Source organism: Dreissena polymorpha, chromosome 2 (genome assembly GCF_020536995.1).
Source record: "Dreissena polymorpha isolate Duluth1 chromosome 2, UMN_Dpol_1.0, whole genome shotgun sequence".
NCBI classification, from domain to species: Eukaryota; Metazoa; Mollusca; class Bivalvia; order Myida; family Dreissenidae; genus Dreissena; species Dreissena polymorpha.
This window is the reverse complement of record NC_068356.1, coordinates 4,696,558-4,768,646: the sequence shown is the minus strand read 5'-3', so window position 1 is coordinate 4,768,646 and position 72,089 is coordinate 4,696,558. Positions and strand designations below refer to the sequence as shown.

At 33.9% G+C, this 72,089-nt stretch overlaps 1 protein-coding gene and 1 long non-coding RNA gene across 7 annotated transcripts; one reads left to right on the top strand and one right to left on the bottom strand.

Annotated features, from left to right (window-relative positions):
• The first annotated feature begins 17,340 nt into the window (after positions 1 to 17,340).
• LOC127865722 (uncharacterized) lies at positions 17,341 to 39,918 on the top strand. 3 transcript variants are annotated; one of them, XR_008042746.1, is made up of 7 exons: positions 17,341 to 17,485; positions 19,054 to 19,133; positions 24,979 to 25,320; positions 34,152 to 34,273; positions 35,892 to 35,943; positions 37,518 to 37,694; positions 39,641 to 39,918. It is a non-coding gene; the product is annotated as an uncharacterized LOC127865722 (long non-coding RNA). The 3 variants fall into 3 exon arrangements; XR_008042745.1 differs by having other exon boundaries at positions 37,518 to 37,698; XR_008042744.1 differs by lacking the exons at positions 34,152 to 34,273; positions 35,892 to 35,943; positions 37,518 to 37,694; positions 39,641 to 39,918 and adding an exon at positions 26,947 to 27,689.
• A 13,847-nt stretch (positions 39,919 to 53,765) lies between these two features.
• On the bottom strand, positions 53,766 to 60,718 carry LOC127865692 (uncharacterized). Of its 4 annotated transcripts, none has more exons than XM_052405634.1 (9): positions 60,490 to 60,690; positions 59,815 to 60,108; positions 58,201 to 58,449; positions 57,834 to 58,085; positions 57,383 to 57,664; positions 55,866 to 55,988; positions 55,053 to 55,208; positions 54,921 to 54,954; positions 53,766 to 54,462 (listed from the first exon to the last, which is right to left on the bottom strand). In XM_052405634.1, the coding sequence occupies exons 1-9, from the start codon at positions 60,536 to 60,538 to the stop codon at positions 54,381 to 54,383; spliced, it is 1,521 nt and encodes a 506-aa protein (XP_052261594.1). In that variant the 5' UTR covers positions 60,539 to 60,690; the 3' UTR covers positions 53,766 to 54,380. The 4 variants fall into 4 exon arrangements, with proteins under 4 accessions (XP_052261594.1, XP_052261596.1, XP_052261597.1 ...); XM_052405636.1 differs by lacking the exon at positions 60,490 to 60,690 and adding an exon at positions 60,284 to 60,420; XM_052405637.1 differs by lacking the exon at positions 59,815 to 60,108 and having other exon boundaries at positions 60,490 to 60,718.
• Between the last annotated feature and the right edge of the window lie 11,371 nt (positions 60,719 to 72,089).

Below are 72,089 nucleotides of genomic sequence, written 5' to 3'. Positions count from 1 at the left end.
AAACATACAGGGAAATAGCAATTTTTTTCTTATTAATACTACTAAAAACAATATAAACAATAAACAGTTTACGTGCCGTTTTTTAAGCGGATCGGTTCGCACACAATAAGACTCTACAACCATTGCGCACATCAATGTGAGCAATAAAAGTATCGTGTTCAAAATGCGGTATATACTTCTCACTTATCTCATTCGTTATGATTTACTACACAACGACTTGATTTCCTACGTCAGCCCAAGGTGTCATGGGAACAATTCGTTTACATTTATAACAAATTATATTTCTATAACCGTTAAAAATCAAACTATTTGGTTAGTTAGCTTCAATGAGTATTAACCGCAAAACGGGTTTATGGTTGAAAACGGTTATATGGTTGAAAACAAAAATACGGTACTAGTCATCAATATGTCGATATTTAAGCACCGGGTCGCAGAAAATAATCCATTTTGAAAAGTGAATCGGTTCAAATAAACTTTGATTCCATCTGTACCACCGATTGTTTGTTATGTGGATTGATGTTATGTTGTAATATGTATTGTAAAATCAATTACAAGTACATGTTGAGAAAACTAAATTTCATAATTCCGTATTATTACATAAATGTTACAATCTGAAATCTCCTGGGCAACGTCTTCGATAACTGCGCTGTTTTCATTGATTCAACGCACACACTCGTTCAAACCAGTCATGACACGAACACAAAGCTATAAGAATCAATAGACAGTGTCATTTACTCTCATTTCACGTTCTTCTTCAGATAAAACTTCGAGGATCGATGAATGTTTAACATCGCTTTCGTGTAACGTTTGTGGTGACGTACCAAGTTATTGTGTCTGCTTATTTCGTATCGCACCGATCGCACAAGTGAGTACATGTGACGTCAGGTAATGGAATAAGGAGTAAGCGGGATAATCAATTATTTATACATTCCGACAGGTAAGAATATCCTTAACAAATGAGGTGCAATAAGAATTTTAGTTCAGTTTTCAAACTAAATCCTCGTACACTAATTTCAACTAAACACGCTCCCAAACTCCTCCGTCACATTTTTCTCATTCCCCTTCCAAAACATGTTGAACATATGCTTGTTTAATTCTCCGCCATTTTGTGATATCACTGAGAACGAAGTAAACCTACCGACTAGCCTCATAATTGCTAGCAACCTCCTTGCAGATATTTGACTGGAATCAGCATAGCTGGATCAAATCCCTGCCGTCATAACCAACCACGTGATGATAGCCAAGCCACGTGGTACATGTTGCATGAGTCAACAATCATTTACAACTACACAACGTTTTAAGGCCTTTGTTGAAGTCTATATATGTGATAAACCCATTATCAGACCAATTTTTGATGCTCCTTTACGTTTAAAATAGCACTCACAATTAAAAATATATTTAAAAAGATGCCACTACCTACGATAATTAAAAAAGATTTTAACCATTTGAATAAAAATCTCCACAAAAGCTGAAGTATATGTTGTGTTCCAGACGATATATAAACAATAAACACATCATGTGTATAAATTGATAACAGCTGTTACTAATAAACATTAGTTCTTCAACATGTTTGTGTAACACATACATATTGAGAATTGTTATACACGAACACTTGTTGAACATTTATTCAGAGTTCGGTATGTTTTGCGAATATGCATATAAATACAAACCTGAATATGTAAGTATACATATGTGCACGCAACAGTTTTCCTGTACTGAACGCCAGCAGTAGACTGTATACTTTGCTTTGCTTTTGTGATAAACCCTCCTCGATGTTAAAGTCTAGATGCAATATCACGTTACATGTACAGTAACATGTTGCTGCAGGTAAGTTATTTAACAACAACAACATTAGCTAACATACGCATGTGGTGAATCAGAGTATTTGCGTTGCAATATAGACATATAGCGTGAATATTTATGTGTACAATAAGTTGCAAGTATGTGGACTTTGGTCAGTGAACCATTTGGAGTTAGTGTTTATAATACATAAATCAAGGAAGAAAAAATCTCATGATGTATATCTAATATGTATATATTGCAGCGAACTAGTTTATAATATATTATAATATAAGTGATTAGATGACATCTTTAGCGTGTGTGTGTGTTACAGTAAGCTATCGCATGATATTTTACAGTCAATTCATAAATTTCTAATACGTATACAAATCTGCTACTTGTTTGTAAATGTGCCACGGAATAAACATATGTATACAGTTTATAATTACGAAAGAGGCTGAGTACTATAGGTTAACGTGTAATCAGCTAACCCGACCAATCAAAGAATAACTACAAAAATAAAATATGCAGTATGTGGTTATTCATTCAACGTTTCCAAGGAGATGAAACAATAAACAACTTGCAGCATCATACTTGAAATTAAACGGCCACACAGGAAAATAAGTAACTTTAAGTTCGGTAATCATTTAAACTTGGTTATCATGAGAATATTTGTTTTAAACGCCCTGCCAATTTTTAAGCAGACAATGTTGGTGTTCTCATTAACATTATTTCAGGGTTTTACTGTAATTAGTGGTCTGATAGAATGTTACAGAAGCTGGATATTGAATTAAGTATTCAGTAATGCATGCCAATCTTTACTTAACATAATTTATCTCTTAACTGAATATAATACATGTTTGGAATGTTTCTAATATAAGCCAATTAAATGTTAAAGTAGACTATGTATAAAGAATATGACGTAGTTGTTGTTCTCTCTTAATATTTTGAAACCTTTATAGTGTAATTATGTTTTAGAGGATCTTTGTACACCTTTATGCCTAAATGTCTATTTCTTGCATAATTATCTGTATTTCATATCATAAATATATTGATTGTATCATGATAGATAATTCAATAGCGACTTGGTATAACCAGAAAACATAGTGATTAAAAGTGATCAAATCGCCTCTGCACAGACCTCAATTTTCTATTTTACATACCCATGCACGTATCAGTCCAATCAGTCAAAAATTAAAGCAAAATAACATGTTCTTTTTTCGATTAAATACAACAGTCCTTGTGTTATCACTTTGCCTAAGGCTACACTGTCTTCTACTGATCATATCCGGTGCCATCCACCCAAACCCCGGGCCATCAGCTAGTGTTCCCTCATCATCACTAGAATCCCATAGAGACTCATCACTAGAAATGTCCAATTTTCTCAATTCTTCTCAAATTTTTTCGATAGTACACTATAATGTGCAAAGTCTTCTTCATAAACTGGATGTGCTAGCTGCAGAATTAATACCATCTGATACCATCACTTTCTCAGAAACTTGGCTATCAGAATCCATTAATAATGACCAATTATTCATACCAGGTTTTAGCCTACCTGTCCGCCGTGATCGAACTCAAAATTCACACGGCGGATTTGCTGTATATGTCAAAGATGGTATTAAGTTTACTCGAAGACCAGATCTAGAGATAACTTATCTTGAAGCAATTTGGTTGAAGGTTCGCCCTCATTTTAATAAACGAATTTTAATCGGAACCTTTTACGGACCACCCAATTCAGATCACAATTATTTCAGTAAAATCGAAGACTCAATCGGGCTGGCATTAGATACCAGAATAAACGACATAATAGTGTTGGGCGACTTTAATTTAAACACCAAACTCGATCCAGCTAAACGTAAAATCGCCGACATTTCGCAGCAGTTTGCACTCGACCAATGTATACAGGATCCCACTCACTTTACTTAAACTTTGTCATCTATTATTGATCTCATATTTGTTTCAAACAAAGAGTCTGTCATTGTCTATGGTGTTGGTGAACCATTCCTTGATCAAACGATAAGATATCACTGTCCCGTATCCGTTGTTCTTAACTATAAAAGACCATCATCTCTATGTTATAAACATACAATTTGGAAGTACGACTCAAGGAATTCGTAGCATTCTATCAAATATTGAGTGGAATAAAGTATATAGTGACAATATCGATACATTAACTAAAAATCTTACTAACGTTTTACTTATTACTGCAGCTGATTGTATACCAAACAAAGACGTCACCGTCCGCGAGGCCGAGCCGCCATGGCTCTCATCGGAAATATAATTAAAAATACGAAATCGAAAACGAGCTTATAGGAAAGCTAAAACAACGAATTCCACATCTAATTGGACTAGGTTTTGTGTACTTCGTAATGATGTAGTCTCTCTTGTCCGCCTTGCCAAATCAAACTATTACGACTCTCTTGCATGCAAACTAAAATCCAACAATTACTCTTCGTGTGATTGTTGAAAAGTCCTAAAATCATTCTTAATAATCAACGTTAGTAAAACTTTACCCCCTCTTGTCAACTGCGCTGGCGAACTGGTTTTTGATGAACTTCAAAAAGTTGAAGAACTTAATGATTTCTTCGCTCAACAGACTTATATAGATGAGTTTGGTCACGTTATTTCTGACTTGGCAACCATAGTAAATCAGCAGTCAATTTCGTCTATAGTAATAATCGCTTGCGAAGTAAAGGACGTTCTTATGAATCTGTCTTTGGGTAAAGCATGTGGCCCTGACGGTATTAATACAATTTTACTTGTAGAGGCATCTAATGAATTAAGTAAACCACTTTGTGATCTCTTTAATATGTCTTTGTCGTCGTCAACAGTACCATATGGTTGGCAAATGTCAAACGTTTATGCAATATTCAAACAAGAGGCACCAAAGGGCCCTGGGTCGCTCACCTGAGATACTAAAATGGAAAGAAACAAAGATTAAAACTCTTCAGCAAATATTTCAAATTATTGGTATGAGAAGACTGACTTTAAAAATAAGGTGTTCCAAAGTATTCACAATAGGCCTATATAGAAAATAACCCTTCCCACCCTGGCGGCCAGGTTTTTAATACCCAGATTTTTTTTAATATAAATATAAGGAAAATGCTTCTAACATACATATAGAGAAAACTGCCCCTTCCCTGGCGGTCATGTTTTTTTCCGCTGATCACATCCATTTTCAAACAAATCCAACATATCAATAAAACCAATGTTTTTACCAAGTATCATGATGATTGGACAAAAAAATGTAACTTCTAGAGTGTTCACAAGGTTTCTCTAAAGCCATATAAAGAATACTGCCCCGCCCCCTGGCGACCATGTTTTTCAATGGACTGGAACCATTTTTGAACTCAACCAACATCATTAAGACAATCATTTTGACCAAGATAGATGAAGATTGGGCATCAAATGAGACTTGTACAGTGTTTACAAGGTTTTTCTTTTTTTTACCTAGTGATCTAGTTTTTGATCCAGCATGATCCAGTTTCGAACTTGGTCGAGGTATCATTGGGACAAATTTGCTTACCAAATTTCATGAAGATCGGACAATAAATGTGGCCTCTAGAGTGTTCACAAGGCAAAATGTTGACGACGGCCGCACGACGCACTAGGCACGACGGACGACGGACAAAAGGCGATCACAAAAGCTCAATATGAGCACGTTGTGCCCAGGTGAGCTAAAAAAGAGGAAATTTTCATTCCCTCGAATTATCGCCCAATTTCACTTCTGAATACCATGCAAAAAGAACTAGAACGGATTATCTTTAAACATGTATTTAACTTTTTTCCTGATACTAATTTTTTCACAAGATTTCAATCCGGATTTATGCTTGATGACTCGACTGTTTACCAGCTCACATACTTTTACAACACGTTTAGCAAAGCACTAGATGATGGACTGGAAGTACGGGTGGTGTTTTTCGATATAAGCAAAGCATTTAATTAAGTCTGGTATAATGGCCTTTTAATGAAACTGAATCGCGCCGGTATCAAAGACAAACTTGTGAACTGGTTTTCTAACTATCTGTATCAAAGGCATCACAGGGTAGTGGTTCCCGGGGCGTTATCTTCCTTAGCCAAAATCAAGGCTGGAGTTCAACAGGGCTCCATTCTTCGTCCCCTATTATTTCTTGTATACAATAATGACATTGTAAATGACATTCAATCTCATATAAACTTATTTGCAGACGACATCAGTTTATTCGTGGTTGTTGACAGTCCAAATTCTGCAGCCGCCGTTTTAGAACGCGATATAGACAAAATTGCCAAATGGGCCGATATTTGGTTGGTAGTATTCATTCCACTGAATTCGGAATCAATTGTTATATCGCGTAAGAGTGTCGAACCCTATCATAATCATATCCATATGTACGATACTCCGCAGTGAATAGTCACACACATTTAGGCGTTATTCTGTCAAATGATGGAAGTTGGCATCAACACATTTAGTGTATTAAATTATAAGCCTGGTCACGAGTCAACCTTTTAAAAAAGCTTCGTTTTCGCCTTGACCGAAGGTCACTTGAAATAACTTACTTCACGTTTATTCGACCTATTCAAGAATATGCAGATGTATGGGATAATTGTACTATGTATGAAAAAAATGAGTTAGATAAAATTCATACTGAAGCTGCCCGCATTTTTCCGGCTGTACACAACTTGAGTCCATAAGATTACTTTCTAACGAAATTGGCTGGGAAACTCTTGGCACAAGAAGGTCCCAACACAATCTCATTTTTTTTCTTTAAAATGGTACAAGGTCTTAGTCCAGAATATTTTTCCTCACTGTCCCCATAATCAGTTGGCGAGCAATCTGCAAGATCTTTACGTAATTCATTCCACTAAGATGGTGCTCGGACTAGGACTTCTCTGCTTGGAATTCACTACCAGACGAAGTAAAGCTTGTTGATAACATATCTGATTTTAAAAACGCCCTTGATCTTAACAAACCTCGTAGTAATCCATTGTTCTATTATGGTAAGCAAAGACAGCGGGTGCTGCATACACGTCTTTTCATTTCATCACCATGGGGGCAGCCATCTTTAAATTAATAAAATAGAAAGAAACATGCTAAAAACTCACTCATCGCCTAATTGACATTCCAAACGGTTGACGATGACAAATGCATTGGATTGTAATCTTTCCGTTGATGTTTGCAAACTGCACGATCAGACCTCATAAACACTCAAAAGAATAACTATGTAAGAAGCATTTCACCAATGTTTACAATTGTTGTCGAATCACATGTATTATATTATTGCGCATAAAATAGTACGCTTACAGACTGACAGAAAGATCGATACGTAACTCCGTTCAATTCATCACGGTATACTATTCTAGTGATAATATATAATAATACATCGCTTTAACAATCTAAAATTAGAAATAATTCATTAAACGGAGTTTTTAATAACGAAAGTGAAAACAACGGAAGTTGGGTGGATATTCTGTGAGATGCACTTCGGCTCCAGAAAAACAATACATATAAACTAAAAAAGACGTGTGGGGGACAATTTTCAGCTGGAAAATATTTAAAATAGGGTAATTGATGATATCTCTACGTGGTCATTTCTGTTATTTTGTGCGATCTCTTGCTGATTAATGTTAATAGTTGTTTTACTAGTTGCCACCCAACTGTCAAAATACGTATGTGTTTTCTCAGGTATGTGTATACACATACCCGGTTTTCTCACCACTGCACGTGGTTTCGACCGATTTGTTTTGCACGTTTTTCTACGGAGCACAGCGATGGCCACGCCTTCAAAATGGGTAGAAGGAATCGAAATATAAAATCAATTGGTTTGCCAATTTCTTTATATTCCTTTACAATTTTATATATCGTCTGCAATCTATTTCAATTTGAGATGGTTTAAAATTTGCAATTTGGTTGAGAGGTAAATAACAAAATTGTTAAGGCTTTGAAATAGAATTGTGACTCTTATTATCCACCATACCTGGATTTTTAAAAAGTAGTTACGTTTTAGTTATTTTTAGAACTTTGTTTAGGAAATTTACCCCAAAAAGGCAGTTGAATAAAAACTCATTTGTTGTTTTATGACAATATTTTTTTGTGAAATGTTGCTAACTTGACCTTGTATATGTATATAGCTTTGTATTTATTCAGCTTAAGGTAGTGCATATCCTTCCTAACTTTAGATGGAGATTTTGTAAATAAGTGTAAAAATGTATTGGTTTTAAACCAAAATATGAATAAAGCACACAAATATTGAATGTCAAAAATGTGTTTATGTTATTCTATCCGTCTTAAGCTTTAAAATGATATATAGTTTGACCATATTGTACCACATTGAATGAAGAAAAACCAAAGCGAAGTTTTAATGAATTTTATCCCCCCCATGAACCTTAATAAACACTTTTTTGATAGAAATTCGGTTCGATCACCACTTTGTCAATACGGAAAAATAGAGGACACTACTCACTTTTTACTGGTCGGTTCCAATATATCCGGCTATAAGATTCACTCCAGTTAGAACTATAGAACAATACACGGATAAATCAGTCCGCACATTACTGTATGGATATGATAATCTTTCCACCAGAGATAATTTTGCAATGTTTGATGAAGTATATAGTTTTATCGAAGGCTCAAGAAGGTTCAGAGTAGTAAAACTATCGGTTCTCTATGTTTCATCATTTTTCTTCAAACAATTTCTTTGATTATAATTATATATATATAATAAATATATATATATTTTTTTTTTTTTTCTTAATACATTGTTTCAACATTTTGAAACAATTTTGATTCCAATCTTACTCACAAACTTGTTTAAACTCGAATGATTATTCAAATGTTTTGTGCCTAAAATGCAAATACCGCCACTATATTTGTAAATATCGTAGGAAAGGAGACCTACAAGCCTAGTTATCGTTCCAATCCTATAAACATTAGATGCGTTTATTTATGTTGTTAAACAAATTGTTGAATAAATATGTGTAAACCAATATTCATATTTCCACGTACGTTCTTATTTAATGACAATGTGCAAAATTCTTCAAATACTCTCAATTATGTGTACGCCTTTAATTTCATTATTACTCTAAGTCATAAAGTATTGGAAAACTCAAATACTTTCTTAAATATTCTCAATCCACTAGAATTTTAGAAATCATTATTGAGCAATGCCAATTATGATTGATTTTATGATTGCAAAATGTCTTTGTTCATAATTTATTATTATTATTATTCTTTTAACTACGTAAACTTCTTCAAAACAATTCTTAAAAATTTCGTTGTCATGACGCCTTTTACTTTTTTATTGATAACTTTTTTAATTTTGAAATCCCCACCCTGTTTGCCATATTTATAAATACACTGACCTTTCTTCATCAAAATTGTAATTTTTTCCGTTGGTTGTGATCCTGTATAGTGGCTGTACATCGCCTCGATCCTAGGTCATCGGGGACCATAAAAGTATGTGCGAAGTTATTTGATTAAACTAAACTGCTAACACATAGACACAGTTGTCAATGCCATTTGTTTTGCTCCTTAAATTTTTACACAAATACTTTCCAAAGTGCATAAACATTATAATCACAATATACTAGCGAAACCGCTAACGTGCTTCGCCCGTGCTAATTAGAAATTGTGAAACTACATCCCTACGTGTGTAGAGTGAACTGGCTTTCCTCCTTTTACAATCAAAGCGCTTAAGACACTGAAGTTGTTCGCTATTGCAATATCTTAGACGCAACTCAGTTTTCAAAAGTATGTTATAGCTTTTTATATGGCAAGTTTGCAACGCACACAACCGATTCACATTTATAAAGAGTTTGTCTTAAAGCACAGGTCGAGATGTGTGTGCACTGTTTATCCTCATATCTATGTTATAGAGATAACTTGGACAAAATAACAAAACTATGTCTCTTTTTGTCGCAATTGGTTGCTGCACTGGCAATTATCTTTAGAATTTTGGTTGCCTTGCTAAAGAATAACAAGCCTAGAATCATGTACATGTTGTGTTATGTGTATCTAATACTTTATTTATTTTCTTTAAATTATTAAGCAACAATTTTGCCGACATGACAGACTTTTAATGCATCATGTCTTGTTGTGAGCCGGAATTGAATCATTTCCTATGCCTAATTGATCCACAGTCGCCAATTTGTATTATATGTTTATGGATTGAGTTGTTCAAGCTTTGAAAAAGCTAGTTGGCCTGCTTTTTAGCCCAACTGTAACCAACTTTTGAAATTGAGTTTCCTGGGCTTAAATCTACTGGCCCCAGGCTAACAGGCAACCACTCAACATGTAAGTTATTCATTATGTAAGATTCGACAGTGTATTGAACTCATTCAATTTGCAATTCTGAAGACATTAAAGGGACCTTTTCATGTTTTGGTATTTGACAAAGTTAAACGATTTAATAATTTGGAGAGTTCTGTTGTTGTCGTTATATTTTTTATACTACGAGGATTTCTTATATAAAGTATAAAACACGTCTCTCATTGTATGAGCACATATGGCCGAGTGGTCTAAACGATAAAAAAAAATTCCAGGGGTCAGTGGTTCGAGCCGAGTTGAGGTTATTTTTAATTTGTTTTTGTTTCTTTAATGTTAGTCTTGTTGTTTTTTTTGAGCTTTTAAGATCCAATGTTTACATTTATCAATATTAATCATTTAATGACAAACTTTGAAAAGTTAGATGTTTACTAAAATGCCACAAGATACACATTTAGAACTCATTGGTTGTTTATTTCATTTAAAAGTGATTTTGTTTATTAGCCTTGTCAGCGAAGTTACTTTGAAATTATTATTACTTTTATCTTTTTTTTTAAATCATTGATAGAAAAGATAATTTAAGCTTCATTTTTGGAATACGCCATAAAATCAGAAAGTTTCGTCCTTGATTAGCTTGTGCGCATTGAACAGCTTATCAGTGTGCACAGGCTAATCTGGGACACCGCTTATTTGTCATACATTAAGGACCGTTTTCCCTTACAGCAACCAAAATGTACAGATTTAAATGACAAAATGGCCAATGTTGTCGCACAAGCTGTTAAACACTATTGATTACATACACACACTGTTTGCAGTGTACCAGTGGTGAAGTATAAACAGGCAGATGCGGTGGTTATCGTTCTTATCGTAGTTAAGAGCAGACCGACTTGAAATACATACCACTAAACTTAGTTGTCCGCAAGCGAACAACTAAAAAGAGACTGTTTGTATACCCATTTAACACTAGACGCTAGTATGTTATATAAGTATAGGTTCGTCTATTTACCAAAGGAGTGTATCTAATAAATGACATTTTGGCCTATCTGCTTGACAGTACATGGATTAAACTAAGGAAAGTATATTTATAATTGAATACAGGCTTGGCGCTTGTCTTTAAAATTAAATATGAGAAAAATTGTATGGATAAATAAATAAATAAATTGACCATATGTCCACATCATTAAATCGTGGTTTTAATTAACATAAGGCCAAACAATGAAATTGTTATTTTTGTAAATAACTGATTTCCTACTTTTCAATAGGTAAAGTTCAAATAATCGTCAGGTTAAATATTGTACAACTATTGTATGCATGTACTCAAACACTAGTGTATTTGTATCAAATTTAGAATACCAAATCATAATACCGCAAATAATTGTGTAGTGTGTAAATCCGTTGACGTATTAAACGGAAGGAAAAATCTTACTTTTGAATGCAATCATTAATGTGCACATCATAAGACTTCATGATTGCATGTAAATATTATCAAAGTTTGTATTTATGTAAAGAATGTTTACATAATTTGTTGTGTTGGTGACTTGTAGTATTTTTTTTTTGTTTATCAATAATGCTCGGGATAACCGTCGAAGTGTTAATTTACTTAACGGAACAACGTTTGCCTTTTTCATACCAGAAGGTTTTTGGTGCAAAATCACACAGATAAGAAGAGAAGTCTGTGGGTTAAACTGGGCAGACGCATTTAAACCATTCTTTCTCACTTGCTATCAATGCGCGCCAAATGCGAGTGCCTTTGTTTGCTACTTGACTGATTTATTGAATGCAGGCCCAAATCAAATGAGATAATAGCAATTTATCAATGAACATGTGCGTAATCTGTTTCAATCGAAAGAGTGTTAAAGGTGTACAGTATTTTTCCCATTTCTTTGTGTGTTTCACGGTAATAATTTTAAAAGGTTTAATGTGTGCTGATGTTCACCTGCTTGTAGAATTTGATAGCCTAGTGAAACGCAATAAGGGTTATATCAATTGAGCCCCTGTAAAATAAGAGGTATACATGTCGGTTTGAACACAATGCAATCTCAACGAATCAATAAACATTGGCTTATTGTATGCATGAGAAAACAATTGAAACCAAAATAGGTTTTTTTTTCCATACTGAATTTATTTGTAAATTTTGAACTGGTTTGAAAAGGTTATGTATATCTGTTTTATATACATTAAAACACTTAAAAACCTTGCTTATCGACTATGTTTTCGATGAAACGATTAAACACATGTACTGGGATTTTTTATTGTTTATGTTGTTAAATTCATAAATTGGAAAAAACATACCATTTTTCCAAAATATAGAAATATTTTAGTTTATAATGCAATCCATTTTGAATAAAATCTATTGATTTATTGTTAGTAAATTATAATAATACAAACATAGGATTATTCACACGCCACCTTTCTTCGGAATCATATTGACTACATAATTGTTCATTGTCTAATAAAACAGACTTAATCATATTATGACGATGATACTAGTTTATGTTACTGAATGTTGTACATCGCTTGCATTTCCATAGTTGTCTATCGTTTAATAAGTTATTTACATTGTCTGTAAGTGTATACCCAACACACGAGAACACAACGTTTCATTATCCATAATGCACTTTCTGTAATAAAAGGAACTTGAAATACATTGCGTTGTTTCTTCACAAGTTCACCATTAAATTATCTTTGGGAAAACACATGTTTTCTTTATTTTAGATTGCTCATGTCTAGAACATGTTCCATGTCATTCTAATACATTTGTTCGGTAGAATATGCAATAAACATGAATATGCAATAAACATGTCATTTAGCATGCAACATAATTTGGATCTAAAATGTCATGTCCTTTCTATTAAGATATTTCTACTGGTAACATTTATAAATGGTTCAATGATTTTTCGTGCATTTTATACAATTTATAAATGTGCCTATTTTATGTCGTTCAAAGGCTTCGATTGATCGACAACATACAAAATACACAAACCAACAACATGTAAGACTGTGTTCAAATATTACTATTTGATAATCAGTAATTATTATCATTTTAAAAGTTAAATGCCAAACTTTGCGTCGTACTGGTTGTCGGCGTGTGGCGTATATTCACTGATTTAATGTGCACAATGAGGGTATTTGTCCATTTGTGTACAGGTTTAGCAAGAAACCTGATCGTCGGACACGGATGCCTCAGAATTCCACTTTTAACGCAAAACGCCATCGTTTAGCAAGAAACCTGTTCGTCGGACACGGATGCCTCAGAATTCCACTTTTAACGCAAAACGCCATCTTTAACTCAACAAATGAAGACAATTAAACAGGCGTGATATTTATGTTTGCATTATGTTTTTTCCTCTAGAAGCAATCCCATTTTAGTTGCATGCGACACAATAGTCCGTCAGACGAAAGGAAGGACAAACAGACGGACAATTTATCATTAATATGCACTAATATTAACATTAATATGTTAACTTTTATACATAGGCGTAGGAATTCATCATCCAATAATAATGACAACCACAATAATAATAATAATAATAATAATAATAATAATAATAATAGTAATAATAATAATAATAATAATAATAATAATAATAATAATAATAATAATAATAACATAGTTCATTGAGTGTTGTGAGATATTAATTTATATTTTAAAGCAGATAAATTATGTAATGTTTGACTGTCACACTATGTATACACAATAAGTCCCATCCTGTTGGAACAAGCATTACAATGGCTGACTCCGTTGTTTAGAATAACATTCAGAAATGTATTTACAATAGGAAAATAATAATTAAATATTTGGTTCCCATTCAAATACAATTTCAACAGCCTGTCGCTATTGACTAGCCAAATGGACAGAAACGATATACATCTTTAGATTTGTTTAAATAAAAGACAGTTTTTGCGAGTTTTGACGTTTACTTGTATGAAAAAATAAGCTACAACCCAACTCAACGACAATATTAACAGTAAGTATATAATTATGTAATATTATGATGATTGCGTAAACTATGATTTGTAGCGGGTCTGCACTGTGAACGTATCTTAAGTGTCGCATACATTTAACACAATGTGAAGCTCAAAATAGAAAAATTAACCGATGTTGCCATACCTTAAAGACAATCCTTGCCTAGCCTTGCACTCGGGCGAGCTTAATTTTGTGTGAGTAATGAATGAGTCAAAACGATTTTGTAAGCATGCGGAGAATCACTGGCGGATCCAGGGCATGGGTTTAGGGGCATCCGGCTTCCAACCACACTTAAGGTTTCCGGGCAATAACTATTTTACCGAAAAAAAAGAATAATGTGTTGAATTTGTTTCGCTCGCTTTGCTCTAGAACTTGCATATATTTATAATAGATCTTACATACGAAACGTTCTAGTGCTAGCGAGACAGGTAGGGGACAAAGGAGCGCTACTGTTCATGATGTGAATATTTAGTTATATTGCTATATTTCCATGTATATACATATGTTTTCAAAAATTCAGTTTTAATACAAAAGTCCAAAACCAAAAATCGTATATTTTTTTGCTTCAATTAAACAGTGTTTTACTTATTAGAACCTATAATATATCACGAGGCTCACGAATGCTTTTACGCTATCAAATTTGGCAAACTTTATGCTAGAAAATACCTTTGTCGAATGTTGTTTGATCCATTGTCTGCTGAGTTATCACATGTCGCAAATGTGGGTTTAAAACACCAGTAAATACATTTTCCTTCACGCTATATCGTCACCGAAACTACATCATACAAGATAAATATCCATAAACTGTGATTAAAAATTATCAAACTTTACGCTTTCCCTTCCACCCCACTCTACTCCAAATCCTGCGGCCGCCCTGAACATAGTAAGTTTACCCATATTAACTCAAGGGTTTAATCCATAAACTGTGATTAAAAATTATCAAACTTTACGCTTTCCCTTCCACCCCACTCTACTCCAAATCCTGCGGCCGCCCTGAACATAGTAAGTTTACCCATATTAACTCAAGGGTTTAAGTTATGGGGTTTTGATTTGTTAAGGAAGCCGTTTAACTTGTCCCTTGTGAGTATTCCGTTGTAATCCACGAATATGTATGTCATCAATAATTTAACGATTAATAAAATAACAAAGAAACATTTTGAAAGTGTATGTTTCAAAGATTAAACAAGCATTTAAATATAAACGTCTAAAACTTATTTGTTAAACGTAAGTGTACACTTAATTCGAACTTGCAATATATAAAGGTAGAACTATTCAAACACAAAAAAAAACTTAAGAGCACCTGAGAGTAACATATGTACACATTTAGACTCATTGATATGCATCGCTACGATATTTCATGTTTGTAGATGGTGAGCGTTGCTTTATTTAAAACGCTTTGAATCATATAGCCTAACACATGTGTTGTGATCAAGATTTTTATCAACATGGGTAATATACACCCTCTACAGCAGCAGTGGAAAAATATAACAGATTAAGAATGGAGGAACGAAAGTAAACTACTTATTATTATGACTGGAAGAGGAATGCAGAGAAAGTCCTCCAAAAATGACGTCGTGAAGACGCTGAGGGACTTTATGCGATTGTAAGAAATTGGACACGTATTGTTTCAATGATTTTCTCAGATTTACAGTCAAAATATATCAAGTATTCAGCCGTTTCAAGTTCGACACAATTCATCAGTTCATTAGGCTTCGTCCGATCGCAAGCAAATGTGATATGGACGACGCTGACGAGATAATCAGGGATACTATGTTCTTCTCGACGAATTATTCGATTATCCGAGCAAAACTGACAAACGAAGACTCACCGCGTACAATGGATAAGGCGGTGCAAAATTAAATAGTCGCACGAGAACGGTCTGGAAGCAATAAAATCGGTGCAACATATGGCATGACGTCGCACAGATGTGTTATTTAATCAGCAACATATTGGCTATTGTTAAAGATGAAGGACGTGACGCACAGAACGCGCATACTTTCGCAATAAGAAACAATCTGCTTAATACCATACAAGCAAACACGTTTTTGCGTAACCATTTTTCAAGTGGTTTCTAACCGTTTGCTTTTGCAAGTAAAACATTGACTGTACACAGAACTCTTATGCAAACATCAAACGTGTGATAACTTAAAAACATTTTCGGCTTTCAAAGATTTCACCAATATGTTTGTGGAAGTAAGATCATTAATGAGTAAAAAAAGAAACAATAAAGCATGTCGTGATATTCATAAAACACTCAGCATACTGTTGTAAAAATTATAGACAGTATTTTTTTAACTATCAATTATATAACATTTATACAACCCGAAATGTTGTTCATAATATTGAGCATTCAGACATGTTACTTATTTTTCTTGCCGTGATTCAGCCTCTTTTTACCAAATATATATAAATAGCACAACATGTCATCGTAATGGTCTTAATGCGGAGCACTGTGGAATCCCATCCGTTTTACATGCGTTCAACTTTGACTCCTTTAAAATGAAAATGCACGTAATAGTTTTCATTCTGCAGTAGAGTGCTGGAAAATTGAGAAGTGTTTTGCATACTAGGTAAATAAGCATTTCATGCATCGTTGTGGGGCATTTAACCGACTATGAATACTTGACTATGAGTTTAGGTACAAATAAAATATTATCTTCTGCATGCGTTTCTTTGAACAAACAGCATGGGTGGTATTTCTACGAACTGTTTACACATATAGCGCACGTAAACAATACGGTTAAAAATATTATATTTGTTTTTACAAATCACTGCTTATTCATACTGTAATTTGTTGTATGAAATTCAGGTTGAAACATGAGAGGTTTAACCAGTTAGAAACCCAGATTATCTAAACTAAGATTAGAGTAAATGTATTTCCGATTAGTTTTAGGTACATGTATCTTCTTTCCAACGTTTTTCCTTAAGTGTCTATATATAGGTACGGTAACATAAATATCAAAGCTCTATGTACAACTTATACATGTATATAAACTGTAAATATAACTATAGTACTGCTAAATATACCCATCTGATGAGTTAATTGTCAAAAAATATATAAAATGGGATCTCATCATCATAATTAACTGTGTTTTACTCTGAATGTCCGCATGAACTTGTGTTCATCAGTCGTGTAATGTTTTCTACAAGCATATTTAGTAAAAACAAAACAAGTCATACACAAATATTTAAAAAACTATATATTATAAACTTGTACTTATGTATACGAAAAATAACGTATTTTCACTGTTTTGGCAAACACATCTTGAATACAACGCTATTAGCAGATCAAAATAATAAACCAGTCGATGGAAATCCGCTGTTACTATTTATGACTCATGTGGGTTTTGTTAGATTTCAACATGTAGCGCAATTCTTATGAATTTCAATAGGAAATGTGTTATTAACCTTACGTATCTTGCTACTGGGTTATTAAAGTGTCGTGTGTTTTAAGCACGCTGTGTCATGTGCGGGAATAATTGGAAAAGCAATATGTGCACGTATGTAGACTGTTTATAGTGTTATTGTTGTCAAAATAAACTACTGACTTAAATCGTTAAGTCGTTTTAATTGCTCACTTTTAGTGTTTTTTATGCATGTCAAACTGGCATAAATAAGCATTAAAATGAAATATTTGATCTTACTATTCTTAAAAAAATGTTCACAAATTAAGAAAATACGCAGTTATTGTTCATATTGTTCATAGATGAAAAAAGGCTTTGTATGGATGTTTTCATCTACTGTTATCCAGAACGTTCTGTCTGAAAACATATAAATGACAAACGTATGAATCACGTTTGGAAACCCAATATTCTAAAATTAGAACGATGAAAAATCAAGTTAAGAAAACCCAGCTTGCGTGTTATATTCATTTCGATATAAAGTATTATGTGTAGACTAATTCGAATGTTTTAATAAATATAATTCGGATTTCATTGCAACTGTTCAAAACGTGGTACGTTTAAAAAAACAATTGAAGCCATGTGGTTATGTATTGTACTTCCAAATAGGGTGAAATCAGAGTGAATATTGATGTGAAACATATGCATATTAATATGATAACACAGATTGTAATAGATATCAAATATTAAACACTCACTTCCTCATCGGATTGCTATTATGCTTTAGATTTAACTCTGCCCTCTGCCCAAATGCATATTAAATTCGATCCGTTGATTATTGTAACAGAACAGAACTGAACAGAAAGTTTAAACATATAACTTGAACAAGTTATAAATACAAAACTGACAATATATAAGCTATAAGCATATGCATAGCAATGCGAAATTGACATTAATTGTGAATAAAAAGTTTATAAAAAGGCCATTACATTACTTAGCGTTTGCATTCAATGTCTCGAGTCTCATTGTTACAGAATCTTTACAATATTTCGCGAGATTTGTTAGAACTGTATTGTTAGTGTTTGTTAACAAACGTATAAATGTATGCATACTAGGTCGGTTATGATATAATTTGTCGATATACAGTTTCCTAATATTGGTATTAAGAGGCATCATTTGAGCTAAATATACTACATTTTTGCTCGTTTTTAAAAATATGTATCATTTGAGCTACATATACTACATTTATGTTCGTTTTCAGAAATATGTATCATTTGAGCTACATATACTATATTTTCGTTCGTTTCTATAAATATGTAGATTCAATTTTGCACATATGTGACGAAAGTCTTATTTTTGATATGTTCTTTTCTAAAATTAAAGTTTTGGATTAATGTCGCACTTGAGGTTAAATTCAAAGTTTTTATTAAATATTTGGACGATTTAAATTGAATTCACTCATTGTTTGCGCTCAAAATGTTAGCACAAGCTTTAAGAGTAACATCGTCTATGATCATATATGTTCCAAAACAAAAACAAGTAGTCAATAATGTAAAAAGTATTTGACAATTAAAGACTTTCATACATAAAAGCGTGTTTTATTCAGATAGTAATTTTTATGATAACTATCTTACTAAGAGATATCTAATTGATTGAATTTTACTTTAATTGTGATTGAAACAAAATGGTTAGCTTACTTTATATTTGTCATATTGTCTTTGTTATAGTTTTCCATAAGAAACCGATGGACCAACAAACATGCATTTGAGTGTTTCGCGGATATTTGCCATCGCCGTTTTCTCAAAGTGTGAGTTAGTGGTATATACACAATTAATCGCTTTTGCATGACGGTAACGGTTTCTTTTAATTGTAGTTAACTAGTTAGCTGCTCTTATATCAAGTACCGTTTATATTCCAGTTCCAGTATTGATTGACTTGGTTTAGGTTATTTAGGAAATGCACGATATGTTTTAAAACACCTCTCTTACGGTCTGGCAAGTATTTCAGCCAACGGGGCATTTCTATAAAGACATACACAACTCATATTACGACCGACTGCTTATTGCATCGTAATTTTCAAGGACAAGTAAAGGTTGTTCAAAAATGCGTTCTTAAAACATGCACTTGTTCAATGATTTTCGTATTTTAAAAATGCATTTGTTTTCGAAACTATAGTTATTATGCCCCCCTTCGAAGAAGAGGGGTATATTGCTGTGCATATGTTGGTCGGTCTGTCGATCTGTCGGTCGGTCGGTCCGTCCACCAGGTGGTTCCCGGATGATAACTCAAGAACGCTTATGCCTAGGATCATGAAACTTGATAGGTAGATTGATCATGACTCGCAGATGAACTCTATTGAATTTCAGGTCACTAGGTCAAAGGTCAAGGTCACGGTGACCCGAAATAGTAAAATGGTTTCCGGTTGATAACTCAAGAATGCTTATGCCTAGGATCTTGAAAATTGATAGGTAGATTGATCATGACTCGCAGATGACCCCTATTGATTTTCAGGTCACAAGGTCAAAGGTCAATGTCACGGTGATCCGAAATAGTAAAATGGTTTCCGGATGATAACTCAAGAACGCTTATGACTAGGATCATGAAACTTGATAGGTAGTTTGATCATGACTGGCAGATGACCCCTATTGATTTTCAGGTCACTAGGTCAAAGGTCAAGGTCACGGTTACCCGAAATAGTAAAATGGTTTCCGGATGATGACTCAAGAACGCTTATGCCTAGGATCATAAAACTTCAGAGGTACATTGATCATGACTGGCAGATGATCCCTATTGATTTTCAGGTCAAAGGTCAAGGTCACGGTGACCCGAAATAGTAAAATGGTTTCTGGATGATAACTCAAGATTGCTTATGCCTAGGATCATGAAACTTGATACGTAGATTGATCATGACTCGCAGATGACCCCTATTTATTTTGAGGTCACTCGGTCAAAGGTCAAGGTGATCCGAAATAGTAAAATGGTTTCCGGATTATAACTCAAGAATGCTTATGCCTAGGATCATGAAACTTGATAGGTACATTTATCATGACTGGCAGATGACCCCTATTGATTTTCAGGTCACTAGGTCAAAGGTCAAGGTCTTAGTGACCCGAAATAGTAAAATGGTTTCCCGATGATAACTCAAGAAAGCTTATTGCTAGGATCATAAAACTTCATAGGTACATTGATCATGACTCGCAGATGACCCCTATTGATTTTCAGGTCACTAGATCAAAGGTCAAGGTCACAGTGACAAAAAACATATTTACAAAATGGCTGCCACTACAACTGAGAGCCCATATGGGGGGCATGCATGTTTTACAAACAGCCCTTGTTTTAACAGTATATTAATACGGTGATAATGGAAATAACAAAGGTTGAATATAAAACATATGCATGCCCCGGGACCGCATGGCACAAAAAGCTAATACGCTACCAATGAACCAAACCCCCTCTTATTACCAGCTGTTATTCTACAGGTCATGTCAGCGGCACAATTGTTTGCCGAATCGTACGACGCTTTAAAATGCTTTTCAATTTATTCGATTTCGATTGAGGTTTATTAAGTGAAACTCCAGCTGCTGGAGTAAGTAAGTGTGGTCAGTGGTTTTATGTATCATCTATTATTACAATTAAACTCCTAAATTTCCAAGAACCTTACTTCATAGTCGGTCCTATTTCAGAGTAAATGTTTGACTGTATTCATATAAAAGATGTAATTGTTCGATTGATAAAATCATTCTCCGAAATGGTTCTGATAATAAATGCGCAATACAAAACTTCTTTTTATCGAAAATACTGTGTTTAATATATTGTATTATAATAGCTATTATCTGGATTTCCACAACTTTGGAACGCTGATCCGTTTTATTCGCAAACGATAGTTTAATTAAAATAATTATAGTTGATACGATACAGCTCAATCTGGCGCGATTTCTGCATTCCGCCTCGCATCACCGTGATTCCGCCCAGCATGGCAACTACTTTCGTCACCGCGATAAACCGTGGAACGCAGTGATGTCGCCGTGACGAATCGCAGTGACAGGCTCTATCAAATATAATGATAAGAACACGAGCGCGGGCATTATCGGGCAATAGATCTCACGGTGGACTACCGCGGCCTCTGTAATTTGCGGTGAATTACAGGTTTTTGTGAATAAACATGTACATTTAGATGTATTGTATTGTTTGCATTTAATACTTCATATGAAAATAGTCACTTGTTCTACTATTTATATTATATTTACCGTCTTTACAGAATGATTTGACATTTCTTACATCGAGCGTGAGTATAGATTGCGTTTCATGCTTCACGTTTTGTTTCAAATCTTTCTGCATGAAATTTCACTTGTTTTTATTTAAAGATTTTGTGTTAGCATTTCGAAAAATCTTCCTCATTCGTGTACAAATATTGCTCGCCACCAACTTCATTAAAAGATGTTGCATGTAATTTGATATCAGACTATTTTAGTGATTTCCTGTTTCTATTATGACATGTTTTGCTTAGCATACAAATGTAAATTCGAGACATCGGCAGTAAGTATTTAATTCAGTGATATTTTAAGATCATAGTCATGCAAAATGATCATTTGTAATGTTGGCGAGAGCCTATTTGTATACCTGTGCTTTGTTTTAGTGATTTCCTGTTTCTATTATGACATGTTTTGCTTAGCATACATGTGTAAATTCGAGACATCGGCAGTAAGTATTTAATTCAGTGATATTTTAAGATCATAGTCATGCAAAATGATCATTTGTAATGTTGGCGAGAGCCTATTTGTATACCTGTGCTTTGTTTATAACAAGTTTATTTCGATACAGTAACATATGCAAACAACGTATACGAAGGAATCTTAACATTATGCTTACTATTGATTTATTTATAATATGTAAATCGATATTTATCACAATATTAATATGCATGCCATTAAGTAAAACATACAAATCTTCGCTTCGATTGATGTTACATGTAAATCACTGTTTAATAAAATACTACATGTATATATAATATGTATAGTCTCGATAAGAAATGTAGATGAGAAATTGCGGTGAATTGACCGAGTAATAATATCACATCGAGCTTTTTGTAAACTGTTTAACTTTTTATTTCAAGTACGACCAAGAATAGGTTTTTAGGAAAATATAAACGTAATAACAACGATGACGAGATTTTTATTATTTATATCATAAGCATTTATTAAATACATTATATTACAAAATTAATATGAGTTTTTAATTCATGCATATATTTTAATTATACATGTCCCGTATTAAATTACGAATAAAATAGTTGTTTACTTTGAAGAAAATGATGGAAAATTTGATGTCTACATCATTTTACAATATCTAATAAAAGATGTAGAATTTGATTTGCACATCCATTTACACATATCAGACCTGTACATATTGTATATGCACGTCTTTTCTCACTTCTGACTGTATTTTCTATTACAATCACATAAAATATTCACACTCTCATCTACTCGCTAAGACGGCGATATATTTTGATATTAAGTTAATTGAGAAACTCTAAACTGACATTCACAGAAACTAATTACAAACCGACAGATCTTTTGCTGATGTGCACGTGTATGTTTTTAATGTACAATGTGTTAAAAATAGAATTCAGTAAAAATTCTGCAAGAAATAAAATATCAAGCGAAAATACTTCTTTGTATTCGTATATAAATTGTGTATAAATACAATTCATTTGTATCATCGTGTTTATCCATGATACATGTTTGCAATCAATTAAATCTCACCAAAATGTGCTTATTTTTTGTATGCAATTTTCTATTAATTGTATGCACATGTACATCTTTATAGCTCAGTGATAAGCATCTATCGCAGCGCCGGCATATCACATGTACAGTGTACATCTATTATTCTTGCATAATCTAATGAATTATAATATTGTAATACAATAAGTTTAACTAAAAATGTACATGATTTATCACAGTCACAATATTGTTTACTTGTGTATCGGAATAACAAAGATTATGTATACAAATGGTCTCTCGCCAACATTATAAACTAATTTCGATACATTTGTTAAATAAAACGTGAACGAGGTAATCTTAATATTGTGATATTGAATAAATCAATATTTATCACAATATTCCTTCGATTTCGTTTTTATTTGGAGTATGTGACGAAATGAACTTGTTACCGAATAAAACTGATATACACATAGTCACTCGACAACATAACAACTGATTTGTTTTCATTTAAAGATCACGGAATTGAATACTTACCGCCGAAGTCTCCATTGTATATTCGACTCAATACATGTAACAATAGAAACAGTTAATCCTGATATCAAAGTACGTGTAACATGTTTATATGTAATTATTGGCAAGCTATATGTACACAAACGAGAAAGCAGTTTCGAAATGTGAACACAAACAATTCTTTAAATAAACAACAAGTACAACTTCGTTCAGAAACTATACATTTACCTGTAATCACCGCGAACCACCGTGGCCGCGATGGTCCACCGTGAGATCAATTACTCGATAACGTCCGCGGTGCTCACCCACTGTCGGCTCGATCAATCACGATGGAATCATTCTCAGACCACGGCGATTGTCCACGCTGACGAAAAATTGTCCACGGTGGGACTGTGCTTTAGGCAGAAATCGCGCTAAACGTAGTGTATGTGTTTTGGAATTTAAATGTGTCAGCTTTGTTTTTGCAACATATTAGTGCACTTATGTTTTTCCCAAAATATTTCCATTTCCGGAGCTATTTTATTTGAAAATAAACATGTTAATCATATATGCATTATCTGCGTACTTTAACGAACATTACATACTTTGGCCCGTTCCGTTTTAACACATTATTTTTATTAATTGCATTCCATATATTTTGGAACGCTTACTTTGTACAAAGCGTTTGATTACTTTGCATTAAAGCAAATATTTACATGTAGTTGTTTTCAAGGGTTGAGGTGTACAGTACATTAAGGCATGTTTCCCGTTGTATTTCAGAACTGTGTAACCACCATGGATATTATATCACTTGAATACTTCAGTACAACAGAACTACCAAGGCTTAACATACCATACCGTTTTCGTAAAAAAACACCAACACACCAAACAGCTTAACATATGTGTAACTGTTGTTATCTTATTGTAACAAAACTATAAACGCTTGTTAGCTTTTATAACCGCGCTATTAAATAAACAGCTGTATTTTTTTAATAATTGACTTATAACATTGGAAGAAAATCCCGCCAGTTTTCGAGATACAACGTGAGCTTAGCCATTAAACATACAAACACTTCCGAAAACAACACGCCAATACAAATGATAAAAGTGAACATGAAACTCGACCAAAAAACATACCAAAATGTTAAACAATTTGGATAATACTCATAAATACAATATGCACATACATTTGAACACTACGTTATTATCGTTAAAATGTTTCAAATGCATCTCATATGAAGCGATTAGTATGCACTCGTATGTTAGCTTCCCTTTCTATATTTATTAGTTATTGGTCAATATAAGTATTGTCTAATTTACTTTTTGTCGATGCAAACTCTAAGTTGCGTCTTCTCGCATTTGTAAAAGCCATGGTTATTTTTCGATTGTATGTGATATGAAGCTAATTTGATAGTTAATTCACTATTTGTATGCTGATTTCAGTAGCTCATCCAATAAATAGCGTGACGTTAAAGGCACGTAATAAATTTAAAGACGGATTAAACGTTTCACTGCAGTGTGAGTCGAACGTAGAAGAGTTGACATTCGTTTTTCTGAACTATACTGACAATGCATCTACAAAAATTGGAGAATGCAAATTCCGTCAACTCGAGCACTGCATATTATATTGGAATGAGTATTTAGCTTGGTTTGACATTAAGCAGACAAACTTCGCCGCTACAGAACTCACTCTTGTGAATTTGACATGGAACCATTACAGCAGATATACCTGTTTTGAAACATATAAGCCGTTTAACAACGATACTATAGAAGTAAACGGAACAGGTACGTAAATTATTATTTTATTATTTATGCTTAATATTTCAAAATGCACGCACGAACGCATTCACGTAAGCAAATGAAATCATATTCATATTACCAAACTAATAATCAGATGTTCGATCAATGTATTCCCGTGCACAATCAGTCCTTCATTTTGATTTTTAAGAGTTTTGCCCTGTACACATCATACGGCCGATAAACATGTATAATTATATATGTAAACTTCCTTTTATGCGTAGTGATGCTTTAATGCTTTAATGCCTTATTACTAAAATTACCGCTCTAGTCTGACCTCAAAAGTAAACACGTTAACCCTTTTATATATCATTTTCCTTATAGTTTTACAAGTGTTTTTAATTCTACCATGCAACCATCGTGTGCGCCCTATTTTAACATATTCAGCTGTGTTTTCACATTTTGTGTCTGAGTATTATATTGAACTTGGTAATGTTATCATTAATTCGCTCCTTGCATATCAGTTCATGACGGTTTACGCCTGTGTCATTATATGGTCAATTATTCGATGCACGATAATTGTGTTTTTGTGTGGACAATCCTGATTTTGTAAATTCAATTATACAATGTTGGACGTTGACCATGAATATTGAACTCTACCCGTTACATAAAGCTTTATATTGGTGTAAATTTTGAAATCATTTAATGCAAAGTGAGCTATAGTATTAATATATTTTGGGAAAAAGAAGCCGACAGACTGACAAACAGACATACAGACCACCATAACATTAGTTTTCAACAACTGATTATTATTCAGGCATACACTTATGGAAGGGAAAGACCGCCAATATTATTTATCACCAGAAATGTTGCACCTGATGAGTATTCGGCTGATATGTTCCATGTTGCAATTATAGATTATACAAACATGTCAAATAATATCCGTTCGAGTGAACAAGGTTTGATATTTTATGTTTCAATTTTCAAAAATGTTACTTTTTAAGGTGGATACATCTCAAAAGTTCACCGTGTTCATTGTCCAATTAAAACTGTTCAATGAATAAACAAATAAAATGTTCAAAATGTAAAATATACATTTACTTGTATTTTGAAATCGCATATACAACGCACAAAACTTTGTCACAACTCTAACGTTTCCTTACAAAGGTAAATGCTAAAATATACAAAATGGCAACAGTACTCATAATTTCCACTGTGAGCATGTAAACACGTCTAGATTGGCCAACGCGTATCTTTACATATTTCAATGTGACAAGTTTACATTTGCACGGTTGTAAAGTCTGTAATCTATACGCGGTGGAAGCGACAAAATTATTTTTTGTCTTAGCCAGGAACCAATGCTAGGCTTACAGGCCGGGAACAATTGTGACATGACGTCACACGAAATTTTTATCCCGGATAAAATCTATGAGTAACAAACTAATGACTACCGGTTAAATGTAATCAATGATTCCTCTGGTGCAATAACGAAAATAGTCAACACCGGTGAATAAAGTATGCTTTGAAAATGTTTTCGTATCAGAAACTGTGGGATATTTTACCGAAATGTACTTAAATTTGGTGTATATTCACTCAAGTAATTGTCTTTATATGGCTTTTCAGCTGATTTTGATTTTACAAGACAACACTTGACACATAAATGTTTTGTTTCAGAGTCCAGTTTGGTATCCTTCAAATATGCGTAACTGTCATGGCAGATTAGCATGATGATGGTTTTCTTCACCAAGACTCTGTGTGTGCTTGAAATTGATAAATGTCCAAGGCAAATGTATACTAAAATAACATCCAGCAATTAATCTGAACACATTATTATACGATTCTAGAACATATGTTTTAGTATGTACTGATAAATTATCAAATTAACCAATTTTTATATTTTTAACATGGTGGAATATTGAATTAAGTGTGTATTGTTCAAATACTTTATTTTAATCTAAACATACTAAATAAACCACACTATTGAAGTTGTATTAATAAGATTTTCTTCCTATTCACTTGTCTTTTTTTTAATATCATGATTCATATTTTTGCATTATTATTTGTACACACTTTTTGAATAAATAAAAAACAAAAAAAGTAAAATCACGTAAGTTAAAATGTGGTATTCTTCTGTTTTTCTGGCTTGAAAAGGATTCGTCAAAAGATTTGTACCAGTTTTAAGGTACGTAGCTGTGTAAGAAGAACATGAACACCATCGAACGACACAGAAGGTGTTGTTATGCAGCAAGTTTAATATTACAACTGCAATAATAGACTGGGTTTGTGCTTAATTCACTGGTATTTACGGAAAGCTTTTTCTCTTAACGAACTATACAAACAAACCATTTTAAATTAATTTTTTGCATAATTAATACAAAGTGTATGCATTAAAAGAGGTATATATTATGTTTTTTGTTTCTATGTTATTACTGATATTGATTAGATGCATATAAACTATGAGTATGCATGTTAATAAAACAGTGGTTTAACAACAAATAACAATATAAACCCAATGATACTTGTTTGTGGTCTATTAAAGTTTCTTTAGTTTCCAATATTATGCCATGGCTTTGTTTTGATTTGGGAAAAGGGCCTGGCCTTCCAATTTAGGGAAAAAATATCGAGACAACTGAAAAGGGGGAAGAAATTTCCCAAGCTAAGCTTTAAATTTGGGGAAAATTGCATCATTTTAAAGAAATTTTGTTAGGGTAAGGGGCCTTTGTCTTGGGAGAAGGTGCCTATATAAGGCCCTTGCTAAAGAAGGTAGCAAAGCCCTGTTTTATACACGTATGGATTTCTTTAGTATATCTAAATAAACACTACATTAATAATTACATTACAATTTAATAGCATACAAATCTTGCATGTTAAAGACTAGTAATTCAGTAGCAACTTAATAAAGAAGTACAGCAGTATTCACGAAGTTTAATCTGTCAATTTATGAAATTGCCAATCTTGCTGTACCAACATATAAAAGCACCAATTGACACTTAACAAGTTATCATCATCAAAATTTCTTGACTTCGTGGTTCACAATACCAACAACATATTAACTTGTACTAATACATTAACTCTATTTCATATGAAATCTGAATACCTGAAAATACTTAATGAAGATACTCAACGGCCCCAGTCATAAGAGGGGGCTGCAAGATCTTATTACCACTGCACCATGTAATAAACATGAAATTTTGTTCGATTTGTTGAATTGTCAAAATTTTTGATTACATTTTTATTAAATGTTTGCTTTGAATTTTTTCTTTAACTGCAATACTTGCACCATCAGGTAATTAAGCATAATAGTTTTCTGGTTTGTTTAGTCTGGTCAATGAAATAATTAAAATAACATTACTCCATGAAAGACAATCATACTCGGAATATATAAATAACATTATAGAGATTGGAGACTCAGATACAAGCCAGCAAAGTAAACAAAAGAGATTCTGGACATATTATTATTAAATCACTAAGAAACTATAGAACAGGAATAACGCCCTTGAAAGACAATGGTCGACTCTTCAACGAAGACAAGGATAAGGCCGACATCCTAAATTGCCAATTCTCTTCTGTCTTCAACAGAGTAGACCAGACCCATGTACCAGAACCAACAGGACAATCATGTCCATCCATGAGTGACATTGTGGTGACAATAGAAGGAGTTAAGAAACTCGGATACTAAAAGAATGCTCTGCAGAGCTTGCACCTATCCTGACGTTGGTTTTCAAAAAGTAACTACAGCAAGGCGAGGTCCAGAAGATTGGCGAAAAGCCAACGTCAAAGCCATCTTCAAGAAACGCTCAACTACCGACCCATGTCTTTGACCAGTCTCACCTGTAATCTACTGGAACACGTCAATGCAGCACCACTGTCAAGCACCTAGACCAGCATAACTACCTCTCTAACTGCCAACATGGCTTCAGAGCACGTCGAAGCTGTGAGACCCAGCTACTTACGCCAAGTCACGAGCTTGCGTACTCACTTGACAAAGCCATCCAGACCGACATGGTCGTGCTCGACTTCAGCAAAGCGTTCGACCGAGTCCCACAGCAGCGCCTTCTAAAAAAAATTGACCACTACGGCATCGAGGAAGCACCCACAGCTGGATTTAATCATTCCTTTCAAACCGTTCGCAGCAGGTCATTATGGAGGGTGCCACCTCCGATCAGGTTCCGGTCGTAAGCGGCGTTCCCCAGGGTACTGTCCTAGGGCCGCTGCTATTTCTCATCTTCATCAACGACCTACCAGACGGACTGAAGTCATCTACGAGGCTGTTCCCTGATGACTGCATTGTCTATCGCCAAATTAGAACCAAAGAGGACTGTGACATCCTGCAGAACGACCTACGAACCCTATCTAAATGAGAACAAACATGGGGTATGGAGTGCCACCCACATAATTGCAGTGTTATTAAAGTCATCCGAAAGCGCCGTCCGATAGCATACACATACCTATTGAAAGGAACAACCCTAACCGGGACAAATCAACAAAATACCTCTGTGTGGACATTCACTCTACGCTGTCTTGGAACACCCATATTGACCGAACCACCAAGAAAGCTTACAACATGTGATGTCTACCTATCAGACTCACCAGTGCGAACACGTCGGAACATGCATAGCTTGGCATACAAACACACCTCAACATCATCAGATGTGTTTAAGTTCAGTTTCTTCCCCAGAACCATCCCAGTGTGGAACAGACTACCAGCTACAGTAGCTGAGGCCCCCCTCTTTGGTATTCTTTAAGAGGGAGCTAGCGACGTTGTATTTCTAACAATGGGTTTAATTCCCAGCTGATTGTTTGACCATCTGGGAATATCTCTCTTTTTCCTTCCTTTAACTATGTATCTATTCTTATTATTCCTAATTTAAATATGTAGTATTGTGTACTTTATCTGTATTATCTCTTCTAACCTTATGTACTCTGAATATTTACTATTATATTGTACTTAATTTGTATCACCTCTTGTATTTTTTATATAATGTTTATTTCTATCCATCTTCATTCTTTTGTATTCAGCGCCACTACCTGTCGAGTAATTGTAAAGTCAACGCACCGATGTAAATGTAGATGATGTAGATGTAGATGACACTTTTGAACATGTATTGTTTTATGTTAACTGTTTATTATCATGATATCACTTCCAGTCTCTAGATGATACTTTCATCTCCTCACTGAAAATAATAAAATACAGAATGTAAATCATATGAAGACAAAACCACTGTAAACCATTAAAAATAATAGGAAAATACAGATTTCACACCATACTGACAACCAATCAAATAAACAAACACTAATTTTGAATGACTTAAATAATAATCTGGTTCTAAATGGTTTGCTTGTTGCATAGATAATTTGCATAATCATATATATTAAAATAAAATGTGTTAGAAAATATATGATTGTGATATAGATGGCCATGTGTAAACAAACAAATAGAGAGTATAAGTAAGCACCTCAAACAAAACATGCTGAGCAGCCTCACGAACTAACCTGTGGAATGAAAGGCACAGTCTTTTCAAGTGTGCTTATCACATCATATACAATCATATCCAGCAAAAGCTGTTTTCTATGCTACGCATCTTTTCGGAGTACATTGACATGTTTATGACTGTTATCAGACTATTTTAGTCATTCGTTCTTATACGTTGTGGTGCGCAAGAGACGGCCGGTCGGATATGTTGAATCTTCTATTTTTGGGGGGTAATAGTAGTCGCCACATGGTCGAAATGGCTTCCGATATCTTAAAATAAACAATTATCTTTTATACATATAACCTACTTATTACAGCGTAGTCACATGAATTTTAATCTTTGGTATACTTATCTTACGACACAAGTGTCCTTAAGTAAATACAAACAATACGTTCATCTGCATATTGACAATGATTACATTTTATGTCCAGTGTTGTTTACCATACTATATAACCTAGCATTTAAAATGTAATAAATTCCTCAGACAATCATCAAATATTTAAGAATGAATTGTTTTGATGTCGTATTGATATAAAAGTTAAATTCTTCACACAGTTCTATTTTTCAATAAATCAACATCAATATACTCGACCCCACTCACCATTAATATTCATTTTAGAGTATTAAAAAACGTGTTTATACATCTGACAAAATCTCAAAGTCAATATTATACATATTAAAACTGTTATCAAACACATACAACAATTATTTTCAATTATGATAAATGATTATTGATATTATTACCTAAAACGATGAATGGATAAGTGCATGAGTCCAGCAAACCAATCAGCATAATCAGTCGATTTTTGAACGTTTCTACATATTCAGGATCCATTCTGGAACACTATCTGATCTTTTGGGGATAGCATCAACCTGTTAAAGTATATAGGTAATTTTAGATAATATATACATGTCTTCTATCTGTTATATTGTTAACGAACCAAGCTGATAACACAGAAACCACATTTTTAAACTGCCTCAGCAGTTAAGTGGTAGAGCGTTTGCCTCGAGTGAACTAGGTTGTGGGATCAATCCTTAGCCGCATCATACCAAAGACGTACAAAAACGGTATAAGTTGCTACCAGCAGTTAACGCTTACCACTATGCAGTAAAGCACTGGCTTCATCTCAAAAATGAAATGAGACCCTCATGGTGATGGATTCCATCTGGAATGAGGTGTAGAGTGCGATTAATATAAGTTGCCAAAACTTGTTTTCAAAATCGACCTTATATAAATTACTATAATTTTACCATCAAATATATTAAAAAAAATATATATCACACAGATGCCAAACAATTTTGTATATAAAATAAACATTAAAAAGGGGATCAATACATGATTCCTCTTTGAACTAATGTATCACACAAAATCTCCGCCCTGTGGTCCCCTTTACTCTCATAAAAGATGAAAGCCCTGTCTTGATTGCATGTCTTTGGTACGAGAGAACACACTTGAACTAGGTTAGATGGTGAAAATACATATGGCATGAATATCCCATTAAATGGGAATGTAATTCCACCACAATTTAGTTAAACGTAACCAAGCTAAGTCTGGTCTGTTTTCAATGGATAAGCGGGGGAGACTTCCATGTCAAATCAGAATTAATGTTAAAACCTAAAACGTTGAAGAAAAAATCTAAATTAATAAATGCCATGTGAATTTTGCATTTTGATTTTGTTACCAAGTGAATTGTTTACAAAGAGCAGTTGGTCGAGAACCACTTATTGTGTGATCCAATGTGCCTAACACCTATCTGCATCCATGAATATAACAATGATGATGATGATATATCGAAATCTTAATAAATACTTACCTGGGACCTATAAAGACAATGAAGCTGGACAGTAAGTTCTTCCACGATAACAGAAGGCAGGCTACTACTAACGACAATACTAACCCCAACACCGGTTGACTTGGCGGTTCCGTGCTTAATATGAACATGCGTAAAATACTAAAACCGATCGTACAACTTAGAAAATATTCAAATATATTTATGCGCTATCTTCGTTTTCAGAGTTTAGAAGTTACATGTTTGTATTTAAACATTTAAACCTGTTGAAGTAAGTCTACATATGTGTATTGTTGACATCGATCGAATTAACATGGAAATATCTCTATATTCATAACTGATTTATTTGCATTCTGTAAAATCGGAACATCCAACGTTTTACTCTTGACAATGGTGCAAAAAAGATATTTAAATTTTGTATGTAAGCATTTTAAAAGTGCTCTGTTTAACAAATTAACTGACTATTCAACACGTGAAACATTTCTATTGATGAATATTATTGGCGGGCTTTCCCTTCCATATACACTTAGTTGCATGTTCTTGTCATCATGTAGTGCGTCAGAATTTGAAAAATACTTTCTCTCAAAATATCCACGATTTAGTTTTACATACCATATGTAATAAAACTATATAAATGAAGGAAGAGTTGTCTTTTTTTTTTACCTACAAATGTACCTAGTTAAGTTATTGTTTTATCCTTAATATAACGGTTATAAGAAAAAATATCTTTAATTCATCAAATATATATTTTTTAAGTTCGAAACTAATTTAAAACGATTTGGTCATTTTGAAACGACATGAAAACGTGCAAGGCGTTCTCAATATACTTAAAGTTAGTATTCTGCGATCTTTAAAACACATATTGTAGTGTTCCCAGACTTCTTGGAACATAACAAACGGAATCATGATACATTTTACCAGGAAGAGAGGAACAGGTTACCCGAAGGGCAGAAACACACGATACAAAACCATCGTAAGCGCTAGTTGCGAAATCGGAACATTAACAAAATTGAAAAACGGCCCACACGAATCGTATGAATCGTACACAAAAAATCTCAGAATGACGAATGTGCGTCTGTCCGATAGCAAAAAAAATAAAGCAGCACAAAAGTTTTTATTTAGTCGATAGAGTGTCATTAAAGTAGTGAGTGCAGGAGTATTTAAAAGTGTTTATACTGTGGTGACCACAATTCACCACAGTCTGTGCCTTCACACGTTTTAAACACAATCGACAATCGCTAAGGTGATAAATGAAATGACCATGAAATAAATTGCAAAGCGGATAAGGGATTTGTGGGACGTCCAATAATTTCGCAAAACTGACATTGACGGCACATCAGATGACTTTGACGTTATTTTTTCCAAGACGGACAGTACGATGTACAGTCCCCATGGAAGGATTACAAAGCCAAATTACCCGTTTTCCGTATGTTGACACACGTCTGTATAAATTTACATAAACATTGAAATTGCCACATTATGACGATTCCATATAATTGTGAAAGATTCGGAGCCAGTTGAACAAATACAAACTATATATATTATTAATATACTAATGAAAGAAGTAAGATTCATCATTTATGTGAATAGTAATAACATAACATTTAAATTTCAGCAACAACGAAACAATCAAAATCGTCGAATACGAGGGATGCTATTATAAGTGGTGCTGCTGGTGGTGGAGGTCTGCTTCTTTGTGTTTTTTTGCTGTCTGCTTGTGGAAAAAATATTTTAATTGTAAGTAAAAACATGATGAGCGTTAGTGACCGCCTTTTGTTTGTCGTGACTTGTTAGTCTTCAATTGTTAGTCGCCCGTAAACTTTAAATTCAAACTAATTTTCTTACTCAATCGATTGACAGATTTAATCTAAACTTTAGATAAATGATTATTTAAAGAGTTAGGACGCTAGAGATTTAAACTATTTTTTTAAATAAAAACTGTAAAAATGAGTCTGAAACCGCACAGGTAAGGTTAAATATTAAGTGTGCAACATCGTATACATCTTCTTATGGGACAAACCTGGATACCCCACAGATAAACATGATTTGTTTAAGAATATTTTGTATAAATAATTTTTCTCTGAAACTGAATTGGTTAGTAAGTTAATAGCGTAAGCGTAATATTGTATGGTATTCCTCTACAATATGTGTTCAAATATAGACACTGCGGTTTAAATTGGCACCGTCCTGTTGGTAACACGTGTTCCTAAAATAGTCAGGGATTAAATATCTGGTATAGTATAGTGTATAGTGGTTCTACGGCTAGTTTATTCAAATCGTAACCATGGGAACACAACTGGATACTAAATGTTTGGTGGTTTATTCGTTGTGTAACATGGCATGGTGTTCCTCTGCAATATTTGTTAAAATCATGACCATGGGATAAACTTGGACCCGGTTGTTAGTTTTTTTTATTATTTAACATCGTATGGTGATTCTCTATCAAGTTTGTTAAAGGGGTCAAAACTTGCCAAGTTCAATGGTCTACAGAATTTACAGTTAATTATATATTACGTTACTTTTGAAATCGTGTTTTCCGAAGCTCCAAGGCCTTGTTTATTATTTAGTGTGTACCATCATAAGGTGGTCCTCTTTAAAATATGTTATGCTATAGGGGTGAAAAATGGCTCCACCTTAGTTATTACTCGTTTGCTTGATATTTGAAAGTGTGAAACGTTCAAAAACCTTCTCGGACACCGCAAGTCCCAGAGGTTTAATATTTTTACATGTAACATCGTATTTTTTAATCAAGCCCATCGAGTCAAAATAGCCACGTCTCGGAATGGTGGGTCAATAGATTTGTACAGAATAAATTAAGGTAAAAAGTGTGTCTTTCATACGACAGCAATGATGTGTGGTTTGTGCAATCAGGTGATCAAACTCTTCACAAATCATTTAAATCATGCCTCTTTGGCCCATGCATTGTCACATGCTTGATATGGACTCAAGTGTAAAAATATCTATTGAATTGGGCCAACAATGCCAGTAGGTATAATAATAGGAATCTGGCTTTATCGTCATAGTAATTGTTCGCTTTACTATATATGAAATATATTCAGTCAGATATATAAATGACGGATATAATATACATCTTTAATATAATAGGTTTGAACTGTATCAAAAGTATTGTATGTACAAGCACATTCCGTAATACCTAGTGCGTATAATTTAAACGGTGTAGAAGTGATAAGGAAACAACCGGTATTCATCGATAAACAGTTCTTTGGTAGAGCTTGATCAGTTTTATTACTCATTCCTTCCATGTTTTTAATTTAAAGAACTTACGTTGAACTTTAAAACGTCAAGGTCACCAGTATGTTTCTGCGTTATTAAGTGCCGTTTGTTGTGCATGCAGGGCCGCTGGTGAATCTGTTGCAAACAGTGTTGATTTACAAACGATTGGACAGGTAAGTACAAACAGTTTATTGTAAAAAAAGTCTTTCATCGACACTACGGAGTGTTTTTGAAATGCCCAAGATGTAAGCTTTTTGGAAGTGAAAAACAATATGTATTCATCGGTAAGCAAGAACATATCAGCCCATCCGTAGAAAATGTCGAATTTAATTTTAAGGCACTGAGTGAGCTTTTGTGGTTGTTTTTGTCCGTCTTGAGTCGTCTGTCTTGATACTTTCATTAAACTGACAACTCTTCCTTTGACTTCTGATGAAATTTTTACGAAACTTTACAGGAATGATCCTTTAATGAAACATCTTTCAAATACTTCAAATCGTTCCTCTCTAGTGCATATATTTTTTCATCGCAGCTCAACATGATTTAATAAAAAATTCAAATTCATAAATATTAAGGCTCAAAAGATTCAATATTTGGTATGCCACATAATTAAACACTTTCTCAGACAGTTTGTTTGAAAAGAATCTTTTATTATCGAAAGACAACGTCCCGGTATTAACGTAATCTGTATTCAGTTAAATAACATGATAACTAATAAAATAACAAATTAAATTAAAATACAAATCACATACATTTGATATTTGGTAGTTAAACATGCTTCTCTGTGGTCCTCTAAAATTGTTTAACCTGATTTCACTGCGATAAAGACTTGGCGCGCCAAAGTGGGTCAAAATATTTATAAAGATGTATAGCAATTTAACTGTATAAGAGTACACTGGGGTAACTTGTTTAGAAAGGTTTAAAGAAGCATAACTTGAAATATTTTCTTTCAAAGCGCATGTTCCACAGCTTTCAATTTTATATTTAGCATAATGGGCCGTGGGGTTTATTTGTTATCCTAATAAGTATACAGTATACACTTTGAAAACGTTTTCCCAAACTATCAAGTATTGATTTTTGGTTATGAGAATCATGAATTGGTCTGGTACACAATTTTCTTAAATTATGTGTCTAGGATTTAAATAAGTCACGGCCCACGGTTCACTTGCTGTATATAGAAAATGACTTCATAAAATAATTTGAACAATTTTCTCTGAAATTGCAAGGCCCAGAAGTTTGATATTTAATTTTTAACATTGTGAATATAGTCAATTATGAAAACCATAAAAGTGTAGTATTTGGTTTGTATAATTATATTCATCATTGTATCATAGTTCCATACTCATTTTTTTTCGGGGGGGGGGGGGGTTGACGACTGACGTTTAAATTACTTTATATAATTTCACCAAGTATCTTAATAATATATTCACATGCACAAAGTTTTTTATTTTGTATATAATACACTAATTTTTTAAAGCTTTAGTAAATAACTACCTTCATAAATTTCCGTTCTGAAACTACAAGGTGAAATAAGAATCATTTGGAATGTAACATCGTACAGTGGTCCTCTTCAAATTCAAATGCTGCCATCAGTTAAATGGGTGACGCATCGCAAATCTCTTTGCTTATAGACCTAATAAGCGACATGCATGTTCTTTCCCAAATGAAATTACATAGATGAGCGACATAGATTTATCTAGGTAATTTGCATATTTAAACGTTTTGTTACGTTGTTCAATGTATTCGATAGAATAACAGTGCTACCCAAAATGGAAGTTATGGGCCCAATCGCAATACCCAACTCGACATTGAAATGACGGACCTCAATCAGACAACAGAATCACTGATGGAACGATGCTCGGAAGAGTCGACATCTGGAAACAAAAGGCCATCGAAGATTACAAGATCAAAGTCCTTTCAAAATCGGGTTGGTGAGTTGTCAAAGAAAATATATACACTATAAAATACCATACAGACGACGTTTAACGCACAGCGTGAATGCAGAAATTCTAAATACGAGTGCCGATTTACTATATATAAAGAACGTCTGTAAACGTATTGTGTCTCATCTTACTCCATGTAACGAAACTCCATGTGGAGATAATTTGTTCTAAATTTAGGTATTTGTTCATTTTAAGTACAAGACAGCTGTTGTGTGCTTAATTAACATTGAATGTTTATGTTTTTGTAAATTATATATGATACAAGTAATAATGGAACAATACAACAACCTTACGGCTCTATTTGAATAATAGTTTCCAATTGCTAGACAAACGATGTGTAATTGACATTGACAAATTATGTCAAGGATTTAATCCTTTCATCTTGCGTTTATTCGATAACAAATATTCTATGTTCACAGTGTAAAAAGAACGAATGGGACTTTTGATAAGTTGCAGAATGCAATGGCGGACGAAAAACTCTAAATTAGCAAATATCGCGGTCGTTTTAAATACTGTTACAGTTTTAATGTAATCCAAACATACCCCATTATTTACATATGACACTAAGGTTTCCATAAAAAAAATGTATTTATTTTCATATCGATTAGGTTTTGAGATACTTCATTGCCATAAATACAATTTCAGGTCACTAGAACAAAGACTGATGTAAAATAAATAATTTTCATATTAAATATCTCAAAACCAGATCAACATTTAGATTTTATGACAGCGAAATGTTGCAGTCTTTTTTAAAGATGATTGCAGTTGCATGTTTTAAACCCAAGTTAAATTATTTATACTTAAAATATGTATTTGGTGTGTTTCCAAATGTATGAACAAATATTTATTTTTTTCGAAACATTTACACATTTGTATGCATTTTTATATTCTATATGCTGAAATGTTAATTTAATTTTTACATATATATTGTTATGTAAGTCGCATAAAGCATCAGGCAGGAAACACTATATTTAATACTGTAGCTGTGTTTTCCTACATAATATTGTGTGATATGCAAATATGAATTATATATATAACTTATACGAATCAACGTAGAAACTTACACAAAGTAGTTAACCTGCGGCTTATGTTAATGTGCCTGTTCTTATATCAAAGAATGAAAAGAACTAAGAAAACGTTACACATATTATTTCAAACTATGTTTACTGTGTTTCGGATACCATCCATGTATAGGCTTATGCATATAATAGTATGTCTGTTTTGTTTTTCTTTATTATTATTATATTATTATTATACCGGATTTATATCACGCCCTTTTCATGCAAGAGTGCACGTTCAAAGGCGCTTTAACCAATTAAAGTATATTAAATACTTCGATTAGTCTTTCTGGGTAGGAGTTTGCTGTCCGCAGTTGTCTGCTGAATCCGATTGAATAATCGCATGAATTTCAAGCAATTGATTAAGCGACTTTGGTTACAATACAATAATGCCAGAGGGGTAATCACGTGACAGAATGGCGACGTTCATGCCGATACAGGTATTTTTCGCCTTTTTATATGATACCTCTATTTATTGCTTTAATGCCGCTCACTTTCCAGCCATTTCAGCAAGAAAGTGATAAGCGTTCGTATTAAGTATTTCGTATTTATATTCGCTCTTTATCTCGATTTTACTCGCTGCGAATTTTCTTAGCGGGAGCTTTTATTTTGTGACCAGATAAACAATTTCGCAGCGAGTAAAGTCGAGATAAACAGCGACTATTAATACGATATAAACGCTTATCCCTTTCTTGCCGATATGGCTGTTAAGTGAGCGGCATTTTAACAATTAAAAAAAGGTATACAAAGAATATAAACGACGAGAAATACATGTCTTGGCATGTACATCGCCATCTTGTTTGTCACGTGATCATCCCCTCTGAATCCATGTATATTGATGTGTATCAATGCAGGCGTTTTGCTTATTTCAGCGTCAATCGCTGCAAGATAAGGCGGACAAAGCAAGCAATACAGATCTCAACAAAGGACACGAATGCATCCGGTTTAGATCTTTGGCGCAAATCTGTTCAATTGACAAGGCATGGCTTGCATCTCGCTTTCATAAAGTTTTATATTACGATAAATGATAAACAGGTACCTAGTCTGATGATTCTAACACAATGTCATTGTTGTTGTATTCGTTTCCTCTTAGACATAACATCTGCGAACTGTTTTGATCGTTTTTATATTAAAACCAATCTTATTTTTACTTCGATATTGACTTATTATGTTACAGTACATTAATATTAAACTGAATAAGTAATTAGATCATATAAGAACAATGTATATAATTTAACCACTATAATTAGATTATACGAACATACTTTATTTATGAAATGAAACATAATTTAAATTGAAGATCAAATGCAATATAAAGCTTTTACTAATGTTGTTGTAAAAAGATATGACAAAATATCATCTGGAGACACTGTGAGTACAACAAACTAATTATTATAGCTTATTTACAAAATACCATAATAAAGAGTTACAGTAAAAAGCTTTCTCTATAAATATTCCTTTTTCTTTTATACCTAATGATAAAATATGACATTTCTGCAGTGAAATAACAGCAGTGAAAATAAACAAATTGTTATTTTCACCAGTTAAAATAACACATTTTTGGTACTGTTTTACTGTGAAATGACGTCATTTTTTAGACGAAATGACGTAATAAATCAAGCTGTATTGAGGCACGCCACGGGGGAAAGGGTAACTTTTCAGCGAAGGGGAAACAGCTGTTAATTATTTTCTTGAAAAAGGGGCATACAAGAAACAGAAAATGTGTTTATGTCTGTGTAAGATAGTTTGTTATTTCACTCGTGATCATAGAAATATAATATTTTGTATGATCACTCGTGAAATAACAAACGATCTTACACTGACATGAACAAATATCCTCTATATGTTGTTAAAAGGGCAGACGTCTCGTAAATCTATCTGATGAAAACGATTTAGGAAGAACATCAATATACACTGAAAGAAAATAATTACAAGTACGGTATCTACATGTTTATCATTGTATCATGTACTGTAACTAGCAAAACAAACATTGCAAACTCCATTACACAATCGGTTTATTGTTTGAATGGTTACTCCTTTTTTAATTGTAAAAAAGGCACTACGAAGACAACAGTGTTACACTAAAATTATTCATGATGAGCTACATATTTATGTTATAGGTGTCGTTATATTTCTCGTTAGAAATAACCCCATCATTTGTTTTGATGTTCAAGTTCTAGTTATTTAATGCAGAGTGTATTGGATGTGATAGTCGTTAAAGTGATTGTTACATGTACGTTTGTCACAAAATACATAAGAAAAATGTGTCATAATCTGTCTGAAATTCTCATTCCGCATTAACTGTCGTCACCAAATGAGACGTATTTCTCTATTTCGAGCAACACAGCGTACCATCTCAAACAAAATTAATACGATTTTTGTCTGAATACTAAGCAAGACGGAAATCATCACATAATAAATATATATTCGTAATGGTTACATTTGCTATGAATCAATTGACGCAAAGTGTGCTAGTCTGGTTATTTATGTATTCATACTTCCGAAAACTTATTTTCAAAACAAAACGTATATATCAGACGTTCCCTTGTTGAAGTGCTAATTATGTTCGTTTCTGTGCTGGACACTTAGAATGCTCACTCAAAAAAGAGAACATAATGCTATGCATGTCTTTCTGTCAAAACATTCTATTTAAAATGAACACAATATTGTCCACATCGTAAATTTTTTACCGGCTTACATAAAAAAAACGTTCGATTATAGTAAATCTTATCAAACAATATGTAATGCTTGTGAAGCAGAAACGTTTTGTTTTTGCAACTAAAAACAGCATGTTACCGATTGTCATACTTCCGTATCATACCCCCTCGTTTAATTGTGTTATATATTTTATTTACGCATCAACATTTTTGTAGCCTGAACTATGGGCATAACAAACGATATGTGCATGATTTTCGATGCAACGTTTTCATGGGTTATACTTAACACTATTAAATAAATAAGTATTGTTGTGATTATTTATTATTTGCTACATATAAAGATATATTAAATCACATTCACTCTTTGGTAATTAATACTAAATATTTAGATAGTTTTTAACATATTAACTCATTTGGTTAATAAGCCAATATACTTGCATACTTTGATATTGGATCCTTTGTTAACATTATTTTATTTTCTCGGTACTTCAAAAACATTAGGTCAAGTTTGCTCTTGCGTTATGAGTCCTTGTGCGATGACAGTGCGGAATATGTGAAGCGACAGCTAAGATAAATACACTTATACAATGGTGCCTTTGCAGTTGACGACAAGTGATTTTGTTTCTAAATGATGTAAGTTGCAGTTTAGTGATTTTGTTTGTGATTGAAATGCAGAGCAAACTCCTGCATAGGGAGGCTGTACACTTAAACTGTATTGACCAGTCGCCAAATTATCGATCGCTCCGCCCACATAGTCACGTGGTCTAGTGATAAGAAAACTCCGACAAGCAGATCGCGGATTAGGCGAATGAAATACTATATTTGTAACGATGTATCATGCTATTTTCTACAATATAAATTGTTACGGCCGAACACTAAACTAAACTTGAATACAATCATACATGCTTTAGAGAGAAATGGCGTAATCAAAATAAATGAGTAAACTACAGACTGACTATCAGAAACGTTTCATAAACATATTATAGGGAGTTGAATAACAATCCGTTGTTAAGATGAGCATGTATTTCATATTGACTTTGAACTTGTATAAAACAGCCTTACAGTGAATCCGGTGGCTATTCATATATAAATATTTTTTTGATAATATTTTTATTAAATGCAAATGACACATCTATATCATTATTTTTTTTTTTGTTTATTAAAAATGTGTTGATCTTTGTTTTATTGTGTTATTTTTAAAAAGACACCGAATCTTTTTATTTAGATATAAATTAAATTTTGATTGTAACCATAATTTAATATAGGCCTTATTTCGTGGCTTCATTAACAGATAGTGTGATATGCATTTTATTTCATGTATTTTTAATGCGAACAAGTTACATTTCACTATCGAACAATGAAATGTTGGTATTACGGTGCTGTTCACGAACATTCGGATGGAATATATTAAACATATTATGCATGAGTTTATTTATAACAAGATGGGCCTTACATGTTCATTGCAATGTCCACATTTCTCCCCGTATCAATATATGTTGTATTCGAAATGTTGTTGTTGTTGTATTATAACTTTATAAGCCGTACATTTTACACTTGAATACAAAGAAGTGAAACCCCAGCTGCTGAAGTCGCTAAAGCTGTCTAAGCCGCATTGAAATCACCTTTTTGTTGTTTTTACTTTAGTTAAAACAATATTTAAGTTTACAATTTATTATGAATTCCCTTGTTTATAATTCACAGAAAATAAATATTTAATTGGAAATCATTCAAGTAATAAAAAAGTTGTCTTTTCTTGTGTACAGTACATAACAATGCCTTAATGTTCATTCATTCTGAGATCCGCGCAAAATACTGTCATTTATTAATTACGACAATTACGCTGATATTATTAAAAAGCACGTCTGGCAATTATTATGTTGCCCAAACTGCTTAATAATATTGTGCATAAAACGGTTTAACACGTTTTATAGAACACACAACTGTTTATTGTGTTTTTTTTCTCATTACTCGTTCATATGTCCAACAAATAAAGGTAAAATAATGACCTTTTATAAAGTATGTATAGCACCAACATTTGAATAATGATCTGCCAGTAATGATCATGTATTTGATATAAAATCTGTGTAAACTCTTAAAAATTACGTCCATTTCATATGTACGACACGCTTTGTTTGTCGGACAAAATGGAGGTCAGATATAAGCGTTGCTGAGGGGTGTGTGAAAAATCGATATCTGATTGGCTGATCGGAAAATTTGATTGACATGTGGCGACTGGTTAATTGTCTCATATCTGTGGAGTTTTACTGCCACTCGAAGCTTTACTAAAGCAAGTAAATGTCTATATAAGTGCTTAACTAGTTGAAAAGTTGTATACGTGTGTGCAAGAATGTCGTGTACTTAACTAAACTGTTTATGCATGCAACTGTATTTAATCTTTTACCTATGTTATTGTATAAGGAGTACTTTTGGCTTAATAAAATAATACTTACCTTGAAGTATATGTCCAATACTATCAAGCACACATTATACATCACACATGAAGACCATGTTGTATAAATTGGTCGCAATGTCCGTCGTTATTGATCTGTTATTACAAAATGTACGCAGTTTTGATCCTCCAGTTACATGCGCGTAGTTTAATGACGTATAAGTGAATACAACTATTTATCAACAAGCGAATAGAAGTAGTGTTTAAACTGGTAACATGCTGTGATGACAGCTTTGCTTTTGAAATGTATTGATTAAACAAAGATCTCCAAACTACACTGAAAATATATTCAATAAACGGAATGTTGATACTGCAGTAGATCTCCAGCTGTGCATTGGCTCCAGACCAGCATTGCAGTACAAACTAGAAACGCCATTACTAATTTATCAATTTGTAGTTAATGGGAATCCACCGCGTCTGCAATGTGTATTGTTTACTCACCCATGTATATGTTCATATTTAATGCATTTATTCGCCGCACTGTCCTTTCATCCAGTCGCCCGCCTAATTAACTTAAAATAAGATACCCAGAGCCGATTTAACCAAGCTTACCAATTTCAGATACAAATTGAGCTCTGTCATTTAATAACACATGTCATGCTTTTTATGTGTATGAATGTATATGTACTTGTAAGTCGGTTTAAAAAGCTCATTAGAGCTTATGTTACTTGTTTGTTTATCCGACTTTGTATATAAAATTTACCTGACATGACTTGACTTGTATCTATTATAAGATACTAGTATTTGGAAATGACAAACACTAACCTCGACGTTTGTTTGAGTTTAAACTAAATCGTATAAATCAAGTACTCAGACTTTAAACAAAACAATTTACCGAATCATTATTAAGTTATTCTTATTTCCATTCATGCAAATCTAACAAGCAAATTCGTTGAATTGATATCCCCTGCCAAATAAATTGTGTTTATGGATGGGTGTAAAACTTTAGTATGGTAGAATCCTTACCAAATAAGGCATATTTAATCAAAATGTGTGATTTTGACCTTTGTGTGTGACTTTGACCATGACCCTAACAACCTGGATCTTATATTTGACTCTCTGCTAGATAATGGAGAACAATTGTGGACAGTTATTACAGAATCCCATGTAACGGACTGACTAAATAATGAAAAATTAATCAAATTTGTGACCTTTGACCTCAATGTGTGACCTTAACCTTAGCCCCTATGATTATGAGTGTTGAATGTGAAGCATCCCCAGATGATTGAGTTTCATGGCTCCGGCTAATGTGTTAATGAAGATAAAGATCTAAGCTTATATTAAAACGCATTTTTTCAAGATACAAAGGGCCATAACTCCGTTATTAACAGATGGTTTGCAATGTCATTTGGCTTGCATCATCCTCTTATCCATATATATACTCATACCAAGTTTCAATGAAATTCGCCAAAGCACTTCCAAGATATGGCTCCGGACGGACTGACGGAAGGAAGGATTGACGGAAAACGCCAAAACAATATCCCTCCGCCTATGGTTGGGGATAATAATCTTGAAGGTGATTAATTGCTATTTTTCCATTTTAGATCCAGTGGGAAGATATTTCAATGATCGAAATATATCAAATAATGCAAACGTAGCGACAATTCTTATAGGAGGAAACGTGTCTTAACCTTTGCCGCTCTAGCGAACCCACTACCACATCGTTCTGTTTACACATGGAGGAAATGCACCGACGCCAATCCGTGTGCCGAAATAACTACTAGTTATCTTGGCCATATTGCTACAAACAGAGAAAGCTTCAACTGAACGTTGTATACACAAATACATCATTTCTGTAATGTGTTCTGTTAATTTTACATTCTAGTCCGTCTGTATTTTTATACACGTGATAGGGCAATCGAATATATATTTAACACAGTTAATAGCTTAGCTTAATTTTACAAAATATTAACATAACGATTAATCACAATATCAGATTAATATTGCAGTATAATTTCACTTATGTTCATCCAGAAGATATTTGCAAGAGGTTAGGAATATTGCAGTAGCAAGGTTACAAACCACAATAGTGAAACGTAGAATATTAATATTGTCAAATCTAACGACAAGAGAATTACATGTATTCTATAAGTACTTCCATGTATAATTATGTTTGCTTTGATCGTCACCGCAACGATAAAAAATACCTGTCTTAATCGGTTTACATCTGCTAGAAAAGACTGGACGCTATGCCGAATGCTTTCACCAGGCTTTCAATTATTGTTCACCAACTTTCGTTATTTAAACATTAACTGATCCCTACCCGACTATCCTTAAAGCGGTTATGCACGATTTTTATATGTGTTAAATTGTAATATATTGATAAAAATATGTTACAATAACACAAAATTGGCAAGAAAAATTATACATTGGAGACGAATTTCATAAACTGCAGCAAAGACAACTAAGCGCCCCGATCCGATTGTGACGAAGATTTTCCTTACATATTTTCCTACAATATCCGAAGCATTCGTCTTTTTATTAGGATCTGAGTTAGTGTTCGTGTGTCGTATGAATAGATATCGTTGCAGGAAATTAAATTGATACGTTAAACTAAATTTAGATTCACATCGTACATGCATGATATACATGCTGGCGAATTCGACTGTGCTGCTTTTTTCATGTTTTTAAAATAATACGTATCTCTGGCTTATATTGTCACTTAATATTTCCTAGTGTAAGAAGCAAAAACAATTTGCGTGTTCTTTCGAAATCATATTATTCCTGTGAAGTGAAGTATTCAGTTGGGCTTATCAAGACCAAAGTCACCACCGTCCTTCTTTGATTGAGAATACCAATCATGCAAGAACGAATACATGAGTAGATGGTTAATTGCTATAAATTAATTATTTAGGAACCGATTATTCCTACATTAAAAGCAATGTTTCATGACCGATAAGGAATATATTTGCATTACTCATTTAGACGCAGACTACTTTATCCTAAAACGTAGCCTTACTGATAAGCTCAAAGCCGTTACATGTACAGGCAAAAATGAAATTTATCCGCAAATGTCTACTGGATCCATAATTCATAGTGATCAAGTACTCACCTAGTTCTCTTTTATCGTCGAAATATTGTGCATTTGTTATAAATGTTACACTGTTGAAGAAATCGCGGATAATCCGAAAGTGTACGTATTCCCGCTAATATGCCCAATACATACGGCAAGGTCTTACTTATTCATAAACGGCATCCATGTTTGTTTATTTATATCCCAAGGAAAGTGCATTGCGATATAGTTTACCCATAATACAATATGCAAATAAATATGCGTTTAATACAGTTGGTAAATTTTGTATCAGGACATATCTCAATACATATTTACAAATAGATCTTAATATCTAAGCGTTCAAATACGCTTAAATGCGACGAAGTCTGTATTGAAGTCTGCTCGTCATATATATACAAAAAGTTATCAACTTCTCGTATGCCAGCAGGCTTTTTTTTGTCATAAATAAAATAAATTAATACATAATATAATATTGTATTATCTGTATCTTAAATCTTAAACTACGTTATAAAATATGGTCGCAAACTTGTGAATAAATTATTTGCGTAAATTAAGTGTTCACACTTTAAACATTGTGTTTTTTGAAAAATAATAGGCGTGGTAAGAGTACTGGTAAATGAAAAATATCAACGTATGAAATAGGTTTTGATTGCCAATAATACGATAAATATTGTATTCTAAACATATTTGGACGTAACATATACAATCTAAGTCAACGTTATACAAGTCGGTTTGGGAGCGAGCTTTTAAACGAGGGCAAATCCTACAAAAAATCCTACAACGTTTTCCCTGTATTTTTTTCAATGGTGCCAATACGTGGAAATATCTTTCTTTTTATATGTGCGATAATTCAGTCGCCGCATATCCATCGACTCTACCTGACCATCGCAGCAAACGGAGCTCATTTCTTAAACAGTCGTATAAACGAGATCCGGGAAAAATTCGAGAAGGTCAAGACGAAGTAAGTGAGATACAGTTTGATTAGATATATCGCATTAATAAGTACAAGTTTGGTTTGTATTAGTGTATGATCGATTTGAATCCCGCTGTCTCAAATTTCATATTGTCAGTTCACCCTCACGTGACCTCACGTCACGTACAAATAATTCCTGCGGGAGACACTTTATTAAAGCGCTCGTAAAACTATTTTTCTGCACAAATGTGTTATAAAGTAAGAATTAAAAGAAACAAACTCAAAAGTGTACACAACTCAGCACCAAATATACACGAAGTGACACTACAGATGCACCAACAGGAGGTGCACCTTATATCAAAATGTGAGACATAAGTCGTTAAAAAAGATCATTAACAATAAAATAATCAAATGTTACTTGATCGATGGCAGCGTTTGAAAACTGGCAATATGTAATGGGGATAGGAACCGATGAACAATTTGTTATACCATGCATTCTGTAGGACAAATAACCCATTGCCTAGCTGCAAGGTAAAACTGTAAGTACATGAAAGTTTTAAACATGTTGCACAATACGACGCACATCAAAAGCTGAGACTTTGAAGAATAGAAATATGAAAAGATTGATTATATGTATTGGGATATTAACTAATGCAAAGGACAAATCATACTTTTAGGTATGTATATGATACGAAAAACAGCTATGTAGGTCTTTTTTGTTTTATACCGATATGTTGCAGAACCAAATATTGCGAAATTTTAATGTGTCGAAATCAAGGGCGGATCAAGGAATTTCGGTTTGGTTGGGGCGTAAACAGAGTATTTTCAATCACAGTTGTCAGCATTTTATCGTGTTCGATTTTATGTTGGTGATGACAAAACCGAAATTCATTTGTCAGACATAACACTATGACGCTGGTGTTATCGTTCAACCCATTTTTAAAATATATCACGCGAAATGACATGTGTGTTCAGGGCATAAACAAACCACAAGTCAAAATCACATAAGCACCGGATGAAAAGGTAACATTTCACACTGTTATTTTCACACTTATATAACCCTGGGAACAAAAATAAGAAAAAAGAATATCTGAAACGGTACTGGTTTATTGTGTTCTTAATATATACCTCCAATATGAGGTCCATATTTCACCTTATAATTATAATTGGATTTGATCTTTGACCTATCACCTGCTAGACTCCAGAAGCAAATTTGCAATATTTGGCCGTTTCGGATGTACGATCTTTGACTATTCATTGTCTCATAGTAAATCTTTGATGGTAGATAAGACTTAGAAATCAACAAAGCTCGGCCAATCATATGCATCTATTCGGAACGATCTGGTACCAATTGATAATGACTAAGTATCGTCGATAAATTATCTGCTTTGAATCTTACCATGGTATTCATCAGAGAACATGCTCATTGCTGCATTACGAACAAAGGGTCAGCAAAAAGCAACCGAGTTGAACAGTTTTACCTCAGGAATACACTTAGACCCATAGTTATTGAACTTTCGGACTTTCCGTCATTCGCTGTCTGAGGATCCGCTCAGATTCGATAAAGTATTAAGAATTCCTTGAACAATTTCCAACGTTGCCGATTAACTGACCTCGGATTCAATAACATTCAGAATGGTTGTCAATATTTCTGTACATCCTGAAAAGGACCCAAAACATTAAACTAGCTATTAAAAATGCGGCGATGAATTGTTGCATTTCCGATCAGGCAAATACGTATTCAGAAGATAGCAGACTACTTCAAAATCAGAGGAATAATGATACTATATCGTAGCAAACAGATTTCGAAAAGTGCGCTGTCGTGAAACATTCGAGAGCGTAGCGGAGGGCAATTTGTCAAGGCCTCAATTCGTAAAGGTCTTTGGTTTCTTTGTTATTAGGTACAATTTGTGATCAATTTTATCGAAAGTATGTTTAAACTACATATGTATGTATTAGGGTAAGGGATAGCCTTAACATTCTATGCTTACAGCAGGCCTCAGACGGGCTTCTCTCCCTTACCCTCCAGACCCGCTCGCGCTAGTACTGGTTTATATATTTTAATATCATACATTATATATTGGGTTCGAAAGCGGAGCAAGTGAACACAATTTCAGCACAAAGTTAGTTGCGTTCGTGTTTTGATATAGTCATATATGTATGGCATGGATCCGTTAGTGGAATGAACAACTCTGTACGGAATATTATAGTTGAGTTTTCCCTACAAACAAACACACATGGTTTTGTCGTTTGTTCATTTAATCAGGTAGCACTTGTTGAGGACAAGACGGATCGTTATATATTTGGCTCAATTAATCATTTGAGGAAATTCCGTTTATTTATGTACGCTGGGTAAATATCTCATTGGCTATTTACCATGGTCAAAACCTAGATAAGCCGGTCTAACAACAAAGTACTAATATATTAAACAAAAACACTATGTTCCGAACAGTAGAAGAATATAGTTGATAACACGGCACCAGCGGATCTGGAGGATGGGGGAGGGTGATGGGCGCAACGGTCATACCCTCTAAAATTAATGTTTGAGCCATAAATATACAACACATAAGCACAAGTGAATCATGCACCGTGTATATGTGTTTTTTGTTCTGCTCGCTCCTCTCATGAACTTTGCACAGAAAATATCATTCATATAACTACCGCAGATATCTCAGTCTCAACGCCAAAGAGTCTATAGAGGGAATCGCGAATCGCTTTTGCGGCTAATTGGGATTAATATACCAACTGTTATCCATCGTTCATAAAAAGAGTGCATACAAAATATTCAAGAAATATATTTAAAAAAGTCCTAGACCACATGAAATGCTATTTAAGTACACGTATATCAACCATTATTGTATTTAGAAAGGCCTTTACAACTTCTTTCCACGAGCGTCCAGAACTAGACAAAATCAAAGTAGCTTTTTGTTTTGTCGCGATGATTTAGGACAATTAAATGTCAAATTTTAACCCTTACACGAACATTTCAATCGTTGATGCCTGAAGGCGACTGCATCAACATTATGGAAATTCTAAAATCTGGACGCCGACATTTTTAATTCAGAATAATGTTGGGATGTTCAAAATAAAACATGGCGAAACTATTCGAAACGTTTTGAACCCTATCTATATTGACTAGAGAAGTCGGTTTTAAACTTTTGTAATGTTTTATCCCCCACGACATTGTAATGCATGATGATGAATGATAGCTGATCTCCCACAAAGACGAAGAGTAGAGGAATTCGAGATTATGTATATAGCAGTCTATTGTTAGCGTATTTAGAAACATAATAGTTATATGATTTTACTGAGATACGATTGTATTTGATTTATGTTTTCTTCAGATAGGAGCTTACACCTCTTCTGAACTCCACCACGTCTGCTCGCGAGTTTGTAAGTCTCGTATATGACAATTTTGTAGTCGATGACGCCTGTCTAGCAGTATGAATATAACTCAATTAACTTAAATTTATGTAAACATGCGGCTTTGCTTTCAATCGCGCGTTTTCAAGATCGGGGATTTCAACACTTGATCGGCTGTCCATCTGCTGACAATACTTTCATTTGGGATTGCAGCAACAAAGCCATGGAATCAAAATCTTTCATCGAAATTTAGGCATACATTTAATTTTAATCTTCCGAAGGTTACATATGAAAGCAGAAGCTTTAAAATCAGCCACGGAGAAGTCCCCGATCGTCGCTAAGACAACTGAAAACATAACGAATTCGTACAATTCGCTTCATCAACCCTCTGGGAGCCTTTTGGACAAAAAAATTATGATCAAATCCAGATACGTATTATAAAATATGATATGATGTTATTTCATTTAAACGAGAAACCTTTCGGAATGTTCACTAATGTCCCAAAATGTATCCGAAGATAAGCAAAATTCGAATACTTCTGATTTTTGCCAAAGTCAATTGCATTTTGAGATGTACAACGAAAAAAGTAATGTGTTATGTTCATTAAGACGCACAACGGAGCACTATGGCCCAGTACCGTTATTATTCGATCACAGGCACATACACATTGATTTTGAAAAAATAATGTACCCTTTTAAGCCGAGGATATTATTCTTAATTCAAAATAGTTAGTGTCCGTTCAAATTGCATAAACATTTTTTACTCACAACACGTGCATGTATTTAATAAGTTAATACTAGGCGAATGACGACATATCCTCATTGCTTAATAGAGACTCAATAATAAGACTTATAAAGCTAAATATTTTAACCATGAAAGTAAGCAATAATTTGCTTATAGATAATTTATAATTTAATAAATAGCACATTATTTTTCCTTAAATACTTATTTCATATTATGATACAGCTATATTGCATTGGCTGTCTATTGAATGTCTCGTTGTCACACTTTTAGTACTTGTTACAGGTACATAATAGTTAACGCTGAATACCATGATTGTGAAATATAATTTTGACAACAAAACAGCTCTAAAAAACTAGGGTTAAACCACAAAAATTCAACTCCAGCAGTTTATGCATTATTGGATTAAGAAGCCATGTCAAGACGAAACTAAAGAACCTTTTAATATGTCAACATAAGCTTTTCTAAAAGTCTAGGTTTGGTGCGGAAAAGAACATCTGTGTAAATGTTACGACCAAAGAAACATGTTGCTGCTGGTGTGGTAAGCCCAAATAGCCACGTTACACTGGTTAAGCGTATAATTAAAGACAAACAAATGGTAGCAAACACTCAATGCTGTAACTATGAATCACACAGTTTCACCCGCATTTGCATTACGCTGCATTTAGGGAAGGGTAAATATAAGCTTGCTTAAAAGGTATCTTATTAACAAGTCAATATTGAAATTAAAAAAGAAGCTTTCGATTCTGAAAAGGTCCAATTTGTAAATATACTCAAAAACGAACTTTACGCTGAATAAAGAAAACACTAATATTGGAAACCATGCTCAGTAGGCGAGAAAGGCGAAATCAAAAAAGATAAAAGATGTAACGTTTTACTTCGAGCAAACACGTTTCGTAATTTCGCGTCCAGTTTAACAAGTAGTTGAATGTATAATATTTGATCCTGTTGCATGAATTATGTTTTCTTAATTGTATATAAACAATGCATTACAGTTTTTGAAAATATGTGCAATGCCAACGACATAGTGAAATTTCTTAAAAGGTATTTTGTACGTTTTTCAAAATGAAAACTAGTACAAGACTTTCATGTATTTGGTTTTGAATTTGTCACAATTATTCACTTTTCTATTTAAGTTAAGTATAAATTTTCGTTAGTGCTAAATGTTCTTCTTCTGCGTAGCCAATTAATTCACCGTCTTACATTGTATGCATATGTATTTTATGCATGCACCTTTTTGTAAAGTACTTATGTGGGTCACTTAAATAAATTGTGAAATGATACATATTATAATTCCAAAAGAGCTAATGCAAGACATCTAGTTTTTCTTTGCCTGATATTCTTAATTCACTCCTCCCATATAACCCAAGCTTTAATTATGGTTGTATGGTAAATGTCAAGGTTTTGTTATTTCTTTGTATAGACAATATGACATTTGCCTCAAATACAAGATAAGCGGACAAGAGTATCTCTCCTAATGATAATGATATAGTTCTTTTTTTCTATATATTGACATGATAGCTTTGGTCAATGATCAATCACTATATTGTTTCCCTATTTCTATTTGATCTCCAATACTGTTTGTGGTTCAATAAGAACTCATGTTTCTTTGATTTAATATTTCATAATGGACACCATTCAGATGCGAAACTTCATAAAAGTGGATCGTGTGTGCTCAATACATAAAGACAAAAGCGATTGTCAATAAAGTTGATGTTCTTGTGACCCACAAGGTCTGAACCCGTAAGGTCGTTGACATTTCATCCACTGTGTGGTAAATTTTATTTCCTTATCGTCATGTGACATGCATAGAGAATCAAAAACAATACGTTTTAGTGTTTAATACAAGATTTACGAAGTTTTATACATACAAGTCGTTTAATAAAATGCAAACATTATATTGTTAAGGCTCAATAATTGGTAATCAACGAAGCGTACACAGTCACACAATCAACTAGTGCTTTACGACACAGCGAATCCATCGGGTGGTAAATTAACATTTATTTTACCTCTAAATGATACAATTACATCGAACATAAATTATTTTTTAAACAACGAGTTTTGTTATCTGTACATGAATGAAACACACACACAAATTGTTGTATTGAGACGCATACCGGTTGCAGAGAAGTGCCGTGTCTCAATGTTGCTAGTGTCGCTTTAAGGGACGTTACGGATATTTAAGATACACAACGGTAGTCCGCTTGCCTAGCCGTTTAATAGGTCACGGGTTTCAAACTTAAAAATACAATTTCTATCCTTTGCTAAATATTTCATATCACTATTACAGCAGTATTTGAGACAGATCAACAACTATACTACAATATAGTACAATACTAACAAATTTGAAAAAAAAACAGCTCTTCGGAAGGCCAAAATACCTCTAGGCTATGCATTTAAGTACCTCTTTGATGTGCGACAGCTTTTCCGTTAATTTGCAATTACATACAAACAATATAATGAGTTTCGTATTGAATTAAAGAAACTCTATAATATTGTACAGCGAAACGTCCCGTTGACCAAGACTTTCATAACGGCAAGGCTGTGTCGGTTCCATTCTACAAAAATTATGAACATGGTGATTAACATATTCGTTTGCTTACTAATTTAAAGAGACAATATTGTGAGTAAACGAACGAGTAATTCAGTGAGTGATTGCGGCTGTTAGTGTGTGAGTGCGTTAAAGTGTGCGGGTATGTGTGAGTTAGAAATTATTTAAGTGGGAGATGTAATCAGTGATTCGTCAGTCAGTTAGTGAGAGAGATTTCGTATGAGCATACGTTATGCACTTAATTACTTAATGTTATCGCAAAAACGTTGATCCATTAGCAGAAAAGCATGTCGGGATGCATGGTTTGTTGTATATTACGTTGAATACATATGTCTTTTTTAAGTGAAAATAAATCTAATAAATATCACCAAGGCATCTGAAAATATCAACCTTATACGTTATTAAACTAAGTATCAAACAGGCAAAATATATGGTATAACAAATGGTATAATGACCATAACTTACGTTTCTATAACGATAGTGTCCACACCGTCTGAAACTACAAAATAAAAGCACAAATATTTACACATTCAAACATACTTTTAAACACATTCGTTTTCGGTTAAATATATTATTTATATTAAATGACCTACATACCTGCATCAAATGACACGTCGGCAATAGGAGACGGCGGAATGGTTTCGTAAATATGGACGCTGTTGGTGGACGGGTTTTCTAGTATTGTCAGCTCATTAACACCATTTGGTTCTATGTGGGCTTGTGTTACCATTTCCAGTGAAACTGTATGCCTTTCTGCATGATATTTAACACACAGAAAACATAAAAGCGTTGTTTTAAACGATTTGTATTTTAAAACGTACCCACAGAAAAACAAGCAGTAGCAAAGCTTCTAGGGAATTCGTTCTTGAAAGTGCTTTGCTCTTAAATAGTTATTGCTTGTGAAACTAAATATAGGTTCCTTAACAATACACCCTCTATAAAGATATACTTGGCATAAATGTAAATATATACAAACACAATACACAACTTTTAAACAAATTTTTAAAACTGATCAACATATTTATGTAAACCAGTTACTATATTAAACTATACACAAAGTTAACTGCACCCACATTGGCAGAGAAGAACCGAATATGCTCCTTTTTATGAAATGTCATCAGTTAACAGCTGGCGAGCCACAAAACAAATGTAGTGGGTAAGGGACAAAAATACATAAATACACGCAATTGTTCTTTATACTCTTGTCATAGAAAAATAAATGCCAAGGATTGATGTTTGAAACTAACTTTTAAAAATAGAATGCCCTTCAACGTTTATTAAACAATTTGTGTCTAACTCGTTACTAATTTCGATTTGGTTATATAAGTGTCAATACTGGACTTGGATATTCGTTAAAATTATTAAATAGTGCACTGATGCAGAATTGACGCTAAACAAAACAAACAATACCTTTTATACGCCGATTCTTTAGCAATTCACAGCGACGTCGTAACAGACACATTGCAACAATCATTATCAAGATGGCGCTTCCAACACAGATAGGAATGGTTATAAAAGATGACCCTTCTTCACCTGGTAACATGTAACACAAAAAACATTCAATATTATGAAACCTTCATATATAATGTTGATGGTATAGAGTAATTTGCATCATTATTGTCCTCACAACGAAGAACCAATTATAGTGCGCAGATAAAAATGAAGACACAACAATAATTACTGTTGCTGTTAGTGTTAGATGCAAACAAGTATAGTTTTGACACAAAAGTTGAGTCTTAAGCTTCCGAGTATGAGAAAAGGCACATTTTGTAATATCGATTTAAGAATATAAAAACAAACTCTAAAGTATTGAATAAAGTGTTATGATATTTGTACTCTGAACTGTATTATCATTATCTAAGCTTTTTATAATTCCCTTTAATACTTATTGTGTAATATTCCATAACGGGAAAAGCAACACATTTTTCAGTCTCTTAAAAACGTGTGAATGTATGTTCCAGACATTTAAAAAAAGAGCAGAAACTCTGTAAATACGTAGTTCGAGAGTTGCGGTCCGTTTAGTTTGAAATTTTCTATAAGCCTTTTATAATTATATGACAAATGTTTGATTACATTAAATACTTGCAGAGTAATGCCCCACGTGAGAAACATACTATACCCTCAGGCTATAGGCAATAACTCAAATAATACTACAAATAGTTATTCTTCACTCTCAATGCCGTTGGCTAGGAAAAATATTTGCACAAATACCTTCTATAGGAGGGGAGTAATATTCCGCACAAAATATTGACTTTTGGTCGGCAATTGGTCGGTAAACGATAAAGACAAATGGATGGTCATGATACTATGTATAACTCCTTTGATATATTTCGCAAAGTAAGTATCCGCATTACAAGAAGAAAATGACTTTGACACATTACATAAATAACAATTACTCCAACAATACTTATGAGAATTGTGGTGTTTATACTCTGCACTTGCACTAAATGTATTCTATAACTGAATCAATTTTTCAAAGAAACATATTCAACACTAAGTAAGTTATTCTTCGTTCAAGTAAAATGACTAAAATCAATACATTTGTCAATCCCGAAGAGAGGGCTATGGTATTTTAACTCTAAACTTTCCTTGCTTAATATCCTTATCTGAATTTTCATATGAATCCGTGCAATACTATCCGATATATGCTTGACACAAGCGGGGTCAGACTGACGGATCGACGGACACACAGACAGACGGATGGACTACGCGATTACCAAATGTATCCCTCTGTGGGAGGCATTTTCACAACGATTAATTTACATATAACTATCGATTGTTGCTTCTTACCAATGTATTTTACTTGCGAATTTTGGTTGATGCATTTTATTTATGAATTGTGAATATGTGTATTGCTTGTAATATCATTATTGCTTGTTAATTGGTCCTATTATCACAAATAGGCTTACATAGTAAAACATATTTACCTTTTATTATGATTTCCACATGGATTGATTTACTATTGTTACCAAGTCCATTTGAAGCAATACATAGATACTCGCCGGTATCCTGACGTGAGGGATACTCTATTGTGTATCGCAAAGGGGAAGCGCTGGTGTTAAAAATGGACGATTTTGACACAAGTGTCACTGTAGGAGGAGGATTGCCGTCCCCTTCACATATTAACGTAACTTTTCTTCCTCCATTCAGTGAAATATTTACTCGGTCTCTGAATTCATCTATATAAAATTCTCGCACAATCGCTGGATCTGTAAATATAATATATCGATTCTCCAACCATACATTTTTTGGTTTTGAAAACTGGTCCGACCGGCGTACTTTTCACGTACACTTATACATAAACGTTCATTTAACAATCAGGTTGGTAGACAAATGTTATTAAGACTCTAATTAATCAGAACAAGCAAACATACTCACTGATAACCTCTAACTTAAATGACCCGATCTTATCTTTTACAAATGTTCTTGCCCCCATATCATCTGTATTGACAGCATCGCAAAGCGTAACGTTCACATTGGAGTGTATTCTAACTGAAGGGCATTTAGGATCGGTATACTCTTCTAATTGTCGGGTGATCACTGGATTACCTTTGGTTGTTTGACACGTGTGATTTGTTGAAGATGATGGAGACTTGTATAACTGTTCTTCGACACAATGTGTCCAAGGTACTGAAAACAAGTCACACATTATCAAATATCAGCTAAATTGTATTCATTCAGTGTGTCTTTATTAATCAATTCAGTTGCAAATGAAACGAAAACAACTCCGAACGCGTATGCTTACATATCAGTGTAATGCTCCACTCTGTATTATAATTTTCTTCCAATTTGCACACAACAATTGATCGGTTTTCTTCTTGTTTGAACAAGGCGGTAATTATACTTATATTTAATTGATCCAGTTTAATCATCCGTATTTCGTCATAATTGCTGCTTAAAATTCTTTCATCTACTGTCCAAAATTCGACTTTCGGGGTTCTTTGGACATTGGCACACTTAACGGTTGAAACCATCGTGTGGGAAGTTTGTTCGACTGCAAGGTAGAAACAAAAAGTAAACTACATGTTTTCATTACTTTAAGTTTCCAATTCGTCAAATAAAGCATTTTGTTGAATAAATGAATTTATAGATTACTAGATTCATCTTCAGCTGACTTTCACATTTTCCCCTCAACGCCCCCGATTACATGGCAAAAAGTGTTAAGTTTACATATTGCGCAGTATGCAGAAAATTTATCGTGCAAATGTTAAGATAACCGATAGAAGTGACAACATACATGCATATATTACATACAGACAATAATATGAAAATGATTAATTATTGTCTAAGTATTCGCATAATCAGCAATACATGCTTTTCGCCAAATAAATCATATTATTATACATATATATACACAGTACGATGAAGTTCGGTTGTACAAAGAATTAGTGTATGTAATGTTGATGAATATTATTTTACAAGTATGGGAAAATAAATCGAATAATAAAAATAATGTCGATAGTTGATAAAAATAAACAAAACAAGAAAAAGAAATAAGAACATATTGACACAAAACAATTATAAATAATATTAAGGAAATTAATATAACTTGGAAGCAACGGAAGAATCCATAATATCTTTTCGTTTTAACATTGCAAAATATATAAATGTCGATAGTCTGCGGAGACATTTGAGAACAATTTTCTTTCGAAATAATTCAATGTATTAATGACAGGCTTATGTTTTATTTTGAAACAAATAAGACGATACTATGTTTTGAGAGCCTTCTTACTCAGTTCGTCAACTGCACCTGCATGTGGGCCATTGATGAAACAATTAACACTTAAGTATGTGAAAACATGTAATATCTCAATATTGTCACCGTTGAGTTCCAATTTAAGAATATTTCTATTTTCATATTTTTTAAAAAATACATGCCTTAGTTTACCCGACATTTATCTTGAGACCCCCTTCATAAAACATTGATAATGGCTTTACTACATTGAAACGTTCAATATAACATAGAGGTTATAAAAAGGTTTAGGCAAACAAACAACATTTAAGTTAAACCCAATAACATCAAACCTCATTAAAACAGCAATCAACTAAAGTACATTGAATTAGTATAACAATTTAACTACTAATTGTTGAATGCATACCAAAACAACATACTTTATGTGGAATGACCATCTAATACAAAACTAGATATTTAGTTCAACTTGTCTTTTATTCAAACTTTTGAGAGATATAGGATATAAAGGTAATTGATAAGGTTATCGTCATCAAATAGCCAAGTAGTATTTATGTTTGGGCGCAATAGGCAAAGAGGCTCTTAAACAATATATGTGAAACATTTTTAAACACGCCACTTTTGAAACATATCAATCATTAAAGCGAGGTATCATTTTCTAAATAATACCTGATAAACACACGTCAACACTATGGCTATAATTGCTCACACTGCCGCAATTCCACTTGTAACAGCCATATTCCTCTTTCACAATTGATAAATTGCAAGCTGCGAGAAAGTCCACGTTACACCCACACTGTAAATTCGGCATATTACTCAAGCCGTGTGCTTTACAGTTGTTATTTCGCTGCACTTCAACCTTTTTATTAATATTTGCATCATTAAAAAACACTACGTCACTGTGCGTATTACAAATTATTTCAACATTGCGTCGAGCACCGATAGCTAGTGTCATCAATTTACCTGTAAAATGACTTAATGTTAATTAAAACGATATTATGTTCTATATCTAAGCATATTATATACATTAAGGTGTAAATTGCAATGAATTATCCAAATATTGAACAAAGCAACTCACTTATTATTAAACCCGTTTAACATAATATTTTCTGTTTTAGATTATTATCACAGTACACACCTTTATGTCATAATAAAATGTCGTCATCGTACGAACGGAATTTCGACCGGAATACCAATCTATAAATCAACATCAATTACCATCGGATCAAAAGTCTATGTAAGCAGAGCTTAGCCTTATGTTGCCGATCTACATTTACACTAATGCTTTAAATTAAATAATCACAAAGCCTATGCATTTAGCACGAACAAATAAGTTATACTTGCCAAATATGTAGACAAAAGCAATGACTGCTAACGCCTGTTTAACACTCATTCCTAGTTGAGTGATAGCGTAATTAACACAAACCTAACCGAGTTTTTGAACGAGAGGTCTCCACATAACTGTTTGTTTAAATACTATCTCACAAGCACTTAACTGAAACACGATAGTTACATATACGTTTACGTAAATGTTAGATACATAAATGACAAGTTTCAAGAGTTTTAAGTGTTTCTTCCGATCACGTTTTGAACAAATGTGACGAATGTCAACGTTTTTATATTCACGTTTAGAGAGAAATAGAAGATGCACAAGTAAGTCAATTGTGACTTAAATAATTTTTAATACCAATGCTGAAACATACATTTACACGGAATAATCAACACAAAAGTAGGTTAAAGTTTATAGCCATTGAAAACAAAACTAATTTCAATGATAATTCTTTGCTTTAATAATGATACAAATGCACACGCCGCTTTTCGGATAAAGATTAAGTGGGAATAAATAAACTCAGAATCATTATCAAGAGAGAAATTCTTATAAACCAACGCTGCTATTTTATTAAAGACAAATGACAAATAGCCCAAACAAACATACAATGTCCACTTAAGCTATTTATTTTGTTTGTGTACGAATCGATATGGGCGAGATATAGGAACATACTTTTAAGATACATGGTATCAGCAATGTTGGTTTCAATATCAAACATGACACATAATAGACTAGACATCAAGATAGTTCACAAAAGAAATAACACGAGAGTCTGAAATAATACAAATCAATATTATTAAAATAATGTAAAGGAAATTGTCTATCCGTTTAACAGTACATGGTGTTTTATATCAAACATTGTTTATGTGGGTATACAGGGTTTAAATGTCAACATGTTTTTATCTTAATCTTAAACAAAAACATTAATTTAAACGAAATCAATAAAATACAATGTAATAGTTAACTGTCAATGGTGGCATAATCAAATGTTTTCCTCGTTAATGCCATTTGATAACGGTAGCGCTAAGCCGATATCAATGCGTGTATTCGCACATGTTACAGTTCGGAATTTCTGTCCGTGAACAAATTTGCACATGAAATGTAGGGGTGTCGGAACAATCCACATGTTTTCTATACAAACATAACTTTCCGAATGTACGCAGAAAACGTATATGTAATCCTATATAACTTTGATTTCATTGATATTTCGGTATGAAGTCTTATTAGGTAGTTGTTTAGTTTGTAATTGATCAACTTTTATGTATATTTTTAATAGCCGCATTAGAGTTAACGTTTTCATATATTCATTCCTTGTGCAGTGGCTTATTTCGCAACTCTAAAAATCCGCCAACACAACATTTAGTTGTGCGCAATTGTGGACTTACAATCATAGCATTTCTAGTGCGTGTAAAATTAGTAATACTATTTAAATTGGTATTATGATGCACACATTGATATGTTTTAAAGGAAACTTTCATCATAATACTGTGTAATGTATTGCAATTGTCATCTAATGTTTTAAATAGATAAATGTAGACATTTGAACAAAATAGCTCCGATAAAGAACAATACAAGAAAGAAAAAATGTCATCATCAACAGGGCTCGAACCATTTACCCTTCGAATAAAAGTCTAGCACTGATTCTACTTGGCAATCCGTGCTCTTATTTTAAGTTTGTATTTTATAATAAAGCAATCCGCATAATGTTGCAAAATATAAGGATACTAATAACTCTCCAATTTATACAATCGTTTCGCGTTTTTAACGCTTTATAATTTTCAGATTTTTTTAATCGTCTAAAGATGCATATACTGGATATTTTATAGCATCGTTCAATTGTAATGTTCAGTTTTTCTGTTTCCTCGAAAAAAATCATTACTAAAGCGAAAATGTGCAATTCTGATACATTTTTTTGAATTTGTTTCAATTTACAAAACGTGAAAATGTCCCTTTAATGTTTGTCGGAACATATGATGCCTCCAAGTGTTTTATATAGCACTCTCGAATAAACAATTCAGATTTATGAATAAGTATCTTATTAGTCAGCATACATGCTAGCCTCTCGCTATATGTTTTTCTACAGGAAGGACACGGGGAATGGCGCAGTTCATGTAAACAGGGCATTTAACGCGCAGTTAAGGCAAAGCAGGGCAAAACGTTCAAGGAAAACCTTATTTTTGGGAGGAGCATTTAATGGCATCAGTCGCAACTATAACGATATAAACAAACAATCTAAATATACCCGATGTGTTTAACTTACCTAAATTAATACTAATATATATTTACATTGGAATGTTTTCCAGTTAATGCCTATTATGCTTCAGCAAACTATACAGCATGACAAACATAATAAAGAAATATATGCATATGAATCTGATTGTACATAGATCCGCTAACATATAAATAAAATCAACGTTTGTCTGATACCATTTTCTAACGATAATCTACCACATGCTTTAACTTTGCGAGTAAACTGACCGCCAATTTGCAAACACTCGTTTCCGTTACATACATCCACTATGTAGATTTCTAATAAATATATGTAATTTATATATAAACAGTTTGATGCATCGTTAATTATCACATGCATTTCATCATTTCTTTATATTTGTATGGTGTCCCTCGTTAATTAGAGTGTTATCAGTCTTCTTTGCCGAGAGTCACAATTTCTTTTCTTTATTTTCCACCATCTTGTTAAAATGATGTAAAATCGTATATGTGCGACTTATTCCGACATTCACATTAATTTTATTTATTTATTTGAAATTGAATTACGTGTAGAAATACATGTGCTATAGCAGTATTATGCATGCAATACACAATGTCCACTCGGATTACACTCGGATTTCATCATAAGTCTCCTAAGTACCTGTCCAAGATTATATCGTGGAGGAGTACACATTACGGACTTATTAGTGTACTTGGTATAACGAAGCCACTTAAATTATCGGCTGATATCGATATTGACACTGGCTATTCATTCATGACTAATTCACAACCTCGCGCATCTTTACTGCGTTGGGGCCATACTCTGCAACTATTATTCTTATACATTCGGTGAAGAGGCAATTAAGATGTTATCAATAAGGGCGCGTGGCGGCCTTTGCCTTTGAAAAGGGCAAAGTGGCACTTCAGAAAGTTGGCGTAGCGCAGCGCGACGCAAAAAGAGCCTGGGAAAACATCATTTATTGTTTAAACACAAATATAAAAAAGATTATCTTGAACAAAGCTATAATGGACATTAAAATAAGGAATGGTATTACGTGTCAATCGAATTGGGTACTTTATACTGTAAGCACTGTCTTTCTTCGATCTTAAAGTTTCTAAACCGACAGATTCAATCCGCAGCGGCAAAGTGTTTGTTCTTATTTGAGCAGTATAATATCTTAAGTGCTGTGGTACTTGCATAGATACATAATTGTCACAACCAAGTTCGTATATAATTTGCCGGTGGGTCATGAGCTTGGTTTGGGATACGAACTATTTTTGCCATTGGTTATCATCCATGCGTGTGAATGTCTCCTTACAAAACATTGTTCAGCGACAGGATTTCCACGGATTCAGACGTACATGCATACAGATCGATTACATTTAATTGCGCAAAACACGTTTTACGACAGAACACCATCCGTAGCTGTGTGCGTCATCCCATAAAAATACTTTCTTCGTACTTCTATTGTCAGGCATTTTGACGAGACGGTCCCATGGGCGGAGCATGTTGAGGGGCCGTCGAATTGTTGCCGCTTGCCATCCAGTATCGCCATAGATAGCAACGTTCGCCACATGCTTATAGATGCCTAGAAACGACCGGATGGCTCTGTTTTGTATCATATCACGTTTTGCGTAGATTTTATAACCCCAGGCCCCAGAGCTGTGGTCTTTCACCTGGATTACAGTGGTGGCGTAAAGTTTTGTGAAAACGTTAAATGTAAGTAAATGTATTGCCTTTTCAGTGTTTAACAAGCCACCAAGTGCGCGACCAGCCGATTTCGCCAATATGTTTGCGGTTTTCTGTTTGCTTTTGCTGTGAAGTCAAGCGTATCGGTTAATTCACAACCCAAGTATTTATTACACGGTGTAACAATAATGATATCGTCTCCTACTTCAAAGATGTATTCGGTTTAAATTTGGCTTTGTTTTCCGAAGTACACGATGCTGGGTTTTGTTGGGTTAATTTTTAAGCGCCAATGTTTACACCAGTCATTAACTTCATCCTGCATATTCTGTATTTTTTCTTCATTTTCGCTCACAATAACATTTTCTTCCGCGTTAACAAGGATGCATACATTTTAGCCGTAGATCATGATTTCCAGGTTATGCACTTCAATTATACAGCTAAATCGTCCGAATAAGGTAGGCGAAATTTTATTTCCCTGTTCTACGGAGCAATCTATGTCAAAGTAGTCCTATCGGTGTCCATTTATATCAACCCTACACAAGAAGTTCTATACAGATGTCGCAGTATAAAATATATGTCACTGAACGCCGACGGATAATGGTTTTGCCAACAAGCAGTCTCTGTCAACTTGGTCAAAAGCCTTTATTATGTCAATAAAGCACGCATATGTCGAAAGCATTGCGATTTTCTAATTCGAATTATATAGAACACAGTGTAAATGAATGGTCTTAACAGGCACGCAATTTCCGAAAGTCGTTTTGTCCATCTAATATTGTATCGTTCTAGTCCAGATATTGTGTTAATCGGTTGTTTAGTACACTTACAAAAAATATCTGACCGCCGGAAGTAGACTAAGTCCGCGGTAGTTGAGCGGTATACGATGGTCGCTTGTGCAAATTTTCGGTATAGGCCTAATGATGGACAATTACCATTACGCGGGCGTTATTGTGGTGATGACAATTTTTTTTAAATAGTTCATGAGCGTATATGTTTTTTCGTTCTTAAACACTTCATACGGGAGTAGGTCGTCACCACATGCCATTATCGCAATTCGTTACAGATTTTTCTACTTCAAAAATGTTAAATTTTATCGATCAAAACTGAACACTAGTTGTCCTGCTGGCTGTCGATACAGTGTTCTTCCAGGTCGGTTTTGATTGGTTTACATCCCTTTGAAATTATTTGTCAAAATTTGATCCTTCACAAGCTTTTGCTTTGTTGAATAAATTCTTTAAATCCATCTCCCACCTTTATAAGATACTAGTCCTGTCGTGTATAATGTCGCCGTTATTGTCTCCATGCGAATTGTTGAGACTTGATTTGGGCCTAGCGATATTATGCGGCGCAAACATTATTTGGGATTCTAAGAGCAATATCTCCTCGAGATTTGCAGGTTTCGTTCGTATAGTCGTTTACCCCTTTTGGTCTCCCTATCGAGCCGCATTTGTTTGTGCCCATATAGCTGTCTATGTTTTGTTTTTCGCGTTTAGGTACAGTACATTTCAAAACGTCATGTTCACGTTCGCTCACTTCTTTGAATAGGTCTTCGAGAGTGTTACACCAACACGGGTTTGATTAATTTCGAATGATTTTTTATAGCGTTTTCGATTTACACTTGTAGTCAACCTTTTCGATGAGTTCATTGTTAGATAGGTCAAATATAAAACGGTATAATGAGTCCACATCATTCTGATTGTTAATGGGGCATGGTATTTGATAATTGTAGCTAAAATGTTACTGTCTTTGAAGTTAGGCGGAATCGATCCATACTTAAACCTTTTGCCTCTAATCGGATTATTGTTCTTTCCAGCCGTACTAAGCTTATGACATCAACAAAACTTGTTTAATGTGCATTCAAATTGACAATTGATTACCGGATGTTCAGACATTGAGCATTCCGGTTTATAGGAAACTTCACACGCAAGTCCTTTACAGTGTGTACTTCAATTGTTTTAGATGAGGCAACGTTTGAATGTGGGGCTAATACGTAATCCACAACCACCTTTTCTTTTGTTGAAAAAGAGGTTGAATTGATATTTGCTGGCGCAGTTTGTCCACTCAATACACAACGATTTATCTAGCGCAAGAATTCAATGAATGACCTTCCATGTATATTTTGTGTTTAAAATCAATTGCTTTTCTATGGGGTATGTTGTCTCCGTTTATAATTGTGTCGTTTACTTTTAAGTTACACTATTAACGTCTCCACAAAACAAAATACAATCTGCACTAGAAATCAGGTCTAAAAGCCTTGTTAGGTGATCAAAAAATCATCAACATGTTGGCTCCGCTCCGAACCTTCCGTTGGAAAGTTGCAAACAGTTATTAAGGTTTCAGTAGACGACATTTTATCTTTAAGTCTAAAACCAAGATTACCTACAAAAGACTTGTCTAGACATGTTACATAGTAATAATTCATAAAGGTATCTTTCAAGAGTCTATTAACACCACCCGAACCACACGTGGCTTTTTGTTTCAATGAATCTCGGTCGTGTAGTTTTCTTAATGTGGTACTCCTTTTTTTAAAAGTTGTGTTTTCGTTAGGCTTATTATATCTGCATTAGATCGAAACAATATTTTCTTTCTCGATAAGCAGTTTTTTTGTCCACCGTTATTGGTCCATGTCAGAATATTTATTTTTGAATACAGCTGGGCTTCTTCTTAGTTCAATTTACCCACCCGTGACGTTGTGACCGTGGTCTCAGATTGTGCCGGAATAGATTCCCTGCAGCGCTCATCGTCAATTATAAGCGCTGCGCTGTGATATTTTACAGTTTTCTTTTCTTCCATTGCATTGTAGATAATTGGTTTCAGTTTCGATTAATTTCCACGGTCAACTGTAGTTAAATCGTCCGTTATATAATGTTTGCGTTTTTTCTAGAGCCAATTTGTAGTCGGAATTCCTGTGCGTATCGACACAAATGGTCATTGATCATCAAAATGTTTTTGTATCAACCCTTTTACGTTTTCAAGGACATTCATTATTACTAGTGTAGCGTTGGACGGTAGTGTTTTTCTGCCTAAATATCGATCGCGTAGTGCTGCCTTATCTCTAATCCAGCTGTCCATACCTGACCAGAAAAACTTTGTTTGGTAATTGAAGTTGTTTGTTACCGGCTATGATGACCCAGGTCGCCATGTAAATATCTTAAAACGTCATTAAATAGATCAGTGGGCAATACCAATTGAAAGAAAGTTCTGTAATTTACATTTTAACGTAATACTAGTTTACCATTTCGACAAAAACGCGCAACCCAACACCTACGGTACTTTAGTGGAGCATTATGATCGACATTGACCCGGTTAGTGGACGGTCGTGTTCCGTTTCGCAAGTGAGTAGCAACATGTCCAATTAAAGGATCATTAGCCTAGGACTTACGCCAATTTCGAGAGCTGTGATACTCAGTCTCTATATTGGAACATCACAAACAGTACTTGCGTTTGTTGATCAGTTGGAGAAGCAACACTGTAACTTCAAGGAGCCTGATCTTTACTGACATATACTGCAAAAGAAACCGATTTTATGACAGGAGTTTCAATGGAGTTTTCTCGGAAGAAATGTTGCCAGTCGGCCGCCTAAACAAATCATCAGCATCAGCATTACTCATTCCACTGCGATATTTATTATTAAATCGTAGCTGCTCATGGCTGCTAACCAACGATGGCCCTTTTCTTCAAGCTTCGCTGTTGTTTGCACGTAGATACCAAACAGATAATCATGAATTTATCAGTAACAGCAAATTTGAGAGATACAAACTCCAACTTATGAGCTGGGTAATGTCTCTCTGACGGCTTAAAACTATGGCGTGCGTAGGCTTTAACACGATCGGTGCCACCTTGCTTTTGATTAATTTACTCGCCGAGATATCAAGCAGCGTTGTCTGTATGAACAGTTTGTAATTGACATAGGCCATAATGGGAGAATGAGTTGGCGCTTTGACCATTTTATCAAAAGCGTTCTGCTGCGAATGTTCCAATTTGAATATGGTCTGTTTTTATGTAGATTGTGATTCTGTTGTCATTGTTGCATGACCAATCAACAAATCATTAGGAGGTTGACAATTTTTGCATTCCACTTTATTAACCTTGTATAGTAGCCATTGAATCCCAAAAAGTGTCTTTCGTTGTTAAGGTACAGGCCATGATTTGATAGCTGAATCTTGTCGGTCTTAATTCCTTTCTCAAAACAATCAATAATTAATTTTTGACTTTCAAAACTCAAATTTTTTTAGCATTTAAGTTTTACATTGTGTTATTAAAGGTGACTTGTGATGGCATCTAGCATCTAACTATAGGACTAGAAATCATCAATGAATACCACCACAGCATTAAGGTAAATAAGACAATCGCGCATGTTTAACTCGCCCAGGCATCTCTCCATCAAACGTTGAAATATGGCGGCGGCGTTAACCAAACCATCGGCATACATTGGCCTCGTTAAAATCTAACGAACCCACAGAAAAAGAAGTTTTCGCCGTGTCCTCCTTCATGGAAACCTGCCAGAAACCTGCATGTAAATCCAATTTCGAAAATGATTTAGAACCTGACAATAAATTAATTGTGTTTTCGATTTTTAGAATAGCGTATGCATCCGTAACAGTTTTCTGATTGAGCTTCTGGTAATCAATCCAAAACCTGCTGGAACTATCTTTTTCAGACATATAAACGTTTGACGAATATGGACTATTTGATTCCCGTTTGAAACCGCAATTAATCATTTCCATTAAATGCTACCGAACCTCTTTGAGTAAAGCTGGGAAAATAGGATTGTTAGATCCTTAAATGGGTTATGGTAAGCCAAATGAGTTTCATGTTCTATAAGATCAGTGCTTTTAAGATCAAAAGGACCTTTTGAAAAACGACAATTGAATTTATTCAGGAAAGATCGGACTGTAGCTTATGAGTTTTACTCAAAGATTTGTACCATCTAGGTCAACACCAACTGTTTGTTCACATTGGGTTCACTTTAAATTTGGGCCTCACAACAATCAGACATTGCATCTCTCAAAAGGTTTTCCTCTTTAAATTGACATTTCTTAGCTCTTTCTGGTACCATGACTTTTTAAGAAAATATGTTAAACAGTTTTACAAGGATTCGTGCACAACTTCTTGGGTTTGTTCAAAACCACTACCCTTAGATAAATGTTTACGCGTGATGAGCAATGCTCATCACTTCAGATTTCTGTCATCGCTGCGTCAACCGCCCTTACCCATCCAAGATACCAGTTACTTACATGTAATTTACCTCATTTGTATGATAGTTTATTGTTTGTATTGTTTTAACTGTGCCCGCACAATCATTAGCTATTGAATTGAAAGCTTGTACAGGTTCTGTTCTAGACCATATTGACTTTTTCTAATAACATTTGTACTTGCAATAACTGTGTCAGCTTTATTGACTTCCGAATGGGAATTTTCAAAAATGGTACTGTGAGACCTTGATTTGTCATTAAAAGTATAATATCTGTTTGACGATTCAATGTTGCGCCCATATTGCTGCTGAGGCCTTTGCGCCTCACATCTGTCACCATGGTTTGGGTAGTTACTTTTGTCACCCCTGTTTCCTCTTTTGTATCTGTTCAATTGCCCTCTTGATGTATTCTAATCATATCGCCTACAATTTTAATGTCCTTGATATCCTGATCGTCTCCACTGGTCTTGCCTGTTATTGCATCTATTTATTCGATCATCGTCTGACTTGCTAATATTTCTTTATTGATTCCTTCTCTCAGCTATATCTGTATCTAGTCGATCCAAACGTTTCACAGGATCTTTCAAAATGTTCAGCTGTTTGTCAAATGTCATTAGCCGTTGACTCCTATTTAGATTTTGATACCTCACTATCGGTGTCATTTAAGTCTCTTCTACGCGAACGTATTTTCGAAGCTCTTTAAAGATTTTATAAGACTTAATTTCTGTTTCTCGTTGTGTAAGATATTTCCAGAATCATTTACAAAATATTGCATCCGTCTCGTGGGCATCTTTCTTTAGTTTCTTCACAGCCATCGATATTATATTTTCAATGCGTGCGTGTTCTTCTGGTCCTAGATTAGCCCTGTAGAACTGTGATAAGTGACTTTTTCCCGACCTTCTTACGTCATAAATGTTCTCTACTTCTCCAGTATTTCCTTTGATATAGCTGTTGGTGCAACGGTTGGTAAAACTCGCCGCACGTTTCTTGAGGAGTTGCTAATAAAGCTTCGCACCGAATGTAAAAGTGCATCTGGCAATAAAGTATCGATACCATCATAACCTCTCCCTCTGAGTTATACTCCTCAAACGGTTCTTCTGTTAATCATGGTAGTGTTTGTGTCATGTATTTTCCCTTGAATACTTTTTGATATATTTATATTTTCTCATACAATATTCTTTAGATATGAAAACGCATTCAAAATAAGGCATTTAAATCGTAAAAGGCTAGTAGCATTGGAAGACTTTGGAGTGAATCAGATAATTAAGCTTCGGTCGTTATATTCGCTTTGAAAGGTTTCGATACAAAATTGATTTATGACATGGTTTATAAATTTTGAACTTAACACACTATTACAAATAAAACAAGAGCACCGCCTTGCGGGTGCAGACCGCTCATCTATTTTCTTTTTAAAGGTGAAGGGACTCTCATTTTCAATCACAAAGGAGGGAGGAGTGGAGTGAAGAGGGGTGTATAGTGTGGGGTTGTGGACATTTATTACATTATCTTCCAAAAAAGCGAAAAAAAATAAAAAAATAAAAAAATCGGGGGGGGGGGGTATAGTGTGAGGGTGTGGTGATAATTTGTGAGATGATCTTAAAAAAAAAAAAAAAAAAAAAAAAAAATCAAAAAAAAAATTTGGGGGGGGGGGGGGGTGGGGGGGTGGGGTGGGGGTATAGTGTGAGGGTGTGGTGGTCATTTGTGAGATGATCTAATAAAAAAAAAAAAAAAAAAAAAAAATTTGGGGGGGGGGGGAGGGGGGGAGGGGGGGGAGGGCACGGGGGATGGTTTGGGTGAAGTCTATTGTGGTATGTCAGGTAAGAGTAGTTTCATCAAAGTATCAATCAAATCTAATCATAAATAAAGAAGTTATGGCAATTTTAGCAAAATTTAATAATTTGACCTTGAGAGTCAAGGTCATTCAAAGGTCAAAGTAAAATTCAAGTTGCCAGGTACAGTAACCTCATGATAGCATGTAAGTATTTGAAGTTTGAAAGCAATAGCCTTGATACTTCGAGTGGATCGAAACACAAAATTTAACCATATATTAAAAGTTACTAAGTCAAAAAAGGGCCATAATTCCGTAACAATGACAACCAGAGTTATGCAACTTGTCCTTTTACTGTACCCTTATGATAGTTTGTGAGTGTTCCAAGTATGAAAGCAATATCTATGATACTTTAGGGGTAAAGTGACCAAAACATAAATCTTAACCAAATTTTCAATTTTCTAAGTATAAAGGGCCCATAATTCCGTCCAAATGCCAGTCAGAGTTACATAACTTTGCCTGCACCGTCCCCTTATGATAGTTCATAAATCTTGCAAGTATGAAAGCAATAGCTTTGATACTGTAGGAATAAAGTGGACCTAAACACAAAACTTAATCAAATTTTCAATTTTCTAAGTATAAAAAGGGCACATAATTCTGTCAAAATGCCAGTCAGAGTTACATTACTTTGCCTGCACAGTCCCCTTATGATAGTTAGTAAGTGTTGCAAGTATGAAAGCAATAGCTTTGATGCTTA

What these genes read in the sequence shown, in the direction of transcription:
- LOC127865692 (XM_052405634.1), bottom strand. Translation starts at nt 60,538, where the DNA reads ATGAGTGTTAAACAGGCGTTAGCAGTCATTGCTTTTGTCTACATATTT. An exon ending in ATTTAAGTTAGAGGTTATCA is followed by an intron (nt 57,665 to 57,833) that starts GTGAGTATGTTT and finishes TTATATTTACAG; the next exon opens with ATCCAGCGATTGTGCGAGAA. An exon ending in AAAGAATCGGCGTATAAAAG is followed by an intron (nt 55,209 to 55,865) that starts GTATTGTTTGTT and finishes AATATCATGCAG; the next exon opens with AAAGGCATACAGTTTCACTG.